This window comes from Gopherus evgoodei, chromosome 16, assembly GCF_007399415.2.
Source record: "Gopherus evgoodei ecotype Sinaloan lineage chromosome 16, rGopEvg1_v1.p, whole genome shotgun sequence".
In the NCBI taxonomy this organism is placed as follows: domain Eukaryota; kingdom Metazoa; phylum Chordata; order Testudines; family Testudinidae; genus Gopherus; species Gopherus evgoodei.
This window is the reverse complement of record NC_044337.1, coordinates 20,609,708-20,670,547: the sequence shown is the minus strand read 5'-3', so window position 1 is coordinate 20,670,547 and position 60,840 is coordinate 20,609,708. Positions and strand designations below refer to the sequence as shown.

At 38.8% G+C, this 60,840-nt stretch overlaps 1 protein-coding gene across 5 annotated transcripts; it reads right to left on the bottom strand.

Moving 5' to 3' along the window:
• Window positions 1-427: 427 nt before the first annotated feature.
• Window positions 428-45,890, bottom strand: CAMSAP1 (calmodulin regulated spectrin associated protein 1). 5 transcript variants are annotated; one of them, XM_030535486.1, is made up of 19 exons: window positions 45,785-45,890; window positions 44,886-45,048; window positions 32,260-32,522; window positions 31,892-32,053; window positions 29,925-30,005; window positions 28,890-28,922; window positions 23,734-23,875; window positions 21,884-22,023; window positions 21,700-21,796; window positions 18,404-18,581; window positions 15,924-16,015; window positions 14,791-14,875; window positions 11,966-14,378; window positions 9,132-9,268; window positions 8,813-9,021; window positions 8,631-8,733; window positions 8,187-8,302; window positions 7,254-7,372; window positions 428-2,580 (listed from the first exon to the last, which is right to left on the bottom strand). In XM_030535486.1, the coding sequence occupies exons 2-19, from the start codon at window positions 45,046-45,048 to the stop codon at window positions 2,278-2,280; spliced, it is 4,836 nt and encodes a 1,611-aa protein (XP_030391346.1). In that variant the 5' UTR covers window positions 45,785-45,890; the 3' UTR covers window positions 428-2,277. The 5 variants fall into 5 exon arrangements, with proteins under 5 accessions (XP_030391346.1, XP_030391351.1, XP_030391348.1 ...); XM_030535491.1 differs by having other exon boundaries at window positions 18,437-18,581; XM_030535488.1 differs by lacking the exon at window positions 45,785-45,890 and adding an exon at window positions 45,488-45,504.
• Between the last annotated feature and the right edge of the window lie 14,950 nt (window positions 45,891-60,840).

The following is a 60,840-nucleotide window of genomic DNA, read 5'->3' as shown; positions in this document are numbered from 1 at the left end:
ATGACTTGGGGAAGCAACAAGGTCTAGTAGAAAGGGGACAAGACTCAGACAGGAGACCTGGGATTTCATTTCTAGCTTTGTCACTGACTCACTGTGTAACTTCAGATTCTGTATCTTAGTTTTTCTATATGTAAACTGGTGATAAAATACTTTAACTAATTTACAAAGTACTTTGAATGAAACATATGAGCATAAATATTTTTTAAAACTGTTCTATGCTTTGCTGGAAGCCCCTATATGATTTTGGCCAAATGTTACTGTTTAGAAAAAGGTCAAGAGGATGATACTATGCCAATACCTATAGCAACTTCTGCTTTATAAGAATCTTCATCTATATGTAAACATAGAATAGCACATCTGTAAAGCTTATGATTAGTTCTTTGACAGGATGTGGCAACAAAAGGTACACATGAAATAAAAAAAGAAATCAGCTAATGATTTTTATTAAATTTCAGTGCTTCATAAAATAAATATGGTATATAATATCAAACAGTGAGAAATAAAGCACAAGCATGAAAAGCATGGTAACTGAAAAATTACTCATATAATAGTGTTTAATATTTAGCATTTGAGAAATCATAAAGCCTTTAGTTATTTACACGCAACCAGCTATCTAACAAAATTTACAAAGTTGAAGCAGTCTATTTAAAAAGTATTGGTGGGGGGGAACTGAAAAAGACTGCAATGGAAGACCTCCACTTTGCTCTAACTAGCATTTTATCACGTACCCTATTTTCCCCCTTATGTACAAGACTCAGTTTATACCATTATTTGGAAAGTTTATTTAATAATTTACACTGTATTGTATTTTAGAGCTTCAGTTTTATATCTAGGATTCAAATGGTGCCCTCTGCACTAAAAGACATATATTCAAGTAACACCTCGAATAAAAGTAAACGTGCAAACCAAAGTTATAAACCTACAAAATCCTCAGGTAGTAGTGTCAAAGTATGACGTAGTAGGAACATGCTAATGGATAAGTTATGTTGTAGCTACAGCACTCTAGTTGCTTTAAAGCATGGATATAAAAGGGAAATGAGAGCTTTAACAAATAAAACTGCAAATATGTCCTGTTGCCCCCAAAACAAAAATTTGATCCGCTGAACACCACAAAGATTTTTAAGGTCATAACTCAAGATTTAATATTTCAACATGAAAAGAAATCAAAGTCATTTGACTTCTTTGGGCTTTTGAAACAAATGCAAATTTCTGTTCAAAAATTGCTTTTAAATGAGAAAACAAACCAATATATATTAATATATCACCCCAAATAAAAAAAAATGTACACACTCTTCATTTTAGAGCATGCTGCTCATTCAGAATAAAGACAGGACAAAGAAAGTAGAATTACATTTCATGACATAATAAAAACATTAAAATTTGTGATCTTTAAGTGCACCATCATACAGGAGTAACGTGCTCAGTGGAAATGTTCTACATCTACCAGAATCTGTCTTTATTAAAGCAAACAAATCTTTAGGACACTACCTGAAACTGAAATAATGATAACTGTGCTCCATTCAGCTTGCCTCAAGTTTCAGTCAGGCATATTCCAGCTATTAGCACCTGTATGCTTCTTCATGATTGTGTTCCAGAAATAGCCATCTTTAAATCTGTAAACGTTATTTTTAAAAAAGACAGACTTTGCAATCTTTCAGTGCTTATAGTGAACAGATACTGTACGTAAACTTTGTTCTGAGCAGCATGGGCTGGGGCTTTTTCAGAAATCTGAGCACTGAACTTAACGTTGGCAGCAAATACAGTACAACAATCTGATATACTATACAATTCCTCAAAAAGATTCTCACAGAATGATTTTCCCCAAGGAACATTAAAAAAACAAAAACAAAAAAAACTCACCCCCCCAAGATCTGTTCTCAATTCTTCTACTGAAGTTCAGAGCTTGCCAACTTTAAGAGTGATGGGGAAAAAAAGAGGAAATGAGGTGGAGAGAAAAACAAACTAAATTATTTCCAATTTGTACATACAAAGAGCTTCAAGTAAAAGGACATCCACTGATTAAAGATCTTGCTACATGCAGTCTCTCATTTGAAAGCCTCAGTAGTTAGCATTGGGCGTAACAGCAGATTTATCATTCATAAAAAAACACTGGCAATGTTCCTTCATTCTTATTTACTTGCATCCATGGCTTTTGTTTAGAAGCCTCTTAAAAATATTTATGGTTCTGCACATTTCACACCCAACTGGAGGAAAATGATAACCGTTTCTTCTTTCAATGTAATCCCATTCAGCAATCTTCTCCCCAAAAATTCAGTGTCATTTACGAGTCTGAGTCTTCTTTGGCACTGCAGGTCGCTTGGCTTGCCACAAATAGTTATGAATAGTAAGAGCATCCACACTGACAGACATGGTTTTGGCTGGAATGACGTTAAACTGTTTTCTGTCTGAGCTATATTTATAAAGCTTGTCAATCATTTTCTTGTTGATGCTCTTTGGCCCTGTTCCAGTCAGCTTGTAGATTTCTTCAGTGTCAGGGTAGTAGCAGTAAAGTGCTCTAAACTGGCAGCCAGCATCACGGAACAAAATAATGTAGTGGTTGGCATCACACTTCTCTAGTTCCTGTATTTAAAAAAAAAAATGCTTAGGACTGTTCATAAAGAAGACTAACAAACAATACTGAGTACTCAGTAAATTAAAGGTATGAAGATTAAAAGTTGCTTAATTTGGAATTCTTGAATGTTAAACATTTAAAATAGTGTTTTCTGCTGTTTGCCCCCCCCCCATGACCTCTGACACTAGAAGTTGGGTTTTCCAGATATAACAGTAATACAGAGCACAGGAGATGCTGATCTGCCACGTATCAATATAATGTAATAGTGGAGACAAGAAGAATTCATGACCCAGAAAGAACTCAACTGCTAAAAGAGGAATCTCCAAGCTAAAAACAATGGGATGCAAAAACCTCATCAGACTGGGGACAGAACACTTTGTCAACAATTTTCACTATGCTTCTGCTTATTTTATTTTTAAATTTGACAATATTAAGTTTAGAATAAACTTCTCTGCAATAAGATTTTTTTTCAGAAGGACAAAAAGGGAAAAACCAGTACCATTCAATATACAAACAGTGATCTAATTAATTGAATTTCTTCTGTATTTGACATTATCAGCATAGAAACTATACACTGCAATGACAGTATATTGCAGGGCTAGGCAACCTATGGCATGGGTGTGAAGGCGGCTCGCGAGCTGATTTCAGTGGCACTCATACTGCCTGGGTCCTAGTCACTGGTCCGGGGGGGTGGGGGGGGCTCTGCATTTTATTTAATTTTAAATGAAGCTTCTTAAACATTTTAAAAACCTTATTTACTTTACATACAACAATAGTTTAGTTATATATTATAGACTTGTAGAAAAAGACCTTTTAAGAACATTAAAATGTATTACTGGCATGCGAAACCTTAAATCAGAGTGAATGAATGAAGACTCGGCAAACCACTTCTGAAAGGTTGCCAACCCGTGGTATATTGCTTAAGACACAGTGATTGGATACAATAATTACATTAGCTACAGCAGGTGTCGGCAACCTATGGCACGTGAGCCAATTTTTAATAGCATGCTGCATGCCATTAAAAATCCTGCCCTGTGCTGCCCAGCCCGGCCTGCTTTTCTGCCCCTCCGGCGAGGGGGGGGGGAGGGAGACAAGCGGAGGAGGCAGAAGCATAGGCGTGCACACAAGGTGTGCCCAGGCTCACTCTAATGCAAGGGTGGGCAAATGGCCCCACTCTCCTGGTGCGACAAGCCACCAGCCCCTCCCCTGCCTTCCCTCTCCCCTGGTGGGCTGCGTGCTCCTGTGGGTCAGTGTTTGGCTCCGTGGGGAGGCAGACACGCTTCTACCTCCCCTGGAGCCATGCCGTCGCACGTGCAGCACTCTGAGGGGCGGGGCTGTCCGTTCCCGTGGGGCAGTGCATCTTGCTCTGCACAGAGCAGAACATGCTGCTAGGAGCTTCATGGTAAGGGGCTCGGGGCTGGGGGGGTTGGGGCAGTCAGGGGACAGGGAGCAGGGTGGGTTGGACAGGGGTTGGGATCTTGGGCGGGGTGGTTAGGGGCCGGGGGGGTCTCTGGAGGGAGCGGTCAGGGAGCAGAGAGGGGTGGATGGGGCATGAGAGTCCCGGGGTCTGTCCGGAGGTGGGGTGGGGCGAAAATAGGGGTCAGGGCAGTCAGGGGACAAGGAGCAAGGAGGATCGGGGGGGGGTGTCTCTGGAGGGGGTGGTCAGAGGACAAGGAGCTGGATGAGTCGAGAGTTCTTGGGGGGGCCTGTCAGGGGTGTGGAGAGGGGTTGAGGCAGGCAGGGAGAAGAAGGGGTTGTATGGGTCGGGAGTTCTGGGGATCCTATCAGGGGGCGGGGAGCGGTTGGATAGGCATGGGAGTCTCGGGGGTCTGTCTGGAGGGAGGTGTGTGGATAAGGGTAGGGGCAGTCAGGGGATGGGGGGTTGGGGGTTTTGAGGGGGGCAGTCAAGGGGTAGGAAGTAGGAGGGAGTGGATGGGGGCAGGGCCCTGCCCTGAGCCCTGTACCCCCCTCATACATACCCAGCCCTCTGCTTGACTCCTTCACCCCCCCATGACCCTAGTCCTGACTCTGGCACCCCCACGAATACCCAGCCCCCCTGCCCTGACACCTGCACCCCCCCACACATGCCCCTAGCCCTGACTCTTGCACCCTGACATCCCCAAACCCACCCTCAGCACCAAACAGGAGCTCCTGCATACACACAAACACACATATTCCCACCTGCACCCCTCACACCAAATGAGAGCTGCCCAGGTAAGTGCCCCACACACAAACCTCCTGCTCCAACCTTAACGCCTCCCCCCTCCCATCATTCTAGCTCCTGGCAAGACCCTTAACCCCCAGCCCTGTGCTCAGTTCACTCCCACTCTCAGCTCAGTGCAGAGAGAGGCAGAGAATAGGCCAGAACCAGGGAGAAGGTAGGTACCCACTGTATATGGGCAGGGCTGGGACCCCAGACTGGCAGCTGGCTGAGCGGGTCCAGCAGCCGGTATCCCGGCTGGCAGAAGCCAACGGATAGAACTCCTGAGCGGCAGTGGGCCGTGCCGCTCAGCCCACTGCTGGGCTAGGTCCCGTCCGCCGACCTTGTACAGCCCGTTGCTGGTCTGGGGTTCTGGCTGCCAGACCCTTGCCAGCCGGGGTCCCAGCTGCAGGCCCCGCTCAGCCTGCTGCCAGCCTAGGTGAACAGAACCCCAGATCAGCATCAGGTTGAGCAGGCCAGCAGCGTAAAATCAACATTTTAATTTAATTTTAAATGAAGCTTCTTAAACATTTTGAAAACCTTGTTTATTTTACAATACAACACTAGTTTAGCTATATAATATGTATTAAAATGCATTACCGGAACACAAAACCTTAAATTAAAGTGAATAAAAAGATTTGGCATACCACTTCTGAAAGGCTGCCAACACTGGGCTACAGGGATAAAAACCTGACATTGTCTTGTGATATGAGCACCTCCTGGTGACTAACCCATAGAGGAGCATGAAGCTTTTACCTTGGAGAATGCAGTTGCCATTTTAATATGGAAAGAGAACAACAAGAAGTGATTTTTTAAATAATTAATAATAATAAGGCTCATTAGGAGCACATCTAGACCAATCACTTTCCATCACAAGTGCCACAAGCCCCATATAAACAGAGAAATTACAGATTACCTTTGTGAACACAGCTGTTTAAATACCTGAGCATACCCTACAGAAGGCAGTTTAGGATTATTTTTAGTTGTACTGGGTATTTCAGGGAGATGGACAAGCAACTCCTGTGAAAGCCGTGTCAGCCAAAGAAAGTGATGATGCAAATCAAAACAGGAACACTGAAGAAATTCAAGATCTCAAAATATTGTCTGAATTATTTTACTGTAAAGAGACTTGGAGGAAGAGTAATAATTCAGAAAACACTGGTTTGTTTCCTGTTCTTGCACCGTCTCCATTATTATATCTTGCGCTGCAACTCAACATCACAGGAAGAATTTTACAGTATAAAAAAAGAGTGCATGTATTTTTCTTTTGAACGAATACGTGGATTTTTCTTTAACCCCTTTAAATTAGTCTGGCTCTAAATTGGGGAGCAGGGGAAGGATTACTGAACTCACAGAATTCAAGGTCACAAGGGACCATCTAGTCTGACTTCCTGCATATTGCAGGTGACAGAACTTCACCCATCCATTCCTGCAATAGACCCATAACCCCTGGCTGAGTTACTGAAATCCTCAGATCATGATTTAAAGACTTCAAGTTACAGAGAATCTGCCAGTTATATTAGTTTAAACCTGAAAATGACTTGTGCCCCATGCTGCAGAGGATGTTGAAAAAAAACAAACAAAAAACATGCAGGGTCTTTGCCAATCTGACTTGGGAGAAAATTCTTTCCCAAACCCTAAAATGTCGATCAGTTAGACCCTGAGCATGTGGGCAAGACCCATCAGCCAGACAACATAATTCTCACATTTACATCACATCAGGACTTCTGGAAATGCAATCTTTGGACATTTATATTGACTTGCTTTGTAGAAAAAATTGTTTTTATTTTTACAACCCACGGTTTGTGATGGTGTAAGACACTGTACATATTTCTGAAACAAAAGTAAGTTTAGTTGCGAAATCTCAGCAATCACAAAGGAGATTCCTTTCTGATGCCAGCGAACCCAGCTCATAACAGTATTTTCGGACACATTTCCACAAACCGAGGCAAAGTCTTTTTTCTTAATGATAAAAAGAAACTGCCTCAAGATTTTTAATGGTTATCTTTTTGCCTCATCCTTCAAATCTACTTAGCTTAAGTTTTTCTTTAATATTATCACTGTAGTATTTAAACATTAAAGTTCATTTTTCTTTCTTTAAAATCTTCTTCTGCCTAACTCTGCATCACTGACCTTCTTCAAGGAAATGAATGTTTTACTCACAACACACTTGTTGCCAATGGAAGCATCCACATTTTAACAAATAAAACTGAACTTAATTTTCAACTTTTCTAATAGTTTAAATAGGAGCATGCAGAAAATTCTTCCAAATGCAGATTTGGGGAAGGGAGGAATAAGGAAGGAAGGAAAAACAACCGTCCGCTGTATTAATGAAAACAACATGCTTGACTTCATAGGCATGTTATGGGAAGAGCATTCAAGATAACATACCATTAACGAAATTATGAAATAAGCATTACAGGTGATAGTTTACTGCAGGTGCATTCATAACACTGCAGTTTTTAATAAATAACTACTTGCCTCTAATATTGAATTCTTATGTGGCTCATTCACTTTTCCAGCAAGACAGCAATGGGATATAGCGTTGTGAATAATTGGTTTGTTTGACTTGCTGCTGGGTTCTTTAAATAATTTTGGACCTAAGAAAGTTATGAAACAAGTTATTAACTAAATATTGTAACAAGGTAAATTTAAAAACAGTTCTTAAATTTTAATTCTATTAAATAAATATGTAAAGCTAAGAGCCGCAGTTTCAAATTGATGGGAACAATGGCTTACATTTTTATGATGCAAAATATCGCTTCATTAAGGAAGCATCAGGTATTTAAAAAAATCTAAGTGAAAAGCGACTTTAAATAAAAGTTTGTTTTGTATGTACTGAAGGGCTAAACAGTCATGCATCCAGTGCATAAACCCAGAGGGGTTCCTCATTCCTACATATGCCCCTGAATCTGTACTAGAAACTGGCAAAGTTCGAGTGGGAATTTTAGGCTCCTGGGGAACCCCCTCTTTCCAAGCAACCATTTTCTACTTTAAATCCTTTTCCCATTCCCTCAGCAACTACATCAGGCAACTAACATTCTGGCTCAGCAACTAACTAGGAAGCTCACAAGTAGCCACCAAGACTATAAGCATTGTGTTTATGGAACAAATTAACAAAAAAATTCTCCCAAACTTATCACAACAATGTTGACTCTATTTACCTATTGCAGCAACTCCAAATATTGAAGGATTTTGCACTGATTATAGCAAAAAGTAATTCATTTAAAATGAAACAACTGAAGCATTTTCTATATCTAATATTCACTATTTAAATTAGATTACTGGCACTTTTGAAACATTCAAGCATTCTGACACACCTGAGCTTCCAAGAACAAGAACTCATCAGACCATAATATTTATTATTTAATAATTGTTAGTTAGAAATGATTAACCTAAAATGGAAACATTTACCTGTGTACTCTGCCACTGAAGCAATTGAGGATGCTGTTGATGCATTTTCCCAATCTCTTTCTGTGTTTCTGCTTGGATTCCTGCTCAATATTGGTAAGGATTCCATTGACTCTACTCTGTTGGAGCAAAGCAGGGATCACCAGTTTGAGTTTTTTGTTAAATAAATTATTTCGCATTCAACAGACATTTTCTCTTAATGAGAAAAGCAATTCTCCTCCAGCATAACTGTCCCTCCCAAAAGACAGTAAGTTTCTATCATCTCTATTTTTAAAAGATGATTACAAGGTAATGTGTATTATAGATCCAAATAGAACAGATGAAGAACCCCATCCATATGCCATTTTGCCTAATAACTTTATAAAATAAATTAATAATTATTCATTATATCAATAGTTAATCCCAGTCCTATTTCATAATATAAGATTTATTTTTAATTGTCTTTACCGTTGGGAAGGAGTGCCACCAGAGTGTATGCTTTCAGGTTCAGTAGTTGCTGCTGAGGCCAAAGACAGGCTGGAACCAGACTGAGCACTACTCAGATTATCAGCTACAGGAAAGAAAGATGACATGAAATATGACTTTGCTAAAACAGATTGCGGACTCAAGTGGGAATGAAAAATACTCACGTGTGGAAGAACATTTTGTTCCTGAATCACTGTATGACTCTTCTCGATGGACAGACTTTGGCCTAGGTTTTTTGGGTTTTGATTTGGGTTTTCCAAGTCCTTGCTCTTCCAAAATTTGCTGCTGTTTTTTTCTCAAGTATTCTTGTTTGATGAGTTCTCTTCGGGCCTTCTCTTCCTCTTTTCGTATTCGGTCCTCTTCAGCTTTGCGACTGAAAAGCAAACATGGTTTTCAGAATCTAGTAACTTCCCATTTTCTCAAGGAAAAGGATAGGTTGTAAAATTATTCCTTTCCACAGTGCAGTGTAAATGTTACAATTACCGGGCTTCATCTCTCTTTTGTTCAACTTCTGCCTCAAGCTGCTGTTTTCGGATCCGAGCCTCTTCAGCTTTCCGCTGCTGTTTTAAAAGGAATGCTGCGCGCTTTTTTGCTAGCTCATCTTCTGCTTTCTGTTCATCCTGCAGAATTGAATTTCCACATAAGATACAGAGCTTTGGAGATGGGAGATTAAACTGGACATCAACAAATACTTGAGATCAAAAGTGAAAACTTCAAAAAGCTCATATCTATTCTGAGAGTACCCTGAGGAATGTATAAGCTACATTCCAATCATCTGCTTTACAGGTGTAAAATAGTTTCCAAATATCTTGTGAAGTCTACACTTTTCCAGACTTCACAATATAATAAGTTAAGGAGTTGTACACTACATAAGTAGTTTTCAGCATTTTTGCTCAAATAAGAAAATCTTGTGAAAATACACATCTAGTGTTCATGGAGATCCAAGGGGAAACATCAGCCTCCATCATAGTCCACTATAATTTCATTGTCAAACAAACAAAATGCAGGAACATATCTTAAACTGCAAACTACACTGTGCAGAGTAATTCTCACACTGACCAAGACATCCTGTATCAGTAATTCTATTATACAAATGTATTTACTGGAGTGAACTACCACCAAACTATACTATACCAAGGCAAAGATCAAATTCACTGAAGTTTAAACAGCTTCTCTTTCAAACTAATTTAACTAGAATTTAAAGACATTGTGAAGTTGCCCTGCTTGTGATACTCACTATAATTAATACTATACAGAAACACAAGCACATACAGTATCCTAGTAGCTTCTTTAAATTTTAACAGCTGCAAAGAATATTACATTTGAAAAATATGTAGTGTTTCTATAAATATCATAGCATTAATATACTTCAGCTCTAACAACTTCCCCTTACACATTCTAGAGCTAGTGATGAAACAAAGAAGGCCTGTTAGTACATTATTTAGATTTAATATCCTTGGAGCCAGAACCATCTTTTTGTTATATGTTTATACAGTGCCTTACACAACAGGCTCCTGGTCCAGGACCTAGGCTCCTATGCAGTACCACAATACAGATAATTAGAGCTGGCTGGAAAACAGTAATTCCCTTTAGCACAAGATTTCAAGATATGGTTTTGCAACGATCTGGAGAAAAAAAATGGACATTTCTAAATTCTTCATGTAACAAAATTACCATTTTCTGCACATCTCTACTGGGTGTTGGGGACCCCGGCAGCCCCAACTCTGAGGCAGCCCATGTGGTGGGCTGCCCTAAGGTCATGGAAGCCCTGGGAGCTGAGGCAGCTGTTGAGTCAGGAGAATAGAAATTAGGCTGCCAGGGAGCTGGGAGCCTGAAAATCCAGCTCATCATGAGGGCTGCTGACGTGTTGGGCAGGTAAGCTAACAGGAAACCTGGCAGGTTTTGAAACCTGCCTTGGAGGTACAGTTCTGTCAAAACTGATGTGGTCCTGCTAAATGCTTTAATTTTGATGAATAGGCTAATTCTGATCAAAAATGCGTTGCTGAAATTTTTACGACTAGTTATGTAAATAATTCTATACCCTGTCCAGCTCAGATGAGCAGCAGAGAAACTATTTCAATACACAAAAGACAGAATTTGTGTTTTCAAAAAGGCCCACATTTGAGAAAGAAAAAGATGTAGAGCTCCCTCTCCTCCTCAACTCACTGGAAATAGGAGGCAGATACAAGAAGTTTGTCAGATGATATCAAAATTCTCATCTTCCAGCAGCTAGGCACGTCACACAAATTTTTCACCAGTGCATGCGTTTATATCTGTCGGGAACTACCAACCACCACATCCATCTTTCGTATGTTTGCAACTTCCTGGTGTCAGGTAAATATTTCAAGCTACAGTTATCTCAGAACATCAAATGGAGAGTCGAATAATTCAAAAATTGCAGATGAAGTATTTCTGCAACCTTGAAGAGGCTTCTTAGAGTTCCCAGAAAGCAAGACAAAATGGTGGTGACAGACTGGTCTTAAATCATCTCATGGGGAACCCAATTATTTCTTTGATAGGATGTTTAAATTAACAAAAACAGTTATTTTTAATTATTCATCTCAGACAGTTTCATGTATCCCACAACAAACCTTAAAATAACAGAATGTAGTTTATGTATCTGGAAGGTATAGACCTTTAACAGGCTTTCAAAATATTGAATTATTGTTTTCATTATTTTTACCACCATGTCTCAAGTTATATAGATTGAAGAGTATCAGATGATGTCTGGAAACTGAACCACCAGAAGTAAATGATGGTTTAATATGCCTCCAGTAGCATGGAATCTAGTCATGAAGTTAACAGATTGTTGAAATTATATCCAGCTTTATACATCACATGATGAAAATCCATCTAATGACCACAAAGTGAAAGTGAAATGTGTATTCCAGCCAATCTTTTCTTCCTATCCCAACTTTTGGGAGCAGGATAGTAAATGAGCAATAGTAAGTTACATTGCTTGTATTACATACACATTTTATGAAAGTATTCTTCCCACTGTATTTATCTTCTGAATACAGAGAATAAATCTCTTTGAACATATTAGTAAGAACATATGGGGTGAATTCCTGGCGCCATTGAAATCAATAGAAGCTTTGCCATTCACTTCAATTAGGCCAGGATTTCACCCATAAGTTTAAAGAACTCTCTCCTCTACGAAGAACTCTTTTCAGATTCAAATTTTATCATTAAAGTGCATCCACACTGTAGTGAGTTGGGCCAAAGGAGTTTGAGGACATACACACTAGATTCTAATATTAAACAAATGTCTAATGATGCTTCATATATATATGAAACTGAAAGCGTCCTGTGCTTACCTTGAAGAAAAACCCTAGCCCAGACTTCTGATCACCTTCATTAATTATGCCTGTAGAGCTATCCTGGCTTTCAATTTCTCCTTCTTCATCCGGGGCTTTTAAGTCAGACAGGTCTACTTCTATGAGATTAACCTTGCTTCTCAGTGGTTCATCCACTGGGATGTTTTCTTTTCCTGAGCCATCGGAAGAATTTAATCCTTCCTTTAAGTAGCTATTCACATCTTTGCTCATTTCAGAGATAATATTTGCATCTTTGGAAGTAGAAAGAACACATGCCTGTTGATTACTCTCATCATGGCGTCTATAGCTATCAAAGAAAAACTTATCTTGAGAGCCACTTCCATGATCTGGACTATTTTCAAAACCAGTTTCTGTTGGTGTCCTGAATGAATTATTAGAAGGAAATGGTCTTAAATGTGGTAAGGTTTCTACACTTTGTGTTGGAGTTTTAATACGTGTTGAATTTTGATGTCTGTCTTTAGCGACTTTCAGTTCAATTGGTTTTCCAGAGCGAGGACTCCGCCCTTGACCAAGTCGAGGTGGTTTACGAAGATTGCTCATTCCAGTTGGAGAGAGGGGTTCAACAAAATGAATTGATGGTTTTACTTTTTGGTCCTGTGAGTTATTTCTTGTACTTGGTGATGGTACCGTTGGAGATTTCATAAGAAGTTCCTGTTGGTGAGAAATCTTTAAGATAGCCTGCTGAAGTGTACTGATTGTTTCATTTAGTTTTTCAATGGAAAGATCACATTCACTGACATCCACCACTTCAGAACCATTATCTTCTAGAAGAGCAGCAGAAATAATCTTACTTTTTTCTATTTCATGCATAGCAGCAGATTCTTTTGGTTTGTGTAGCTCAACAAAAGCTATGTTTTCTTGCATTTTCACTTTTGTTACTTCTTGTGAATCATAAAGTATTTCTTCTCTCTCTTCCTCTCTTACCAGAAATTCCTCTGACTTTGAACTCAAAGAAACTTCATCTAAATCTTCACCACTGTTCCGAGAGTATTCTTTTGCAAAGTGTTCTGGTTTAAGAGGCTGTAGAACATCCACAGCTTTCCCTTTTTTAACAACATGCAAAAAAGCTGCCTTACCCAGCTTTAGTCGCTGCCTAGCAGACAGAGCTTCCATTTTTTTCTTTTGAGCTTCTATTGCTCTTCGCTTCTCCTCCAACTGCATGTGGAGCTGTACCAGTTCAGAAGCCAAAAGATTGACATTATCTTTATTTTGTCTGGTGGGGCTTTGCTCTCGCTTTTGTTTCCAAGTTGTTAATGGTGCTGGGCAGCTCTCCGACCCATCTGGTGTGGTCTTTTGGGAACTGCTTGTACTGGACTTTGTTTCATAGCTATTAAGTCTTTGGAGCTTCCGTTCTGCAAAGTTAGTCATTCTGACACTCCCACTAGTCATGGACACACTGCTAACTTGAGAAATTGTACTCAGACATGGACTTGAACGTCCACTGGCATCATCCTTATCTTCATGTTCCTTTACCTTCATATCCTCTTGTAACTTTGCTGATTCCTCTTCACCTAGGTATTTAGTGACTACTGGATGGTCATCTACCACCACCAAATCTTGTTCAGCCACCTCTGCATCGAAATCTGAATCAGAATCTTGTCTCACCATAGTCCATGTGGTACTGGGAACATGTGAGTTAGTACTTTTCACATAGCTGACATTGACTTTGCTTGTTACATCGTCATCAACTTTGGCAGTATGAAGGAAGAATCCTCCAGTGGATTGCTCCTGAGATGAAGGATCTAAACTGCTACTAGCTAATGGACTAGGAGCTTCTAATCCTGCAGTACAGGGATCTGCAACTGCGGTGAAATCAGAACTAGAAATTGGAGTAAAAGTCCTATTGATATCATGATCACCATGACTGCTATTTGCTTTTTTACGGACCATAGGGAGGTGCCCCTCATTTAGCCTTTTTGTTATGAAGCCCCTTTGTTTCCCCTCACCACACTCATCCTCTTTATTGATCATTTGTTTTTCTTTTGCTAGCTTTAAGACTGCAGGCATTAAAGGTTCTAGGTAAAAACTATCTGGTTTGCTTTCTATGGCCTCACTTTGTGTTTTTGAAGACCATGCGGTTGCAACTAGGCTAGGTGCCCTGGATGACACACTCTTCAGTTCAAGGTCACCCCGGTCTGGTATTTCATCAGATCTGATTATTGCAATAAGTTCTTCATCTTCATCCTCAATTTCAACATTGTTCAGTAAACTTTTTCCATTCGTTTTAATTGATGAAGGATGAGACTGGTGTTTTGGAGTTAGATTGACAATATTTGAAGCTAGGCTGTCTTTACTGATCGATCTAGCCAGGCTAATGCTGTCACCAGATCCAGGGTCCACATCGCTACTTGTGGCATGATGAAGAGCAAATGGTGTTGGCTGAGACAGAGGCCTAGAAGAGACAGAGCCATTAAAAAGAATCTACAGTTGCAAAAGTAGTCACTGCAGATTTCTTACAACATATAAAATCTGTGCTCTATTTTGAGAAGAGTGGCCTATATCAAGAGTGACTAGTGATACCAGGTGGCAATTTGAGATGCCTTGACCTTGAGAGGCTGGGCAGTGTTTACCACTTTCTGAAAAAAAAATCACATCCCTTTAAGGCATCTCAAATTGTCACCCAAGGATCAAGGCACCCAAATCACCTCTGAACACGTAGGCCAATGTGTTTAAGAAAAGTTAAATATCCCACGTATGCCTGGCTCCAAACAATTCAGACTACAGACTACTGCAGTCAATTTGCCATATAATCTAACCCCCGGCTTCTGAACAAATCAAGTTCTTACATCAAACAGAGCAATTACCTGGGTTTTTTCTCTGGCCATGCAAGAACTGAACCTCGTGGCTGCCCATCAACTCGTGTCAAAGAATTAGAACGATGTCGATGACCTATAATATTTTTTAAATGTTTACTGAAAGCTTTGGAAATGGTGTTTTTATATCATGATTTTAAAACATTAAATACAATAAACTACATCACCAAGAGATGGCAACATAAAACAGGTAAACCTTAGTATATTAAAGCAGGAAAAAAGAAATAAAGGCAAATTCAATATTTAAAATAGATATGAAAAGTAAAAGCTAACCTGCAACAAATGTATGTGTTTTAGGATGACTGTAGACAATACAGGTATAAAGATATCTTTAATATCAAAGATTATAAAACAAGTAATTTAGCATTTGCTTTAATTATAAATGCTAAACTTGAATATGATCCTTTCATAAAGCCAAATTTTTAAAATAATTCTCAATACACAGACATGCAAAACACATTGGAACTTTGAGTAGATTTGTTTTTATTGAGTATCTTACTTCCTAACACTTTTGTCAAAGTTCTCCACATCCCAGGTAAGTTGCTGCTTTCTTTTTGTGCCAAGAAACGCAAATTGTTTGTGTTCATTTCTTGCACATTTAATTCAGGAGCACACTCACTTTTGAAACGAATGATATTGATAATACTTTGCACTCTTACAATATCTTTCTTGAAGACATCTTAAAAATCCCTTTAATATCAAGAAATGTATATTGTCAATATTAAATTCTGAAGTAATCTTTAACACAATAAATACGTAAGTGACTGCATCCTGATTGACTGTTGCTTAATTCAATTTTAGATTGTTCACTTATAAACCACATATAGTAACAAATGCAACTCATCTCCCCACCTTTCCCCTGAATTTGCTTACAAGGGAGTACTTAAAATCTTTAAAGTTCCTCTGATTTAGAATGTTTAAAGTTAAATCCACAGTCAAAATGGAGATTTCTGCATTACCTAAATAATCAATATCATCATGTTTGAAAACTCATTCAGAATGTAATAATGCTTACATTGACATCATATTTGTAAATATGCTATATAAGTTCCTCCAGGTAAACACTGCCCTTGGCTACTTGGCTCACTGGACACTGTCATACAGGTTTGAGATGGAAGGCTTACCGGAGCTATCTTCCCCTTGCAATGATTTCTGTTGCTTCTGTCTCAAAGGCAGTAATGGATGGGATGGGCTAAAGGCAGGGCTTCCTTTGCCACTAAGGAAAAAAACAAAAACAACTTAATCGCTATCATGAGAAATACTTTTCTAGAGAGGTAGAAGAAAAGTGACATACTTGGAAGGTTACCTGATAGCTGATACCCTACCATTCTTGCCAAGCAAAAACGTATCACTAAATAAAAGAACTGGTAAAAGTTATTCTAAGCAAATATGGAAAATTAAAATCAATATTTCAGTTACAGTATTATACATTTCAGTCTACTACTGGAAATCAGTTTGACATGTACTACTTATCCACATGCAGTGATCTTAATATGTAACTTAATTTACTTTATTTAACAGTACACTGGAGACAAATACATGTATAACTAATAGAAAAAGAGGACTGAGGGAAGATTGAGTAATTTTATATTCTTAACACACCTCTTCAAAAGTAACCGAGAGTTAAAGATTTTAGTTTAATCTTATGATTAAATCTGAAAGAGAATAGAATATTAGAAAAGAAACCCAGGGAGCTTTAACCAAAATCAATTAAGAGAGATTTTACATATCCAGAATAGGCTACTAAACTGAAGCAACCATTTGCAATATGATCTGTGCCAAAGTTTAATATATTGTCATGAATATGTGAAAATAAAATACACGTAGTCACGAAAACTACAGGGTTACAAGGCAAACCAAAATGCCATGCTGTAGCAGATTTTTGTGGTTGTTACTTCAAAAGACAAAATCAACCAACAGACTGGCTCCTAAAGTGCTACCATCCACAGCTCTGCTACCTCAACTTCTTAATGGATATTTCTCTCTAAAATAATATTCATAAATATAATAATTTGAACTTTTCATACAATTTAGTGGGTTCTAAGTTAACTAACAACTCAGGAGAAAGACCTGCTTGTCATTGTGGACAGTTCAACGAATCCCTTTGCTTTACATGCAGCAGTTGTGAAAATTAAAATATTAGGCTGCATAAAGATTACGATGGAAAGTAATACTGAAAATAATATGCCACTGGTATGTCCCCACCTTTCATATTCCCTGGAAAGAGATATAGTAGTAATAAACAAGGTTCAGAAATAGTAATAACATTTATTAGAAGCAAGAAAAGAAAGTGTCCATACAAAGAGAAAAGAAGGGGACCATTTAGTTTAGGGAAAACAAACAAAGGGGGGGCGTCATAATGTATAAAATAAAGAGAAGACAAACTGGGTGATCCTATTTACCCGTTTTCATAATATATGAAAAGAGAGATGTTTATGAAATTTGAAAGGCTGCAACTTTAAAACTGAAAAGGAAAAACTTATGCAACAATTGATCTGTGGGATTCATTGTCACAAGACATTATTGAGGCCAAAACCTTAATAGAATTCATAAAAGGAATGGACATTTATATGAATACTCAGAACATCCATGGCTGCATTAGAGAGGACTATTAAAAATAAAGGTTTGAAGGCATATAAACACCCTTGCTTCAGGGCACAAGCCAACTTCTCAGGAGATTAGGAAGAAATGTCCCCTGTGGGCAGGTTATTGCAAATTGCCCAGTTCAGGGTTCTTGTACCTTTATTTCTGGCAGCTTTTATGGTTACTGAGAGGCACGATAATGTGCTAAATGAATCAGTGATCTGATCCAGTAAGGCAATTTTTACACCCCTATTTGTGTCCTGATCAACATCATGTGAAGAGATGGTAGTCCTTGACTTGGTTTAGCTAATAGCTTCACAGGCTTTAGCATAGATAAGTTCCTTCTCTCAGTGCACTCTCCTCCATACTGAATAATGCTACTACCTCTCATAAAAGCAGTTCACCAGAAGGTGTATCTCCATTCTCTACAAAGAATAGGAATCATGAAGCTGCACCACCACTCCAAGAACAGCTAGGTTATGCTATTATTTTTGAGGGGAAAAGGGCTTCTCTACCCCAGAATTGCCAATAACCTGGCAGTTATTGACTTCCAGTTCTTATCAGCATGGAAAGCAACATAAGAACTGAGATCTGTTTTTCCCCTCAAACATTTCTCTTGCTCACTGTTTTCTTTTTCTTCTTCTGTCCATACAGTGGACTGATTTCAGCTTGAGTTTTTGTTTTGTTTTTTTCCTGTACAGTCTTTCACTAGAAATTAACAGTAACACTGCCATTCCAGAATAGCTTTCATTTTTAAAAATTGCCTAACAGAGAATTAGTACAGCTTCAAATACAGTGATACTGCGATCATGATTAGAGTTTTTCACTCATGCTATGAAGATCACTATCAAATATTTCCTTAACCTTGAGAATTGTGCACGTTTTAGAGACTGGGTGCAAAGACCTTAAACTCACATACATAACAAAACCAGATAGTTTAGCAGTAATAGAAATTCCTAGATTACCCAACTGGAAATAGAAGCAAGACGATGAATCTAGAGACAGAAAGACAGAGACTTACAGATAGCCAGATTCTTCAGGGTGCAGGTAATACCTGTTGCAAGCTTCTGGGGGTAGCTGAATTGAAGGCTGCAGGTCTGCTGGATTTGTACTAGCTGGACTAGCCATGAAACTTCGTTTAGTTGCATTGGAAATAGGAACAGGTGGACGACTGCTCTTCTGCTGCAACACTGTTTTAGCTGCATATATTTGTATAAGTGTTAGCACTACTTCAAATTACAACAACAATACTAGAAAGTAGTACAAAAAATCATGTAGCCTCACTGCAGAAGCTCAGAATTAAAATATCAAGAAACTTTAAATTTCACTTTAGTTTTTGCAACATTTATGATTCAGAATAGTTAAAATACAGAATAATCAAATTTATAACAGATATGAAAACTGACACTCATGAGGAATCATGAAACTCAGATTAATTAGAGCAAACTGGAATAGTGGCTTTTTAATTAAAATAACTATCTGTGGATGAATTAATTAACTCACTGTACATGAGACACATGCAAAGTTGAACCCAGGTCTTCAGAGGCAACAGTACTATACACAGTTACCTACTTTATTTTGCTCTGAGTCACAAAGGTTACAAAATCTAAATTTTAGACTAATGCAATAAAGTTTGAGAATGAGAAACTTGGGATCAATTTCAACAGTTTCAGCAAAAAAAGATTATTCTATTAAGTTTTAAACATATAAAAATTTGACCATAATTCTCATTTCCTTACACATTTTTCATCTCATTTTCACAGCAAGTTAGCTCAAGTGAGGCCTGCCACTCTGTGAAACATTCAAGCTACAGAGTGATCTGATTAGCAGTTGGAGAACTGTGCTAACTCCAACAGCCCAAACCTGCATCCCCACTGCATTAATAGCTTGACCATCACCTGCCCTCGATCTTCAACCAATAGCACCTGGTGCACCAGTTTAAATCACTACTTAATTCAAGCTATAGATTTTTGTGTGGACGTGAATTGGGTTGTGAGCAACACTTGTTTATACCTGAAATTAATACTTCAGTGAAGACAAGCCCACATGAGTATTCATTTAAATAAGTTATGAGATTCAGAAGCAGCATTTTATAATGTGACGTGATTCTAAAGCACTTCAGGTAACGGTACAACAAAATAAAACCAAGGTAGAGCTCCACTACTTCCTGCCCCCGACCTTACTGTCTGTATGTGGAAGTTACTAATGAAACTTTCTAAAATTTAATTTTAAAACAGCACTTTTTAGAACAAGGTTTTGTGCTAAAAAGCTGCATTACAAAAGAAGAATTGTAGTGACATTCAATAAAGATGGGACTCAAGTCAGCAATGTTTCTAAGTCCGTCACTGATAGGAAGATGACTGAGAATTTTAAATTAAATACCTTTCATTTACATAGTATATTTAATCCCGAAATGCTTTAACTCACATACGTAAACCAGGACGTCAAAAACTCATTGGAAGGAGAGGATCGAATTCCATGTTTTAATTACAATCCCTGGGCTGGTATAAGCCATGCTATGCACAGCAGAATGCTCTCTCTCTCAGAGGGAGAATATGGCTTTTATGCAGAAAAAGAACTTAAATTATTTGTTCAGTGCCCTACTGCCGTTATTGACTCATTCAGAAACTATAAGGTTTTTTCAGGCCCACTGTTATTCCTACCTTTGTTTTTCTATTCTCTTTTGTGTTTCTTTCCCCCTGCCTTGTCTTTGAGCCTCCTCTATTCTCTTCTCTGCATATCCTTCCCTGCAGCAACTCCCAGTTCTCAATCCCCATAAACTGCAATCCCACCACCTCCTTCCCCATTCCTTCTGAAGAAGTTACCAAGAATGACATGGTTATGTTGGCAACTAAATGTCACCACTGGACTTTATAGCTGGCACTTCAATCAGATTACTAGAGGATGGGGAGTTCAATTCTGAGACACTGTTTCAGGCCGTCTTCAGATTCAGTTCGGTTACATTCTGTTCACATCTGGAATACTCTCTGTAGCCAAGTACTAAGAACTCATTTTTGTTTTAAAATGAAAACTGAGATTCTGCACAATCTCAATATGTCTTGTGGGCTGGATCTTGCCCGGGGTCATGTTTTGACACTCCTCATATATAGTAATAATTCCACTTCTTTCTGAAATGTAGCTATTTCCAAGATGAAGAGTAACACTTATTCAAGAGTATACATGAACACTGCACAACAGATTAAGAAACAGATGTGAATACTGTACCCAACAAACTCCAGGGGGAATGAAAGCACAGTCCCTATCACTGTGAGCTATGCCATATAGCAGTGGATTAAATAATACACTGAGCATGGAAGGCAAAGATGTGTTACATCAAGGTCTTCTGTTGGAACCGAATATAAAAAGACAATTGTTACTGCAGCACTTGAAAATAATTTTAAGTATTTTGAATTACTACACTTGTTTTTAAAGGGCTGAATCATCTGAACATTCAAACAAGATTTTAATAGGTGTTTAATGGAAAAGATTCCAATGTTGCAGAAGAAATGACCTAAGGCAAGCTCTCTGGCCTCAGTTCTGCAAGCATAAGCAGATAGTGTAAGTAGTCACAACTTACTCCACTGAAGTTAAAATTACATGACAGACCTAACAGATGAATTCAGAAGTTCAGATTAGTCTGGTAAAGAAGTAAGATGCTTTAGGTCTTCAGTTACAGAGGATCCATGACATGATGAATGAAAGAAATTCACCTTTGCCATTTGAAAAAAATCTCAAGAGGACAAAAATAAATCTTCAACTGCAGTTTGTCAAACTGCATTAGGATTTTGTTGCACCATTTAAAATTTGAGGTTTTTACTGTAGTTTAACTCCCTCCAAAGTTTCAAAAGGAGTTAAGTGAGTCATTAGCACTACTACAACAAAAGCAAGCAAAAAACCACCAAAGCTGGAGAAAATTATATGTAGACTCATAATTATAAGTGGAAATGATCTAGTGATCAATTTATCTTCATTGTACCTGATTTGATGGTGCTCCTATGAAGTTTTAATTAACAACAACGAGGAAAAATGTTAACATCCTTCTCCTTTCATAGACTGGAAGTTGCTAGAGGACTATTTAAAAGAATGTGAAACATGACAGCAGAAGATACAATTACACATCTTTCAATCCACAGCTAGATCTCAGGGCAATTTTTTTTTAAAATGTAAAAATTTTCAAGGAACTTCAAAGAGCAAAATATTTTGGTGGCAATCAATGGAGAGAACAATATAGTAAAAACAAGCAATTTCATTAATTTATATTTGTTTAAACAAATACAATACAGAATTAATATTTACCGAAAAGTCAAAATATCTCACCATCTTTTATTTCTTGAATGTCCCTGGGCTGTACAAAGTCTGGCTTGACATTCTCAAACCACCAGAATAGTTCCGCAATGAAAACCATAACATTAGGCTTTAAAAAAATAAAAAAAAAATAAAAAGTTTAGGCTAGTGGCTTACCTACATTTTGCTTAAAAATGTGTTTTCCATTACATCTTACCTTCAGAACTGAAGGAGCATATAGCATGTCCTCCAATGTAAGGTAGAAACATTTGTTTAGATACTCATTTGAGAATTCTCTCAGAAGCTGAATATTATAGAGGCTGTCTGCAATTGAGGTTACCTCCTTCAAACAGATATCTGGTGGGGAAAGAAAAAGTCAAAGATTACTGAAACTATCCTGGTGAACTGAATACTGGGTTCCCAGTCTATTTCATAGCTACTGTAAACAACACATGTAGGAAAAAAAAATGAACCCTCAGCTTCAGAGCAGGGATATAGGAGACTCCAATTCAGAAAACTGCTTGAACCCCTTGAAAGGATACCTATAGACCAGCAGCAACATTTATTCTACCAGGCAGATGGATTTTAAGCACCCTTGTAGCAGGGTTATGACTGCTACAATCAATTTTGGAGACAAATTTCCAGAATGAAAAGTTGAGGAATCCTTGGTGATGCATCTGAACTGGTCCTAAATTGAAATTAACCATCATAATGAAGAAAGTCACATATACATGAAAGGAGGAAGGAACAAACATAGGCATAACAAAACGGTTTTGTATTCAATTTGGAACACCCATCCAAACAAGGCCTTGTAAACCCTCAGTGATAGGCATGGTAAAACAACATCAGCAGAACACATACAACCATGCCAACTGAATAAAAAGCTGTTATGAAGCAGCAAACTTTATTGCAAAGAAAAAAACATTGCTTCCATTATAAAGCTACATAACTCCTGATATTGTACACTAAAGCAGTAGAACATTTAAAAAGTATATATCTGAATGCCAGATTAGTGCATCACCATCCACAGTCGGACTTTACAAATTGTTAGCTAAGTAACTGTGTATACTTTGACAATTATTAAACAAAATAGCTACATCACATCATCTTTACCTTATTTTTCTTTCCAGAACTTATTTAGAGTTTAAAGAAATGGAATACGTTCTACTGTCTGGCTTTTAAATCTTGTTTTTAAATATTTGGTATTTATATGCTGCTGTCTATTAAGATATTACTTTGAACAAACTGATCGAAAAGGAAAAAAACAGAGATAACTCCAGGAATTGGAGTTTTCAAATGGAAGAATCAATTGAACATATGGCATTTTAAGCCATTCTGCACATATGTAAATAAACTCCACAAGGTGCAAGGTAATGGAGACTCATTCTGAGTGAAAATTTAATAAAGGAGAGCAGAAAATTTAATAAAGGCGTTAAACTTAGAAATATGTATAATTCAATGAAGAAAAGAATCATACAGGAAAACAAATACCTGGAAAATAAATCTCAGGGTAGTGTACGTTTATGATTTGTATATTCCAAAACATTCCAAAAAAATTTATATTGCAAGTACGATTAATATTTTTGCCATTCATACAGAATTTGATAACATTTAATTTGTATATGTGGAAAAATTTAAAGATAAATGGACATTTGTATACTTATTTCTTTTCCTGAGACTAAGTTTGAAGCCAAATTACTAAAATAATTCCTTTCAACAAAAACACATTATCAGATGTACATCTTTATTTTGTTTTACAGATCTGGGATCACCTGAATTTATGTGATATGGAACTACTAGTTATATTCTTCAGAATGCCTTTGGATGCAAAGTAATGAACCAAAAGGATGTTGTTTTAGAAACACCAAATACTGATTTTATAAAAAATTTCTATTTGCCTAACTTGAAGTTAATTTTGGACAACAGATTAATTATTGTGTTATGCTATATTTTGTTTAACAAATACTACAACGCAGCACAAAAAATGACCAATTGTATATATTTTTATGTTTCTAGTTGAATTTTTTTTAATCAAAGTAATTTAAAAAAAAAAGTTTCCTCACATACCGTCTAGCTTCATTTGTTCTGGGCAATAATAGTGTATCACAGCTAGAAGAGCAGCACCATCACTGCCATCCTTCATCAGGTCTTCAAGTAATGGGAAATAAGGCAATTGCCTGCTTGAAAGATGGTCTCGTCGATAACGCACCTAAATAAAAATTATGTTTTACTGCATAATTACTGAAATACCTTATGGTGCATCTTTAGTTTTAATTTGTTATATCTACTGTGAATCATTTAGAACGTAGTCTCTCCCCTCAATGGAAGTAAAGTTTGAATACTATTATACTTACTTTTTAACATTTTTCCATAACATTTGGAAGCACTCACCAACACCAAATCTAACCTATTTATTTTTAGAAACTAAAAACAGATTAAGTCAAGCTCCACCCACGTAGAGGTGTGAGTGCAACAGATCAAATTCAAAAGACAAAGATGGCTAAGCCAAACTCACTTAAAACTTGAAAAGCCAATACAAAAAACTTAATCATGGCAGGGTGCCCTCTACTAATATCAACCCAGACTTCACAGGCAATGAGTTATTGTAGTTAAACTTCTCTTGAATTGATACTGAATACCATAGGCGATTTCATCAACATACAGTTTTGTGCAGCAGAAAAACAAATTGGGGTGAGATTTTCAAAAGTGCTCATGAATGACAGCAAAGTTAGAAGCCACAGAAGTCAATGGCAAAACTCCCAAAGATTTCAGCATGAGCAAGTCAAGTCAATACTGAGCACTTCTGAAAACCCCACCCTAAAGATTTTTGGGAAGTAGGAGCTGACTACTCAAAGTCATATAACTACAGAAAGTAAAATCATTTGGAACTGCTGCTAGGCAATTTTCCAAACTAAAAATTACTTAGTGTTAATATTCTTAAGAAGTCACATGCTGGTTAGTAAGGTACCTCAGAGTTTAAGAGTGTGCTGTTTAAGTTCTAGCTAATTGATGGAATGACATCACAATGAGTACACACTATGAATCCTAGTAGGAATCCTTTTTAGAATGAAAATATTCATTGATACATGAAGGGCCTAAAAAAAAAAAATAAAATCTACATTTGAGAAACTATTTTGACTACTATAATCTGGTCTATTATGCAACTATAGTCTACTCTAAATATATACATAAAATGCATTTATTTTTAAAAATCATTTTTTCCTGAATGATACTATACATTCTGCAACACAGCTCAGGAAAGGTGTGTCGTTCTACATGTATATATTTGAGGATGGCACCGGCTGAGAAAAATTCTGTTCAATGGAACAAAGGTCACTCAGATTAAAAAGTAAGAAATTAACTAGGTGACAGCATATTTCAGGTTATGTTATATAATACATAAAGTTTAGCTTTAAGTTTCCATTGCAAAAGATATGTAGCTCTTTCAGTCTTAAATAATATCTATTTTGTATGAAGAGAGCAGTACACAATATTTGCTACACTGTAGGTAAAGCCATCTTAATTTTTTTGGTAGAACATTTGTTTTCTTTACTGGGCGCCGATTTACTTTTTCCCCAGCCTGGAGCTCTCCATACATATGTAATGTAATGTTAATCATACTGTACCACACGCGCATACTCCACTGGTTCCAGCATGCAGTGCGATAGGGCATGCATCAGATCAGGCTTACACAAAAAGAAATAGTAAGATATATGATGGTGATTAATAAGTCATGAAACAATTAAATCCATTATGCACTGGAAATGTGGTTGCTAAATCAAATAAAATGAGTACCTATACTAAGGTGATCTGGTTAGTTTCAAAAGTGTATTATTTACATGTTGTTCAGTAGAGTTAAGTAGTTTAAAGATGAACTTCAAAGATTTCTCTTTAAACCTCAGATTACTAAAATGAAAAACTTTTATATCCATTTTAAATATAGTGCCAATTTTTTTTCCATTAAATCTGAGCCAGTCATCAGCAATTCTTAGCACTCCAAACTATAGGCTCCCTCATTTCCTTTACTGGAGTGAAAGGCATTACATCCACAATAAGAAAAGAGAGTCTGAACAATCCATTCCATTCGAAATCATTATTTTCAATCCATTATTCTCTTAAACCTGCGTCTTCTGTGCTGAAATAACTGTTTAATTTCAGTATAAAGCAGAGTATCCCTGTTATAAAATTAAAGCACTGAAAGTGACATAATGGAGGGTGCACAGTCCTGCGTGATCTACAGAGCACTAGACTGGGAGTCAAGGAGATTCTATTCCTCACTCTGCCAATGACTTGCTTTGAAACTTTGGACGAGTCACTTCCATTCTCTGTGCCTGTTCGCTCTCACACCTTTTCCGTGTCTTGACTTATTTAAACTGCAAGTTCTTTGGGCATGGACTGTTCCTTGCTATGTGTTTGTACAATGCCTTGCACAATAGGGCCCCAACCTCAGCTGGTGCTTTTAGGTATTAATAGAATATAAATAGTTATTTTGATTGCTCTCTTGAAGCAGCACAGAGCATGGATCTCAGATAAGCACAGTTAAATTCAAACACACATTTGGATTGATATTAAGCATGAAATATTATATCCTAAAATGAAAATATTTATAAAATAATTTAAATGGGTTTTTCAAGCTATTTTTTGGTGACTAACATCATTATGGCAGAAAAATGGAAGCCCCTAACTCTCCTATGAAATCCGCCTGTTTTAGGAAGTCTGGTAGCACAAAACAACACTAAAAGCAGCATATCCAGCCATTGGAGAATTCTCAGTGTATGGGAATTCAGGGTTGCCACTGCTGCTCCCATGTCACCTATCCCTGCATCCAGCTGACCTTAAAGGTCATTCTAATTTGTCAGCAACTAGCCTGGCAGACCGAAGATTGGGAAGGGGCAAAGACAACCTACAGACACCTTAGTGCATCCCTTTGGGCCTGCATCAAACACTTCTGGTCAAGACCAAAGAATATAGCTCAGAAAATCTTCTGGACACATTATTTAGGTTCAGGATCGTCTATAGACATGATCAGCACTAGGTTTTAAAAATTTCATACTTTTTCCTGCTTTAGGATCTTTCAAATTAATTTACTTTTCAGGGCACTTCAAAACAAAGAGAGCAATTAGTGCGAAGTACCATTGTTTTAGTCTGGGTATGAAGCACTAGGTAAACACCTGACTCAGTGTCACTTGTGGTACAGACAGACAAGTCATGAGTGTGGGGTAAAAGGACAGATTTGACTACCCTATGACATACTCCTTTATGTCAGATATTTAAATCATTCAATTTGGGCCTCACATTTGGCTCAAACAAATAAAAGGTGGGAATGGTGTGGGGGGGGGGAGCAAACTAGCAGTTCTTTGCAGAAACACAGGAATGGCTGAGGGATGAGCAACTGCATTTACTGTGCCCTCCCCTCCCAAATTTGGCACTCTTTCCAGTTTACAACCAAGATGATGGTTCCCATCCTCCCAAGATGATGAAAATGATGAACAACAAAGGAAATACTGCAAGAGACAGGGAAGGGATATCATAGCCAAGGAGGAACTGTGGAACAGGAGAACACAGAAAGTTTATATATAGGGCCCTACCAAATTCACAGTCCATTTTTGTCAATTTATGGTCACGAGATTTTTTTTTTAAATCATAAGTTTCATGATTTCAGCTATTTAAATCTGAAATGTCACAGTGTCGTAATTGTTGGGGTCCTGATCCAAAAAGCAGTTGTGTGTGTGGCAGAGGGAACGGGGGACAACGGACGGACAGACCTTGTTTGCAAGGTTATTGTGGAGAGGTTCCAGTACTGTTATACTTACTTCTGTACTGCTGCTGGCGGTGGCTCTATCTTCAGAGTTGTGCAGCTGGAGAGCAGCGGCTGCTGGCCGAGAGCCCAACTCTGAAGTCAGCAATGCAGAAGTAAGCATGGCATATTATGATACGATATTGCCACCCTTCTGCTGCCTGCAGAGCTGGGCCTTCAGTCAGCAGCTGCTACTCTCTGGCAGCCCAGCTCTGAAGGCAGCAACACAGAAGGATGGCATGGTATGGTATTGACACTCTTACTTCTGTGCTGCTGCTGGCGGGCTACTGCCCTCAGAGCTGGGTGCCCAGCCAACGGCCACTGCTCTCTGACCACCCAGCTCTGAAGGCAATGCAGAAGTCAGGGTGGCAATACTCCGATCTCCATAAAATAACCTTGTGACCCCCTGCAACTCTCTTTTAGGTCAGGACCCCCCCTAATATGAGAAACACTGGTCTGCCCTGTGAAATCTGTATAGTATAGGGTAAGAGCACACAAGACACCAGATTTTATGGAGGAAGACCAGATTTCACAGTCTGATGTGTTTTTTCCATGGCCGTGAATTTGGTAGGGGCCTATTCATATAGCTTGCTACCCCAGTCAAAAGCAAGTAGGTTTGTACAATATAAGTTCAATTCCATTAAAAAAACCTCTTTTCATGTAGGTACTTCTGCCAACAGGTGGAAGGAAAGTCTCCCTGGATCAGGCCTAAAAATATGTTAATTACATTTCTCCCTAGTATGTTTACTCTATTTTCATTAAATCACCAAGGATGCACTTCCACCAGCGGCAGTAACTTAGTGTTCAGGTGTTTTACCATCATGTCTTCTAACCCACCTCACTGGACAATGGCGTCTGACATTTGCTGGGTTACCAACGGAGTAAACACTGGCAAGGGAAGGCTCAAGCCTTCTATTAATTGGGTTAGGATTCTAAGGGTGTTATTGTTAAATAAACAGAAAGTTAATAGTTTGCAGCTATAACTTGGCTAAAAAAACAAAAAGTGTTATATAAGGGAGTGCAAGAAATGCATCTAATGAATTACTACAAAACTTAAGTACCTATTACATTTAAAATTGACCAGTTTTTATCACTTTAGTGCTGTAACAAATGTCTACCTTGAGCAAAAAGGCACAATTCCTGAAACTTTTAATTTTCTCTTACTGTAATCTTATTTCACCCCATCTCTCACTCTTGTATTTCTAACACAATTCTGAAGTTCTAAAGTGCTGTATAGTGATGATTATGCTGTATGTACAGTATGTAAAATCATGTTATGGAAACTAAACTTTATTTCCAAAAACCTTAATTAGAAAGATTTTTAACTCTTTTGTGTAACAAGCATTTTAATGGAAGCAAGTACTTTGAAAAAGTTTAAAAGCAATGGTTTTGTGCAAGACAATTGGTGTAAAAGTAGTTCACTTACAGGTACTAATTTCCAATACCATTTGGAAGGAGACTGCTCAGGAAGCAAGGAAAGGAATGTAGGAATAGGAGAGGAACATCAGCAGAGCAAGTTATACACAGTAATACTTAAATGCACTTAAGCAACAAACACTTTCATATTGTAGAGGGATGCTAGTCCAAAATATCAATTTTAAAGCATTACAGTGAAATCCAAGGTGTTCAACTGATAACCAAATTGTTAGCAGGATCCTCAAGACCACTTGTAAATTAAAAACAGCACATAAACCTTTAAAATTGAAGCATGTTATTCTGTGTCAAAGGATCTGAAAAAATAGTAACTCTTCTTCAATATGGAAAGTAAAATATCTTTGCCTCATTTATGCATATTACAATTGTATCCCTTTACTCAACAGTGCCAATTTGAGGGATAAGCATAAGAAAGATATTTTTTAGGCTTCATTAAGACATACATTGAGATTATCAGCATTGTTTATTTATTTATATTTGAGGAAAATCCATTTTACATTCTCCAGTAATGAAAGTGTACTATATCTTTGCAACATTAGTGCATTGTAACATAAGTTAAGGGAGAATAGGGTAAAAATTGCACACACACAGATGTACCATTCGAATGCTTAGAACATACTTATTAAAGTTAGATTAACCTCCTGAATTTCCCTGCCATAGTTATTTTATGCACAAAGAATCTGTGCCTGAAAGGACTTCAAAACATATGCTGTATGTTTTGTGGTACTGAAATCATAGACTGTATTTACCAAAATCATAGCATTCAAAGCTATTTCAATACTAACCAAAACTTAAAAAGATAAGACAAAAGGCACTAATGGGATTAAAGGGAAGTAAGCGCATTACAGATAAATAGAAAACAAATTGTATACACAAAATCTCAAATGAATTTCACTGGGGAGGATACCTCATATCAATTTTATTTAAAAAGAACTGAAACTCACTTATATCCGATTCTACAGCATGATTTCAGTTTTAACTGACAATGTTCATAATTCAGCTACTAAGAAAATTAAATATATTTTACCTTTTGGTGACCTGGGCTTTCCAGTAATTGCTGTTTTAATTTGACCTCTTTCTCTGTTATCTCTCTCATTTTAAGGTTCACCTAAAATAATAAGGAAAAGATCATAAAAATGCAATTGCATACCAATTTCCAGAAGTCATCACTTAACATAATGATCAATCTTTATTTCCCATCATTGTAGAAATAAGACTCATAATACTCATGATTTCTTTTTTTTAAACTCTGCTTCTAAATTCAACTGACATTCCACTGATACTGGTAAGCTTTGCAACAACATAAGGTACCGCTTTGCAAATACAATTGCTTAATTAGTAATATAGCCATAACAGTAATTTCTTCCAAAAAATGTTCAGATATATTTAAAATAAATACCTAGAAGTGAAAGTGCTTTACATTCTTAGTTATCCTGCGAGAGGCAGGCATGTTTCTACAATACAAACTTCAATAATTCAATTAACTTTCATCTTTCATTGTGTATACCACTGTTACACAATAAAGGGGTCTACTCTACTCTACTCTAGTTGTGTTGGGGTTGCCTGTACTATAAAACTGGCACTGTAGGAACTGACTCTCTTTAAATAGTTTCAGTGCAGCCACACAGACAGACACGTTGTTCAAAAACAAGAGCAGGAGCTAATTAGTTCAAATGAATAGTCCCCAGATCTCTTAAATAATGGTCTCTTCCCACTCCTCTATATAGCTGATCTTCTTAGCCATTGGCAACAGAGCACAATTCTGACAGAATGCAAAAGTTATTAGAAGTAGTTGTAGATTAATAACCCGAGAAGTTACTTTTCAATAAAAAAGTTTCACGCAAATAAAAAATCTGAGAAGTAATTTTGTTTCAACAGTTATGCAGACCAGCTTCCTGATTCCTTGAAAATTTGTTTTTAATATATAAAAAAATCCTAGACAGATTTACTATTAACTTTCTAGCCAATACAAGATTTACAGTACTGCACTAAAATCTGTGGGAGGAAGAAGTGTGGAATGTAAAGGAAACACTAATACTACTGCTCAAGGATTTCATGTATAAACTCTAAACTGATAGCCTCTGAAATGTTTCATACGTGGTTAAAGTAAAATATATTCAAAATCCAATCTATCTGGCTAGTGAACATGAAACAATATGCTTTCCTCATCTACCAAACGAATGATATCACAAAGTTACTTGATTCCCTTTAGAAAAGGGATTCTTATTTTTACATTGCATATACTACTTCCAGGTTTGAAAATTAAACAAACACAGGCCATCTCTTCCAAACCCTTCACTCCTAACACTTTCAAAAATTGCATCTTTAATTAGCAGTATTTTTAATAGCAACAGTTTCCACTACTAAAAATCATCTGGTATGTTAGTATCTACAATCAATTTTATTTCCAACTCCTATTTGGAAGATTCTAACCTGATAATAAATATTGGTTCAACCTCCATGTACAATTTTAAAACACAAATATTTAAAAAAAAAACATTCTTTCTTCACAGTATGCCTGAAAGACAGTTGTTAAGTAGCTTAGGTGGAAACAGACCAACTGCAGTATTTTCTAATTTGATTTATATTGAAAAGATAACAAAAAATCTACCATTGTGCCATTAAGAAAAAAAGGAAATGTATTTCCCCTACTAGTCTTGTCCTTTTCCTCTTGGCAAATATTGATTTGCATTTGGAGGGGGATGAGGAAGCCAAGGAGGAAGAAATCTAACAAAGCTGCAGGTGCACAAAAGGAAGCAATAACTACTATCTGTGTAGCTCCGGGAATACAGGTGGTTGGCTCACTGCCACTGTGCAGAGCCAAGACATTCTAAGGTAATTACAAATAGTTTTCTTCCATATCAGAAGAGGACATGACCGGCAATGGAAGCCTAACAAAATATGGAGAAAGCACTGATCAAGCCTTTTTAACAATCAGTTTTAGAAGTTACAATTTTCTAGAAGTAAGCAATCCTTTCTAAATATCAGTTTTACCTTATTAATCCAGAAAACCATTGCATCTTCCAGATCATAGGGTAATTCTTTTGAGGCACTGAACGTAGAAAAACGTTTGACACTAGCAACCACCTTTTCAATGCTGATCATTTCTACAGTGTATGCCATCATTAGAGCATCAATCATTGCCATATGAGAACCCTAAGGAGCAAACCAAAAGTATTTGCGGTCAAACATACATCAAGAAATAAACACCTTTACATATTCTAACTGTATTTACAATATATTTGCATGAAAAAGTGCTGAGACAAGCAACCTAGAGGTGAAAAGCTCTTCACTCCATTATTTAGCCCCAAAGTCAAGAGTGAGATTTAATGATTAAACCCATCTCTGAACTTTAAGCTAACCATTTTGATTGGTGCACTGGCGAGATCAGATTCAGACACAGGGGTATCATCACTCTCCATGACGTAAATCCCTTTCCGAGACAGAGCCTGAATCACCGACTGGTGTCCCTGCAGAGCAGCTACCTGATCCCCTTTTAGAATGAGGCTACAGACACGACAGTATAGCTCACTGGACAGCAACAGCTTGATGACAGGTGGTTTAATATGTTCTTGCTGGTACTGGTCAATGTAAAATGGGTCCTTCAGCTCTTCTGGGATATTATCTGAAACAAAGAGGGAGAGTCTCAAACAAGTGGATGCAGTTGTAAGCAAAAGTGAAAACTTTGCACCTGAATTCAAAACTAACATGAGAAAGAGAGAAAACACATACATATTAAAAACAAACTGCGTGGCTCATTTTGCAACCAAAAAGAAAAATACTGAATGAGAAATAAAATGAAGTCTGTAGTTTTATATGCTGAATAGTTTTCAATTATATTTAACAGCATGTGCTTGATTGAAGTAGCAACATATATCATTCCCTCCTCCTATTCACAATACTGTCACATTAAAAACCAACGCACTTCTAGTTCTCTTAAATCACAAGGGCCTCGATTCAGGAAAGCACCTAAGCATATATTTAAGTCCCACTGATTTCATTTAGATTTAAACACATGTTTAAGTGCTTCCCTGAATAGGGCTACGTACATGGTGGGTAGTGCATGAGAGATTTACAATTAAAATTAAGAGTAATATTGTTAACCATTTATTCAGAGCATCCCGGCTATTGATGCAGTTCATCACAGATGTACAAAATACACTGTTTCAAAACAAAACTGTAGGTTAATTCAAGCAGCATCCATAAGCATCTGCTTGTAGTAAAGATGTTTCCACTTTATTTTAAAGTATTTAGTGCTCAATTATTGAGAGGGGTTGGATGAACACAACCACATGAAGAAGGAGGATCAACAATTTTTTAACACAGGATTAATGCTTATGTGACGGGAAACATACATAAAGCTTAAATAGCACCAGTTAGCAAGAAAGTCCAGAAGCTGATAAAAAAAAACACCTCAAAATTGATTAATCTTAGTTTTGGTACTTAAAAAACAACAACTTTTACTTAACATAATGAAAGCACGGAAGCTAAAACAATACTAGCCTTGAAGCCCTTTTTATATGACGGAAAAGCTATTTAACTGGGATTTCCAATAATCACCTCCTTGCCTTCAGCATGAAGCAACACAGTTTCACATCTGACATCTTAATGTTTTTATGAACTTGAACATGGAACCTGGAGCACAGTAATTTACATACATTTTAAATTATGAATGCAGAAGACTTCAGCCTTGTCTACAGTGGGATTTTTTCCCCTTAAAATTCCTACATTTGCTACTATCAGTGCAGCTTCACAGTAGCAGTGCTAGTATAGACAAAGCACCAGTGATCACCTATATTTTTATCACTGTGTCTAGGCAGGGTTACATGAGTGTTTAAAATCCTTCCAGCCACCTGGAACCCTGAATCTCTGCAGTAATGCATTTGCAAGTGGTTTAATAACTGCCCCATTAAAAAAGTGGAAAATATTAAATTTCTATTAGCTTTTCACATCACACAGTTTTTAAAGACCCTCTGAAAAACGACGTCAAAAGCTAGATAATTCTTATGTTAAAAGTTACCAGAATTAACTTCTTATTGAGTTACATTCCTAAAACTCTAACTGCAAGTTTTTGGGTTCTCCCCCACAATAGCTCAGAATGCATTTGCTCACAAGTTCAGTGCTTTACCAAGGACAACTAACATTAAGTTTTTGTTTCACTTTTCTTGACAGCTTCCTTTTAGCATCCATCCTTTAATTTACAGATTTATAGTAGGAAGAGTTTTTAAACTCTGCCAGATTCAAGACTTAAAATCTAGTTAAAATTATTTCAGCTCTGTCTACACTCATCAGGCTAGTGTTATAATATGGTTGAGCCATAACTCAATTTAAAAATGATTACCAGTTTCAGGAAAAACCCAGAGCTGCAGTTCCAGGGGAAGGATGAAAGATCAGAAACTGCGGTAGTCTAATTAATTCAGATGTTTGTGCTTAAAAACCAAAAATGCTCTCTCTAGCATTCTAATAGATAGAACTCTTTACAACAATGGGTGTGTTCCTTTTTAAAAGGTCATTGTCTTAAAAAACAAAAAACCTTCTGTCTAAAAAATGTTTTAACGTTATTTAATATTTATATTTCAAGAACACCTAGTGGCGTCACCCAGATTGGGGTGCCAACTGTACTGGGCCCTGTACCTGCTATTATTACAAGTAACATCTAAGATTACTATAAAAGATAACAGAAAATTCTGCTTGTTTTTTACTTTGTGCATTTGAAAGCACCTTACGTATAGTTCTTTTCACTGATTTCCCTATATAGTTCACAATTTTGGTGGGTTTTGACAAGGCAATAGAAGAGAAAAACATTTCAAAGACATGAAAATTTGACTGTACAACCACAAAAATTGTCAGAAGGGCCCAGAATAAGTGTAGTACATGAAACTACTTTTCACTTTACTTTTGAAACTGAGTAGTTTTCAATTTGATGGTATCCCTTCAGGTCCCCATCTGAATAAAGAGACTGAAAATTCAGCAATTCAAGGTACAGCAGCACTGTTTACCTAGCTTTCTATAATGGCATCCTAAGATTTCTGGTTTGAGTTTTAAGAAAAATATTTTAAAGGTAATTAGAAGAATTAATTTGCCCCAGTTTATGATGGACAGTATAGTACGCAGTCCACAACTCATCCAAAAACATTACCAACTGCTGTTCTGAACAATTAACATGAAGATCAAAGCTAGAAATAACTTCAGTCTTCACATCAGTACCAAAAATCATTTGAGGTTTACTGCTGTTCTTTAATGTCACTGATTAATTCCATAGCAATGTTTGTCCAGTCTAGTTTTCTAGGACTTTTTGTACCTTATACATCAGAGTTAGAAGTAAAAATATTCCTTCAGAAAAAAATGCAAGGAAGTTTAATCAATTTAATGCCTAAAAGCTAAGGCCTATCACAGTTTTAACAAATTACAAATAGAAACGTACAACATATACACACAATAGGCAACATTAAACTCTTGATGGACTTGATATTACACCCACTCAACTCAACTGGATGTTTAACCACTGATTCTAGTAATAACAAATTTAGAAGAAAAGTCTCTCAAGATACTTTATAAATTTAAACCAATTTTACAGGATTTGTTTGGCAACTCTCACAGCTAGAGTCAATGACTAAAAATTGTAACAATGTAAGCTTTTGTATTTATAATACAGATTTACTTTATACTGTTCTTGTGGATATCATTAAAATAAACTCACAGGAAGAATACTTGAACCTTAGTAACTAGCTTGATTAATGAAGCAGAAAATTTGGAAACTAAAAAAACCTAAGTGGGACAAAATGTGATGCAGAATGAAAGGTATAATGTTTACTATCACAAGTTTCAGAAGACTCGAATAATACCCTTGTGGCTTTGCAACATGTAAAGTATTAATCTCAAACATGTGGCAATAAAAGCTTTCCTAGCAACATCACACAATTACACATTTAGGTTATTCCTTGGTCTAAGAGACTGTCTTCCTCAGCAAACATCACTTCTAAGGTTCAAAACCCGTTTTAAAGGAGAGGCTAGATCACCTAACCAGTCAAAGGGCTTGTCTACATCAGAAAGTTGCAGCGCTGGTGAGGGAGTTACAGCGCTGCAACTTTGAAGGTGTACACATCTGCAGGGCATCACCAGCGCTGCAACTCCCTGTTTGCAGCGCTGGCCGTACTCCCGTTTTGTCTCGGGTGTAGAGGATCCAGCGCTGGTAATCCAATGTAAACACTTACCAGCGCTTTTCTTGACCTCCGTGGAAGGAGGAAGCCTCTGGTAATCAAGCTGGTCTCCTTCCCCAGCTTGCTCTCGCGTTCCCGGAACCCCGAGCAAGCAGGTCTCCTTCCCTGCGGTTTGCAGGGGGGTTCGGGAACGCGAGAGCAAACCGGGAAAGGAGACCAGCTTCGCCGCGGTTTGCTCTCGCGTTCCCCGAGCAAGCAGGTCTCCTTCCCTGCGGTTTGCAGGGGGGTTCGGGAACGCGAGAGCAAACCGCGGCGAAGCTGGTCTCCTTTCCCGGTTTGCTCTCTCGTTCCCGGAACCCCGAGCAAGCAGGTCTCCTTCCCTGCAGTTTGCAGGGTGGTTCGGGAACGCGAGAGCAAACCGCGGCGAAGCTGGTCTCCTTTCCGGGTTTGCTCTCGCGTTCCCCGAACAAGCAGGTCTCCTTCCCTACGGTTTGCAGGGTGGTTCGGGGAACGCGAGAGCAAACCGCGGCGAAGCTGGTCTCCTTTCCCGATTTGCTCTCTCGTTCCCCGAACCCCCGAGCAAGCAGGTCTCCTTCCCTGCGGTTTGCAGGGTGGTTCGGGGAACGCGAGAGCAAACCGCGGCGAAGCTGGTCTCCTTTCCCGGTTTGCTCTCGCGTTCCCGGAACCCCCCTTGAAGCCGCCCAACAGCGCTGCAGTGTGGCCACATCTAACACCACTTGCAGCGCTGGTTGCTGTAAGTGTGGCCACTCTGCAGCGCTGGCCCTATACAGCTGTACTAATACAGCTGTAACAACCAGCGCTGCAAAATTTTAGATGTAGACATGGCCAAAGTCTCACATCTCTAATTGCCAGTTACCTCTCTATATGTAGCACGCAGCCATCCAAATACAACCACATACACACCTCCTGTCCCCTTCTCTCCGCTCATGCACAATATTTATGGATTCAAAAATTCTTACACCTCCCTAATGTAGGGAATATGCTAACAGAATTAGATCAATTGAATTAGCCTACTGATACAGTATTAAATGACAAAAAAAATTGTAACATTTTAAGATGCCACTATATGAGGGGTTGTGATGGGAAAAGGTATAAACTTTGAAATACCATTATATATATTTACTCTGCCTCCCCATTTAAAAACACAATGCTTTTTTTTTTTTTTTTTTTAAATAAAAAGTGTGTTGCAGCGCTCATAAGCAGCATTTTAACCATACACAATAATCAAGTACAAGTTAGGTAACCAAACAGTCTAGTTCACCTTTTCTAAATGTCCTTTTACACATATTAGCATTTTTTAAACTGTGAATGCATTTAGGCTACGTCTACAAGAGTGAGCTTACAGCAGCACCGATGCAGCTGCGACACTAAAAGCTGCTTTCCCATCAAGGTAATAAAACCACCCCAACGAGCTGTGTTAGCTATGTCAGTGAGAGAACATAGCACTGTGCACACTAGCACTTATGCTGGCAAATTTATGTTACTCAGGGATGTGGTTTTTTCCCCACACCCAAGAAACATAAATTTTGCCGGTATAAATGGTAGTGTAGACAAAGCCTTAGACTTCTCTGAAAATAAATACAGAAGAGTTAACTCTAAAACTGTTAATTACATCTAAGATAAAGTATAAAAATCCTAATTCAAACTCATTAGTTTAATAATTAATATATATCCTTGTAAAACAAAAAGTCCCAAACACTTAGTATATTAAAAAAAACAAAAAAACCCACTATACTACCATATTAGTCCCCAAAGTTGTCAGTTTTCAAGTAACAAGTAATGCTACATATAAAATTTTGCACAAATAACTTGTTTTTTATATCAAACTTTTTGATCAGTTGTTCCTAATAATACAATGCCAGAGGATTTCATAGTCTCCCAATTGCTAGTTTTAGTCAAATTTAGGTGCTCAAAAAACAATCTTCAAAACTACTCACAATGTTTGTTCACAGAAATATGCAGAGCTATAGTGTGTCAGATAGGGGAGGGGGCGAGTCACTTATTCAGCAAGTTCTGTGAATACTATTTTGTCTAAAAATCCAGTGTGCTACATTAAAAAGTAAGAGGTGGATGGATCTCCCTCATATGTTGATTTTATGCAAATGTCACAAGGGGATACCTGTCTGCAAAACTACATGGACAAGCTGTTAGATAACCCACTATGGAGAGAAGATCATTGCATTGATATCTCTCAATTAATCCGATATGCCAGAAGGAGTTATAATGAGATAATCTATTCTAGCATTCAAGTCTCACCAGCATAGAATCTTAGGTGCTCTTTGTGGGAGGGATAGCTCAATGATTTGAGCATTGGCCTGCTAAACCCAGGGTTGAGAGTTCAATCCTTGAGTGGGTCACTTAGGGATCTGGGGCAAAAATCAGTACTTGGTCCTGCTAGTGAAGGCAGGGGGCTGGACTCGATGACTTTTCAAGGTCCCTTCCAGTTCTAGGAGATTGGTATATCTCCAATTATTAACTAAAAAACAAAAAAAAAAATTGTTCCAGTGAGTAAAGCAGAAAGATCAGTCAGCTATTTTCAGAGAAGAAATATTCAAAAGTAAATTTATATTATTCCTGATTAGAAAGTTTTTATTCTAACACATACTAATGAATTATTGTTTTTCCCAAAAGTGAGCAGTCTTATGTGTAAATCACTTGGTATACAACAGATCACTAAAAAAAAGTTACTTAAGTAACTTTTAAAATAACTTCAAATTTAACAGCAGCCAGCTATACATTTTCCAGAGTGTCTCTCTCCTCCTCCCCCAAAATATAATTTCCTTACCCCCTCTCTCACTCACACACATGCACACACACATCATGGTTAAGGACTAATGCACCAGTTTGAAACATCTGACTTGTTATCTAAACTACAAAAGCAGGTAGTAGAATAACACTGTTTGAGGTGTTATACCACGATAGAGAACCAAAATCCAAGCAAAAATTTAATTTTATATCAAATTTCAACTTAGTAATATGTGTACACAATCATTTAAGTAAGCCCTGCATGTGTATACTTAAAGCTACACTAAAATGCAATAAAGCATTAATCACTCCTGCTCTGCAATTAAGGCCTTGTCTACATTATGGTCTGAAGTCATTCCTGCATGTTTCCCTGACCAATTAGAAGAGATTTTTGTCCTTATAATTGTATTATAGAACTGTATTATAGACTTCTCTAAGGTCATCTATAATAATGTTACTTGGGAGGGAAAAAACCCTACCCACATCAGTCAGGGAAACCAGGCTAGAAACCTTATACATAGATGTTGCTATTACAGTCGCAAGAGTGATGTGGACTGGACCCAGATCCAATTTTACTGTCAAAATGTAATAAAAAAGTTAATGTTTATGGCATTTGGTGCTCAAACTAAAAAGGTGAATACTACAAATGTAGACATTAGTAACATGGGTAAAATATTAATTGTGGACTTCCTTCCTCCATGAAATCTGCATGTTTTAAAATGGTAAAACTTCAATGAAATTGTAGTAATCTCACAAATATTCAGAAAAATGTTTTGTAATTTAAAATCTTTGCAAAATAGCAAAGAGCTACTTTGAAAAACTTGTATTCCTGAAGATGCCACCTCTGAAGCCTAATAATCTAGTAGATTTAGCATAGAGCTGGGAACCAGAAGCTCCATTTCATGTTTGCCAGTAATACTTGCCCCTATATAGCACCACAAAACATTATTTAGTATGTAAATACTACTGCCACTTCATAGACAGGAAAACAAAGGCTCAGAAGTTATCTGACTTACTAAAGGTCACAGCAACTAGAACCAGAACCAAAATTAGGAACCACGTCTGATCCTTCCCCTACAAGTACTCTGATTAAGCCACCAGACTACAGTGCTCCCAACCAAGGGTTAGTTTGGTTTTTTTGGCTCTGTTTCTCCATCTGTTAAACAGATGCAATATTTTTATAGGCCAGGGTTTGAAAAAAAAAATGCACTTAGCCTTAGCAAGTAGACACTCACCAAGGAAAGTTTCCATTTATTTTGTAGATTCTGAGTTTTCATTTAAGAATTTAAAGCTTCTCATCTTGAGAGTTACAAAGATAACTTTCCAAATGTAAAGTGATGCAGTACTGTCTTACTAAACCTGCAGACCTCCAATACCTTTATTACTGCTCATTGTTTTTTCAAGACTCAGCAAAATGAAAACTCACCAGTTTTGTCAGTTTTTGACTGCTGCTATTCAGACCCCTGAGAGTAAAGTAAAACTGACAAAGATCAGGTCCATTTAATTATGCTGTTTGGCAAATGTTTTCCAGTATGTGGCCTATTGTTTAAAATTAAGCAATGAGTCTGCAAAAGTACCACCCGTAGACTGCCAAGTTCCTTTAAAACTTCTGTCAATTGCTTTTGTACATTAAGGTGGGATCTTCAAAAGCACCTGAGTGACTTCGGTTGAACATCCAAACATCAAAGTTTATGACAACTGCAAACTTTACATCCTTCTAGTTAAACAGCAAAGATCTCCTTATACTACTCTACATTCATGATGACATCTTCAGGAACTGAAACATAGTATTATACAAGCTTCTTGTCAGATAAAGAATCGATAGAATTAAATAGCAAAGTATTCTTCTTATATAGATGCATACAGCAATTCTTGGGTTATTTCTCATTCTACCAATGAATGTCAATGTAGATTCTATTATTTCTCTCTTTTGTTTTTCCTATTTCTTATTCTAGTACTGGTCCAGATAGTTTAAATTAGTCTGGAAGAGTATATCAAGGGCAAAGTGCTCCACTATTTTTTAATTGCTCCTTTTGTGCTAGCCTGAACAAAGGCTGAAAATTTCTTATCAAGTTTGAGTTTTGCCTGTCAATTACAGGCATAATCACAAATCAATCTTTGCTATATTTTAGGTACCAAAGACATCACAGACTTTTCCTGAATGATGATGATGATGATGATGATAAGCCCAAGATAGAGGCTTAAATTACCACAGCTATGTTTTTAAAGACAATGGCATAAAGAGATCTCACTTGCAGAACAATCTCATCAACTTTCTGCTCTTCCACTTCCAATAGAAAAGTTTCATTCAACAGCCCATTTGATCTTGAAGTATATGAAAAAAGATTTCCTGAACTTTCAGATGAACAAAACTGCTATCCATCTAACTCTTGATGGTGTGTACATTTTACTTGTAAGTTAGGTTTTCATTACTTTAATCCATTCAATTTTTCCTACCATTTATTTCAACGTTAGCCATGCTAATTCAGAATAATTCATACACCAACATTTGGTAATCATTAAACATTAATAACCCATTTGCAGTACTGATCATTGGCTTTCACATTTACTATAGTCAGACTGAGAAATCATCACTTTGTAAATTCAACACAGGAGCATGAAACAATAAGATAACCTTGCCAACTTTATACATAAAACAAAAGTGGTCAGATGTCTTGCCCACCTTCCAGACCTATCTAGATTCTAGTAAGCCAAGACCCCATAAAAATTCACAGCTCCATCTACTCCCTTCTTCAACATCCAAAGGAAGTTTATACTAACCACACCCCTATAATGATCAACAACTCCACCCATTCATTCCTCTTTCATTCTGTGCATCTAGACAGTTAGACAACTTTTTCATTATTTCCTAACAAGACGAACAGGCATAACAAGAACCTTAATGTTCTCAACATCTCCCTTTTAACATTTTTGAACAGTTACAGCGGATATTCAGACAAAACTGAACACTTTAGTACCCACAGCTCTCAAATATTATATTTGTGTAAATACTTCAGTGACGTAGCAGTTCAAAAGGAAAAAAGAACAGGGTTCCCCCCTCCCCAAAAAAACCTTCTTGTTTTTTCACAAATCTGTCCCCACAACCAGAGGGGGGTCCTTCCTTTCAGCAGCCAGAGGAGGCTGTTGGTGCACTTCTTATTTCTCAGATACCTACTAGCCAGCCTAACACTAAACTTAGAATCTCAAAGTAGGAGCCACTGCAAGAGCTCAGTGGTAGAAATCTCAGCATCTTGCAGGCACCAGGGACAGGCTTTCACTACAGGGCACTGCCCTGTGGCTATGGGGCCTCCCTTTATTTTATATAATGTTTGTTTGTTAAGTAAGTGTCTTAAAAACTTTTCACATAAATGGAGCTTAAAAATTTTCAAGTGATCTGGAACCATAAGCACATATAATTACACTGTTACCTAGGTTAACTATCACTGTTACTTTCCCTCTCTCCACCTCTTGTTACATTTACTTATCAGGGATCATCAATGTGGTAAGATAATACACAGTGCAGGGCTGTGTTTTCTAAAGTGCAGTAACTGGTCTGATGTGCTATGCATTAACTGAACAGAGTAGACCATTCTGGTGTGCACTGAAGGTTCCTAGTGTGCTTTAACATAGTACTTTTTGAAACAGCATTATGTTAAAGTGCATTAAGTAAACTTTAGAATGCACCAGCAAAATCTATACAGTCCAATTAATGCACAGCACATCAGTGTACTTTAGAAATCACAGCCCTGTTGTGCACGTTACCCCATCGTGTAGTCAAGCCCTAAAATTAAGCTCTTTGGGGTAGGGATGATGTTTTCCTGTGTATTTCTAAACCACCAGCAGAGTAGAGTCAATTTTCATTGAGGCCCTTGGATGCCATCATAATACAAATTAATAAGCATGTGGGAGTTAGAAGTAGAAGAGAACGGAGTAAAACTAGAAATAGAGTATGATACAGATAGATTTTATAAGAAAACAGAAAGAACAAGCATCATGTAAAGAAAGAGAAAATCACGGAGGAAAGCAGTCACTGAAGACAATGTAGAAAAGGATGTATTATGATTAGGAAAGAAAAAGCAAAGTAATGCTAATATATCTCAAAGCAACTCATCATATGGAGACAATTCACTCAGGTCCAGATCCTACAAATATTTCTGCAAATGCTTAACTTTACACATTGCAGCTAGTCCCACTGAAGCCAACCAGAGGTAGCAACAATGCAAGTACCTACTGAAAATAATGCTCCTACTGTTGCTGACATTTAACTCTTATTTACATTTGATCCAAGCAGGTCTACATGACAGTGGGAAAAAAATGCCTGTAGCCACAGGAGTCTTCTCTACACAAGTGCTCTCGTCACATCTATCACTGGCAATGGTATATTGTTTTTAATAAAAATAAGAATTTTAGGCTAAACTTCTAGTGTTGAAAAGGACAACTGATTTAACAACAGCTAGTTCTCTAACCAGTATACGCTACAAATTTAGCAAATTGATGCAGGATTAAGGCATAAGTACAGATCTCTGAGCCTACAGAGTTCCACAAAGGTTAATACCACTGTAAACATGAGGCAGTCAGTCATCCTTCCTCTGCACCACAGGATCCATGTGTGTGGATCCTAATGCAGGATTAGGTCCTTCTTTTGAAACAAAGCCAAAATATAAACAATGAACCTCTATAACTTGCAAAGCATGTTTTATTTCTACTCACTAAAAATCTCTTTAATGAGGCATTACAAACAACTGAAGCACTTGAAAACTAAACAGGCATTGTCCTACATGAATATATTTCATGAATATCCAATTATTAATAGTGGTAGCAGTAGTCAACATTTATGTTATATTTACAACCCCAAAGGCTGCATCAAAATTTTTTTGTTTAGATAATCATACTATTGTTATTTTACCCTTTACTCCTCTCATAAAATGCAATAACTTCACACTCTATAGAAAGGAAAATAAATCTTAAAAGTAACAATATCACTCTCTCCTTTGTACTCTTAATTGTAGAAAAATACAAAAGTGACAGAAAATATTGACAATTCTGAAAAAACACTAGAAGAAACCAATATTCTTGTTGAAAACAATCTAAAATATTTAATTGCAGGAATGTATTGTTTTGCTCAGCCCTGTCACAAAATAAGCTACTGTTAATCCAGTAAGCATATTAGAGTTTGGCAAATTAGAGTTAGATTAACAGGGCTATCTAATTTTCCAAAACAAGATTTTGCATGTTTTTTGTTATGTTTTGTATAAAGACAAGTATTCCATCAAGTTTATATACAGCATGGCTATTTATGTTCAAATGATAGCAAGCAAAAATTCACAATATACAAGCAGGTCTACTGCAATAGATACAGATGCCTGTATTGCAAGGTTCCAACATAATCTTTATTATTGCCATAGGAAAACTCTTTGGATTTCAATGGTTTCTGACAAAGAACAGCTTATAGAAGTATCTTTCCTTACTTTATCACACTACCTCCTCCCCTGTACTCTAGAATGTAGATAAATGCATTTGTAACTCATAAATTAGCTTTGTTCACGTTTTTGGAAAAAAGGAATAGTCTGCTACTAATTTGAAGCAGATTCATAAATTACATAACTTAAAATTAAAATAAAAGAAGTTAACATGACAATGTGGTTAAAAAAAACATCATTAAGGTCCTAGCACCAATCTGTAAAGATGACTAGACAAGGAATCAGGATAAAGCCATTGAGGCCTACATAGCTAAAGGTCTGTAGGTGGTAACAAACAGCTTGGTTAAGGAAAAACCTATTTAGTAAGAACAATAAGATTTTGGAAGTACAAATCATTAATAGTGACAATAGATAGCATTCACTGTCAGGTTTCCTGATACACCACTTTATTCCGATTGTTTGCTTTATTCTTATTAGATGCATCATGAAATACTGGATTATTACATAGGAATAGGTTTGACACATTATTGATAATGAAAACAAAGGTGATTTAAGCCTGATTGAATTACTTGTGTGATGGCAGGGGAGATGAAAAGGGCAAGAATAGAGACAAGAACTATTGCCCGATGAAAGCGATTTTACCTATTCCATAGGCTTTAGCACAGATCCATTGTAGATTAGCAGCTATTTTTGCTCTGGCTGAATCATAGAGCTCCAAAGGGACAATCTCAACTGCACTATCTGTCAGGGCATCCATTTTTCTTCTGATGCTATCTCCAAGGGCACAAACATCAACATCCACCATCTAAAACAAAAACAATGCAACGGTTTCCATTACATTTAAAAAACACACACACAGAAGACTAGCTGCCTGAACAGCTCATTCAAATGCATCACACCAGGCACTATAGTGTAGACTGAACAACACAGGCCTTTAGACCCTCAAAAGATTTTTATTGGCTCGATCTATTCGGCAATTGAAAATGCGCCCACGCCTGAAAGACATGTACGCCCACCTTCTCCTTTGCCACCCTGCATTTCAGTTTTGCCTAAAACCACCCCCACCCTTTGCCGTTGTTACCAGCCCGTATCAGCGAGGCACGGGCACGAATCCCATCCTCATCACTGCCGTTCCGACAAAGACAAGCCGAGGCTCGGTCTCACAAGGGACCCTTCATCTCCTGCCTGCCGCAGACACCCTGTCCTCCCCGGCCCGGGAACAGCCTCACAACAAAAGCAGGTACCAAGCTGCTGCTGGAGGCTGGTCCCGCCGCCTGGCTCGCTGCCCCCGGGAATCCCTGCCGGGCTGCGGGGGGGCAGCACCTCAGGCGCCTTCCCTGGCCAGGCACTGACTGACTCGGGCTGAGATTGAGGAGAGGCCGCCCCCGTCCTCACACGCCCGCAGGCAGAGGATGGGGAAGGCGCCCCGAGGATGCCGGGGAGACAGAGGCCCCTCGACCCCCCTTGCTGCCAGGAGGCTGCTCCCCGTGGAGCCCTCCGCCCGGCCCCCGCGGCCTGTAGGCCCGGCCGCCCCCACTCACCTCGCAGGGCTACGGCAGCTTCATGCCCGGCCGCGCGCGGGCTGAGGGGCTAAAGGCCGGTCCCGGTGCGCCGCTCACACGGACCTAGGGAGCCGCCGCCGACCCGGGGCTGGCTGGCTGGCTGGCGCGCGCCCGCGCTCGCTCTCAGCCTCGAGCCCCCAGACAGCGCGCGCTGCCGGCCGCCTGCTAGGGGGGGCGGGGGCAGGACCGGCTCGCGCCCGCGTTCGAGGAAAGGGAGCGGGACCGGCGCTCGCGCTCTAGCTCTCGCGTGGGCAGCGGCCCCGCCTTTCGGGCCCTGCGCAGGCGCAAGGGCTAGAGCCTGTCATTGGCTGCCTCGTCTTCCCCAGCAACCATCCCCTGGTGCTGAGAGGCGAGGGGAGTTGTATATACAGAGCTGCCCAGGCCCAGCCTGAGCTGTACATGCTGCCATCCTTCCAAGGGGTCAGGGTACGAGGGCTGGACTGCCCAGCACATCTGCAGGGTGCCCCCGGCTACTGGAGCTGGCTCAGATCTCTGTCCTTCCCAGGCACATACATGGTCCCTTGCAGGTCTCTGCTGTGACCTTGGGACCCAGACCCTGGTGTCCCCACCCCAGGCAGTGGCTCGTAGCATTGGGGCTGCATGGGTACTGCAGCAATGGATGCACTGGGAAGGAAGTTGGTTTTGGGAATTTTTTGTTCCCAAAACTTAATGTGTCCAGCCTAGTATGTGGCTCAGGAGAAGCCAGGGCTTGTCACGCACTCCATCAATATCTGGTGTTTTGCTTAAAGCCCTAGCTCCTTATCTGGGGACAAAAATGGTTGTAGCCCTTCCGGCTGCTGAGTAAAGCTGGAAAATGTGATTCCTACCTGCTTGAAAACCTGAATGCAAATGGAAAAAAAAATGTTTTTCATTTTTTTTCAAATATGATTCTTAAGCCAACCTTATGGTTTTTGGAAACACTCATGACTTTTTAATTTAGTGTTGCCAATATTGTTTTGTTTAAAAAAAATTATAGCCAATAATTGTGTCAAAGCCCAGCAGGAAACTAAAATAGGTTCATAAGCAGTGTTGAACTGATCATTTTGTGCTACTGTTCCTGTCTATATTTTCATAAGTGATCTGTAACTAAGGCCCAGTCCTTCAGTCTGTACTGTTAGCACCCTTTGGGGTTCTGTCTGGGCTCAGGTATCCATTCTGGTAGATCCACTGCAGGATCAGTGCTCTAATGGTGACTCACATGTGCTTGAACCTAACCTAGTCACAGAGAGCCCACTGTTTGCTTGGCCACTGATCGGACAGGCCTGCTATACTCAAAACATCTCCACATATTCTTATAGTGTTGTTATAACTTTGTTTTTGTTAATGGCAGGATATGTTTCCAAGGAGTCTATTTCTGAGAGTTTTGACCCTTGGTTTACCTAGTGAACCTGAAAACACATAACTACACAGTTAGTCCCACAGAAGTAAAATCAGGCATCTAACTGCAGGTTCAAGGTCTCTTGCCTCTTATGGAACACAGAGAACTATTGGAATTATCAGATTTCTTATAATTTTCTCCATCAGGTTATTTGCCTAGAACAATTTTTCTTATTGTACTGATTTGGATGTGCCATGTACCAATGAGCTCATGATCTGTCGATGTCAAAGATGGCTTTGGTTTTTCATACTGGTGACTAGGTGACATGTTCTGAAGATTTCTTTGCAGAAAGGCAGTTTGTTCACCTGAACATGAGTTTCAATCGCAAAGCCATAGAGGGAAGTGATGTTTGGCAAGTGGAGTCTTCTGCTGATTCTTGTACTGCAGTTGCAGTTTGGTTTCTCCTACAGTCACTGAATTGAGAATTAAAAAAATGAAACTAGCAGCAAGGAACTGGAAAAATCCAAGATCATGCAAACATTATTACAGTCTGGACATGGATATAAAAACACATGGTTTGATCTGCAAAATAACCACATGTGATTTATTGATTATGCCCTGTTATGTGATGGGCCTTTTGCTAGCAGGGAGAGAAAATATGTTATCTTATTGCTTTACAAAAGTGGTAAACAGTGTTTTAGCTTCTTGCACTAAAACTACCATGCTGTTAATTATAATTTTACAGTAATTTTTAGGCAGCATAGGCAGGTAAAAAGATACCACTGCTTGTTCCAAAGAGCATGCAATCTGAGGGTCAGATCCCTGCATTCACATGGAGCCCTGTTGAAATCAGTAGGGCTCTGAGTGCCTAGGCAGTTTATAAGAGCATGGCCTAAGGGACTGATCCTGCAGTACTTAAGTGTGTAATTCTATTCACTCAATGAGTCCCACTGATGTCAATTGGGCTACTCACATGAGTAAAGTTACTCGCATGATTTAAATATCTACGGGTTTAGGTCCTTAATAAGTATATGCAGGATATTAGAGGGCTAAGGGTAATTTCTATACTTTATACAATTGCAATGGGAGACAAAGTTGATCTTTTGTAGATCTAGCATGTATCTGGCTAAAATTCAGCAAATTGAACTGAATATTTATAGCAGATTAGGAGTACGTAGTTATTTTAGTCTGCCTGATTTCATTTCTGTTCTCTGTTTGGAGAATAGAATTGCTTCAGAACAATTAAAAATAAATTGGACATCTTTGAACGATTCCACAGTTTAAAAAAAAGAACCTCTTCAGAGTGAGAATGGAGAGGATTCAACTTCATGTCTTCAAGAAGGGTGGGTCTGAACTATAGGGGTTAGCTGTGTTACTATCTCAAGCTATAACTCTGTACTCAACAGCATGGACCAAAAACTGATACATTATATGTTCTTTGCAAAGCACTTAGTTTTTGTTGGGTCTGTGTAAAATGAGTTGGTGTTTTCAGTCAATTTCATACAGGGTAGTTTTGTGATGTTGCCATCACCATAACTGATACTCTTGTTGCTAGGTTAGGGATAAAGGGCCTGAACTAACTTGCAAAGAAAATCAATGAGAATGTTTCCATTTACTTCAGTGAATATTGAATTGGGCCCTAAATATGCTTTAGAAACAGAATTAACCCCTGGGCCAGATAGAGGATATCTTTAGGGTGGGATTGGGGCACGTTTTGCAGGGGAAGCTTGAACTGCTGCTGCACTTGCAGTATCTATTGTATTGATAAACAGAGGGCTCGGGTGCCCAGATCTGTCAGTCTGGCACAAAATTCACTCCAGAGTTATAAAGCATATTTTTAAAACTTGCTTCTTATAGGTAATCTGTCAAGGTGTATCTGAGCCAAACCCAGGTACCTCCGTGGACAAACCAATGGAAACTTTTGGTTCAAAACTACAGAAGCTTAGAAGAAAACCAAAGCTATGGAGAAATCTAATGATGAGAACAAGAAGTTTTTCCAGTTGTACAGACATGACCAATAGTTCATGCTGTATCATCAGAGATAACTTACTTGAACCTCCACTTAACCCTAACATTACTTTGTACTCAACTGCAATTTTTACCCTTGCTGTCTTCCACTCCTGATGTAAAATGTACTATGACTTCTTCCAGCATGGTAGTATCTTGTAACTGCCTTACTTAGGGGACTTGTGTTCTAACATGGAAACAAAAATTGATGCTTGCAGAAGCTCTGGATCTGATGATCAAGTGGCTTGTCAGGCACTCAACACTGCCTGATGTTCTGGTAATGCTGGCATTCTCAAAACCACGTAAGTGATGAAAAGCCTGTATTTAAAATGGGAGGGATATCAGTGAGTTGTTAAACGTGTTTGCTTTTGCCATGAGAATGTTAATGACTATCCCATGTTCTGCAGCATTAAGTAGTAGCAAACTTATTATTCACATACCAATTGCTCCTAGCCCCTTCCTGCGCTATAATATTTGGTTTAAGACTTAGCTGCTGAAGAGTGTTAATTTATTGCTTTTTCATATGAAATCATTTTTCTCTTATGATGATTTCTTTATCATTTGTCAGAGTGGGTGTAAATATACACTCAGGACTGTTATGCAACTCATTTTTCCAGTACTCTGAGATAATTAGCTAGTATGTGCTACCTTTGTATCAAAACATGGCACCTTTCCCAGTGATATTGTAGCTAGCAAAGCTAGAACCATGCTCTTGATTTCCTTGCCTTTTTGGAAGAATGCTTGGAATTTTACTTTCTGGAGCTTTTTTTTTTAACACACAAACCAGTTTGGCTCTTCCAAAGGGCAAAAAATCAACTTGTACCAGCCCAATGATACATGGAGGTAAATTCACAATGCAACACATTGGTATTTCTGCAGCACTGCAACTATCTTCGATATCACTGTCATAGGTCATTCAGCTGCAAAGACTGAATGAACTGAGCCCACCCACTAGTGGCACTAATTGGCACCTTTTGTAGGCAGTCTCATTAGAGAGGCCAAGAACTGAACAGGCAGTGGGGTATTCAAATGCTCTCAGCACATCAGATCCCCTCAGATCAGAGATGAGGCATAGTGGTGGAAGATGACATAAAAAGTTTACACTGCCACTGTCTGTCCAGCATCTGCTCTATGGATCAGTGAAGATTCCAGTAGCTGGGGCTTTGTCACTCATCCATCTTTCACCCACACTAAATTCACAAAAATGGGCAGGGAGGATTTGTGACTTGGGCATTTTGTCACACTGGATAACTCTGGCTAGTAAACGTAGCAGCCGCACCACATACAGCCTACCACCTCCTAAGAACACTCTGTTCTCATTCAGGTTGTTTGGGTTTTTTTTAATTGCTGTATTGAGGCCATGTTGCCTGGGAGGACAGAACACTGGACTGAGACTCAGGGCACCTGGGTTCTATTCCTGGCTCCATCACCAGCTCCATTCCGTGACCTTGCAGAAGTCTCTGTGCCCATTTCCCCATCTGTAAAACTGGGGTAACGATACTGACCTTTTTTAAAGTGCTTTAAGAGCTACTGATGTAAAGTGCTATATAAGAGCTAGGTGCAGTTATTATATGAAGCTCTCAAAGCACTTTGCCAAAGGCAAGTGTTATCCCCATTTTAGGGATTAGGAACGATAAGGAATCCAAAATGATAGAGCCAATCACTGGCTGAGTAGGGAAGTTCTTCCTCTCCCAACCCCCTCAAAAATGGTTCATAATATATCAAGGTTTTCCATACCCAAGGTATAAATGATATAAAGGTTGGTTTGCTTCTGGCAGCTTGGCCACAGTGCAAAGAAGAAACCACCACATTGGTGTCTCATACTCCAGCTCTCTCTTCCTTCCAGCTGGTTCCTTCCAGGAATCAGCTGTCTGCTGCTGGTGTCGCTCATTAGCATTTCTGTGGGAGCACCTGCCAATCCTCCTGTCTCCTTCAGGAGCATGCTGGGTTGGTTGGCTTTATCTGGAAGTTGTTTTAACTGTATCCCTGCCTTCATCTCTGCACAATTGTTCTTGCCTATACGCTGTCGGGGATGGCCTGGGAGAGTGTCAGTAAAACAACAGATTTTTTTCCATCATCATGCCATTAGGTTTTAATATAACTCTAAAACATACTCAATCAAGTAAATAAATAAAATACGGTATTTATGACAGCACATTGGCAAATGCGACCTGATAATCCTATATGACATGAATATGAAATAAGAAATTAGGCAGGGCCTTAATTCAGCTGTTGCCTTGACAGTTTTTAAATGTCTTTTTCTCCCCCATGTACAAAATCATATCTCATGACAGTTCATTATGTATCCATCCTTTAGGAAGAGAGATCAGAATAATAGTCTTAGTAATACAGGAACTGTCATAGTGCAATTATCAATAACACAGGAACAGATTCTATAGTGTAATGCAGTTATCAGTGATTACTTAGCTTCAGATACATAATGCATCAGAAATATGCGATAGCCTGTTTTCTTTGGGGAAGTAAGAATAGACCACATGCAACAAAGAGATTATTTTACAGAAAAAAATAGTGAAGATATTCTATTAATGATGCAGACAAAATAAAGCGTATCCTAATCCATTTAATAATTAAGATATAAAATGTAAATAAAGCCCAGAAACTACACTGATGGGATCCATATAGTTATCTAGGCACAGGCTAATTTCCCTCATTTGAAATGTGTTGTATTTCAGAGTGTCATCATAGTAGCACAATTATTTCAAAAACTATTTTCACTGTTTTTAAGCCTGGAGGAATTTCCCACCAAGAGTTTGTAGGTTTCAGGCTATGGCCACACTTCAGCATTCCTCTTGTATGCTAACTCTAACAGCAAAATCAGTGAAGTTGACTTAACTTGTAAGTGAATAAGGAGCGTGGTGCTGAAGGTGCTGACTACAAACATGTTCCAGAAAGGGGCATCTTATCCATTTATTGTTCATTGCACCAATATGCTCATCATCTTACTCAAATACTATTACTACTAAGCACTTATCTTCGAAGAGCTTAACCAACATGAATGAATCAGTTATTGGCAGGGATGCTGTCCTTTTTCCTATTTTTCTCTAATTCTTTTCTTAAGCCTCCCAGTTCTTCCACCTCTCCTGTTTGATTTACCAAAGGTGAAGAATGTGTGATTTTTCTCTCACTCAGAATTGTGATAGTACTTAATAAGTAGAGCTTTAGTGAAGAAGTCAGTGGGGTTTAATTTTATTAAAATTGGACAGTATTATATAAAAATACCTTGCATACAGTCAGGTCATGTGTTTCGTATAGTTGCAGAGTTACATCATGTTGTTTTTCAGGAGTATAATGGTGCAACAGTACTTACAAACCAGTTTGGTTTTCCATAAAGAGTTCCATAGAAGGTATTTTTTAGCATCCTATTTTTGCCTTTGTTCTTGTTTTTCCAGTCCCACCCCAGAGATACAGGGCAGGGGCTATATTTCCCTACGCATTTGGAAAGTTTTTTGGGTGTTTCCACAATCTAATAAGAAACATTAAAATCAAAGTCAGATAATTCCCAGATGGGTAAAACAAAACCCATGTGGCTACTTCAACTGCTTTCTGGTGGAAATTATTCATTTATTTTACATTTACTATATATTTAAAAACAAAAATAGTTTTCTTGTAGAGCACTTGTTTTCTGAAAAATACCTTGGAAAGTAAAAGTCCACCATATTGTAAATGACTAATCCCAACATTTATACTATTTAAATATGATTTGAATGCAACAATTAATGGAAGGGCAGAAAAATGAATAAGACAAAATATCTAATTGAAGTGCCACACCCCCACATGCTCAGGTCCGTTCCACTCTGAGTGGCATGTTCTGATATACACAGCAGCATCTTCATGCCAATTTAGGAGTATCTTTTTCATGGACAGAGGTGTACAAGTCTTTCTCTTTTACGCAGCAAAATTAGTGGTACTCATGTACTCATTGATGGCTAAAACTTCTCCATTAAGCCAGATTTTAGCAGGGCACATCTGATTGTCTTTTCGGCATATTCTGAAAGGGATGGGGGAAATCTGCCCTTTCTAGGTGATGCTCTTTGGGCAGGGACTGTGTCTTACATTAGTCTGGGAAGCACCATGGACACCACTGGGTCTGTTGAAATAATCGCCTCAGGAAACTTATTCATGTGCCTCTGGTCTATCCTGGTGAAAGTTGCATCTGAGCAACCTGAGAGGCATTGGCAGAGCTAGATGAAGGAAGACAGAATGGCATCTACTCCTGATATGCCTTCCCCTAACCCATGTTATTAGCTTCTGCACTTTCATGAGTATCAGGTTAAGCCACCGTTTAAAAACAAGAACAGTTTTTCCTTTTGAGCAAGTCAGAATAGCCCCGCCGCCCCCAATTTGTTTGTTTTAACTACGAGGCAGGGAAAGATTAGAGAAGAGAAGGCAAGATTTGAAGGCAAATCAGCTGCAAAGTCACAACCTCATCCTGCATTAAGAACCAGGAGACAGACACCAGCATCCCTGCAGAGGCTCACTGACTTCACAGGTCTTCCAACTGCCTGGCTCTCCCCCTTCCTGTTCTTTCTTGCAACAGGGATACTGCAAGCTGTAGCCTTGTGGCTGAAAGACAGCACTGGGAGTCACAAGACGAGTATTCTACTTCCAGCTATGCCACAGACCATCTGAGAGAGCTGGGGCATGTCCCAACCTTTCCCAGGCCTGTTTTGCCATCTGCAAAAAGCTGGTAATACTCCCCATCTCACATGGGGATGTACAGCTGAGTATCTGAGTGCTTTAAGACGCTTGAGTGGAAAGCGCTGTAGCAGGGTAAATTACCTGCACTATTAACTTACTGGAGGTGACTGCACTTTTGGCCTTTTCTGCCTGAATCTTTGCAGTCTCCTTAATCACCTGGTAGTCAAGCGCCTCCCTGCAGAAGCAAACACAGCCACTTTCGTAGCGCTTCACACAGCTGCTCACCGACACAGGCTTTGGCCTCCAACCCACAATCTCTGACTCATTCCCAGTGAATGACTGCTGCAAATGTGGTGGATATGAGCATAGCAAGCATTGCTATGGCAACCACTAAATGAATCACAATCATTTTATAATGTGACATCACCAAAAAGCAAAAGGGGGGGGAAGGAAGGGGGTGTGTGAAGTATTTCCAGGTAGAGCAGTCTGTGTGTGTTGAGCTCTTGACAATCTCTATTGTGTGCATAAGTGCAGGGAAGTGCCCTCTGCCTCCACTTGCAGTAGAGATAGGATGAAAACAGCAAGTGGCTAGGTGGGATTTTTTACCACTTGTTCATTAAAGAACGAACATTATGTCTGCAGAAGACATTTCAGTTTTGTTTTCTTCCCCCAGGGTAACATTTTGGTTGCCAGCCAGTTCCTGAAGCATGGAGAGTATTTCTATTTTCTGTGTGCATCTGCATAATTAGAATGAACTAAGAACAACTGAATCCACTTAAATTTCTGCTTTGTTCCTTGACAAAAGCTGACCTCTGGATGATATTTTCAATCTGCTGTAAAAAGGTCACCTCCAGGGCAGAATTTAGGATGGGGAATCCAAATGGTACAGCCTCTGGGGTTCCACAACAGACAGGATATAAACCCTGCTAACATAACAGATCATTGGTTCAAGCCCCTCTGACTGAAACTGGTCTGATTTAACTATAACTGGGGGGAAGACCCCCATAAAAGACTAGCCAAAACAATCTCTCATTTATATGTGGTTTTAGGCCTCATCCGGAGTAACTAAATCAGTTTAAAAATCAATCTTGTTAAACAGTGCTAACCCCTAATGTAGATGCACTTAAATCAGTTTAACTCTTCTTAGCTTACTTTGATTTAGCTTATGTAAACCAGAGAGCTAGAAGCCTTACAGGGAAGCAATTCTGAATCCTCCTAAGCAGAAAGGGGCTCAGAAGGAATCTAGCAGCTAAGCAGGTTTCATTTACATGAATTAGAATTTTGATGATCCATAGTTCCAGATAGGCCAGTGTCTCCAAATATTGCAGATGAAGATGCTAACAGGACCGATTTTTAAGTCAATCTAGTTAAACCAATGCACTTTTCTAACACGGCCTCAGATTATTTTCTCCGTAGATGTAGGGCCTAATTCTGCATTCCTTGTACAAAAGGGCTGGTCCATATGGGGAAATTTACCAGCATTACTATACCAATACAATTATTTCCCACGTGCACGGTCTTATCCAGAACAACAGTGGCCTTTTATCAGTTTTTCTTGTACAGAAGAAAAGGCCACTGATATTCTGAGCTGTCCACATGGGGAGGTATACAGGTATAATTATACCAGTAGTAATGCTGGTAAATTTCCCCCAAATTGTCATTTGCTCTACCTGAGCCCCAAGTCGTGGGTGCTGCTGGCAGTCTTTTTATAGTGTGGGATGTGGAGCTTGTCCCTGTGTGCGAGAGGTGGAGTCCGGGCACTCGTCCAGGCTAGCTGTTAAATTTATTTTTTACATTGAGATTTCTTTGAATAAACAAAACAAAACAAAACTAGAGTTTGAGGGCCTGGTTCTCAATTGCCCTACATCATTTACAAGCAATACAATGCTAACTTGGTATCTTTCGTGACCCAAGGTGCAGGACAATCAGAAAATCAGGCTCCAGGTGTTCCAGGAATGCATGTCAGATCAGAATTTGAATTTTTTTTTATTAACATGTTGCTGCCATCACTTCTTTAGCCTTTCAAACAAGAGATGGCTTCTGGAGCCTAGAGAAATGAATGTACAGGATTAAACTAGATGGAACAGTAACTAGGAAGCTGTATATCTAGAAATAGGAAACCCTGCTGTTGTTAGGGTGACCAGACAGCAAATGTGAAAAATCGGGATGGGGGACAGGGGTAATAGCAGCCTACATAAGAAAAAGACCCCAAAATTGGGACTGTCCTTATAAAAATCGGGACACCTGGTCACCCTAGCTGTTAATGTGTTAAGACAAACAATCATGTCTTTAAACATGAGAAGAAAGTTGAAAGTTATTACTGCAGTGATAGTTGCCTGATAAAACAGACAAGTTACACACTGAACTCATGAGAAAAGCTAGTTTGATCTAAAAGAACATAACTGTCAATTAGCAAGTCAAACTGTCTCTCTTGCCAATGCGATATACCCCCATTAGGTGTAGTCAGAAGATTTTAAAAAAATCCTGATCTATGTTCCCAGCACTAGTTTTAGTTATTAACAACCAAAACAGTTTTAAATACTTGCTTGACTTTTTAATCAACCTTCACGTTGGATGGTACACAGACTCATCAGTTTTGCTTTCTGGTTCTCATGCACTAGCACAATGCTGCAATACATGGCTACAGGGGAATAGCAGAACCATAAGTCCAATCATAAGATTCTCTTCTTATATTTAAAAGCGTGTTTTATAACTTTTTTTTTTCTCCCACATGAAACTTACATTTGGCCCCAGGTTTTCTGTCTCTTTAAGGGCTTCTGACTTTATGCACCAGGCTTAGGCAAGTGCTTATCTCAGCTCCTTGTTGATATCAACACTTACTATTATTGTCCTTTTATTTGCACATCCTTCCTCCTCTGACTCTTACTAGTGGTGGTAGCATAGCAACCTCTATTGATGGCTTCCCAACAGTTCCGCAGTGATAGCCACTCAATAACTGACACACTGGTTCATCGGTGAAGGCTACTCCTCTCTCTTTGCTTAGGCTCTAAACCCAAGGGGAGAGAAAGGGCCAGAAGAGGAGAGAGCTTTGTCATAGCCTGTAAAACCTACCTACCGTCTTCCTTCTTTGTGATTCAGGACCTGACTAGCAACACCAACAGCCCAACCACTGCATGTGCAGGGCTCAGGGCAGCAGGTCTTGCATGTTAAATCATGAAATCCTGGTCCTCCAGCTCCTTTGAGAAAAGAAAAATAAAATGCAAATAACATCAGATGAATGGCTGGAAAGCCTGATAATACTGGGTGGGGGCTATATTGCCTCCCTCCCAAATTGAGCTGAGACAAGCAGCCATCTGTTCAGGACAGGTTCCATCAATCTGACATTTCTGCCCCCAGGGGTGAGAAATAACTAAGTAATCTATTGTGCCCCAGTCACCTAATTTGTGACTTTCACCATCAAATATTTATTAGCAGTTATAATGAAGAGAAAGCTTTAGCATTAACAATGGAAGCTTTAGGTAAACCCTGCTATGGATAAATCAATCCTTAAGCAGACATTAAAATGAAGGAGGATTAAAACAACATCCTTTTTCGTGAGAAACTACCCGGAGGATCATTTTGCACATGAGAAGCTGTGAAATCCTTTTGATCTCAGATGCAAGTGTCACACCATGTGACACATTTCATCACTTTGTTCCTGGCTCTTTCCTAGGCCATACCCGAAGCATGACTTCCGTCCTCGAATCCTGCAGTTCATTTACAGTCAAAACTCCCAATGAAGCACTGGAAGATTTAGCGCATCATGCACATCCAGAGTTAAGAGTTATTATGGCAGTAATAATGCAAACCTACTTTTGAGTAATAGCTGCTTGTTCACCAATATACAAGTATATATAATACACCAACACTTTATAATGAAATTTCTAAAATGGCTATTGATAGCATCTTACGTACTCTTCTTCGGTAAGCCTTTTACCAAAGCCAGAACTAAACTTGTTTACTGTGTGTATTGTATGTAACTATGTATGCATGTGCTGTCCAGTATGTCCAACGATGAATACCACTGCAGTGTTGTTTGTTTTGTAATTGAACAGTTTATAATTAGAGAGGCAAGGAAGTTTTAACTGGCCCTGATTCCATAAGCAAAGGTGGGTATATGAGATGGATGAGGAGCTGCCACGTAATCATCTAAGCATACTGAAATGTAATAATTTGATGAACACTGCACGCGACCTGGTCAGTGAAGTTATTGTATAGTGGATAGTAAGACTTGCTTGTATAAATGCACTGATCTCGCTTAGTAGATGCTCTGGGAAGAACAAACAGGAAGGCAAGGAAATGGGTCCCCAGATGAGAACACCCCAAACACACATGAATGACAACGGCCTACTTCCAGACTCCAGGCCAAAGTGACACAGCTGTTTTGCCAGGCTGGGAGACTGGAGATCAAAAGAACAGGAAACAGTTGAAAAACCTTCCTCAGGACAAATGAGGCCCATTGTCCGAGCTGCCCAGGGAGAGACCAACTGACGGAGGAGAGACTCTGGAGGAGCTGGAAAGCATTGGTCCCTAGCTCCAGGGAAGGATAAGCCTTAGGAAAAGGCAGTCATGCATATAGCCTGGTTCATTGTTTTAAGGTCTTTTCTCTGAAATGCTTTTGTTCTAAATAAATACTTTGCTCTAAAGGGGCTGTTTGGTTTCTGGATACTATCATCAGGGCCGGCTCTAGCCATTTCGCTGCCCCAAGCACGGCGGGACACCGTGGGGAGCGCTCTGCGGCTCGCCGGTCCCGTGGCTCCGGTGGACCTCCCTCAGGCATGCCTGCGGAGGGTCCGCTGGACCTCCCGGCAACCGGCAGAGCGCCCCCCGCGGCATACCGCCCCAAGCACGCACTTGGCGCGCTGGGGCCTGGAGCTGGCCCTGACTATCGTCATTGCTCTAGAGGGAACAAAACTGCAGGGTCTGAACTGAAGTCAGACCTGCTGAGATAATCACTGTTGATATACTGCATCCCAGGGGCCATTCTGAGTGTGAGAGAATTGCATGATTCCAGATGGCTAAAGGCCCAAGACCTAGGGAGTGGGGGGCTGTTTCAAGGGACCAGGAGCCGTCAGAGGTGTAGTTAGTGGCAGTAAATGGAACATATACAGCAGTGAGATTGGGACAGTGGTGAAGTACCAAGAGCAGCGAAAGCAAATACAGCAGAGGGAAAAAAAAAAAAAAAAAAAAAAAAAAAGAGAGAAAACCAGCCCTATATTCTTTGTCAGGAAGAGAATGGGGAAAAGATGGACATGAAGGATGAGTTACAAGCCAACTCTAGAAAAGTCAGGAGGTGGAGTTATGCAGACAGGCAGCTTAACTCTCAAGAGCTGAGCACAGGACCCTCCTTAGGCATAGGCAACATAGGCAGCTGCGTAGGGCACCTGAAAATTTGGGGCACCACTGGGTCTTAGTGTCCACCCTCTTGTTTTCCTATCCCTGTTCTGACCCTTCCTGCAGGCTCCCACAGATGGCTGCTCTAGCCTGGTGAGTCTTCCTTGGGAGGGAATCTAGTAGTTAAAAGTGAAAAAACCTCCAGCCTGCCAGATCTATTAGCACAACATTGAAACTGTTAAAGAGACATTCAAGGGGTAATAAAGCCATTTAACAGGCATTTGCCAACCCCAAGGTATATACTGACAGGTTTCAGAGTGGTAGTCCTGTTAGTCTGTATCAGCAAAAGCAAGGATGAGTCCTTGTGTCACCTCAAAGACTAACAAATTATTTGGGCATAAGCTTTTGTGGACTAGAACCCATTTCATCAGATGTCCACGAAAGCTTATGCCCAAATACATTTTTATGCTGTCAGTTTCTGACTTTACTGACAAAAACAGTTGTGCATTAATTTAATATTTACACTGAACATGTCAGTCTACAGGACCTTAGTTTAAAATTTGCTTTAAAAATATTTCATTAGTGAGCTGGTGAAGATTATAAAATCACATTTCTAAAAATGCTTGCATAGAGTTTTAGATGCACAATCATCTTTAGCCTTAAATGCGTGGATCTTCAGACATAGTTTTTTAATTAAATCCTTCAAAAGACCTCCCTTATCTAAAATACACATTTTAATTACTATAGTTGAGAAAAAAAAAGTGCTTCCAAGTCTTCCTGTCCTTTCTGTCCATCCCTTCACCACCTCTCCCCCCACTCCCCACTGAAGAGAGCCCTTAAAGGGACAACAGTCCTTCCCTTCCAGATAGCTGGACAAAGAGTTCCCTTTCTTTACTTCTGACTATCCGACAAACTAGTTTTAAAAGAACCCTCCAGCAAAATCAGTACCTTAGTAAGACAAAATCCTTGTTATACCTAAAATCTTTGGAAACATATTTTTTTAAAGTTGGTGAAATTTCATAACCATGTCTCTTGTTATGGAGATCACACAACGTAAATTACTGTTCCCTTTTTCTAAAAGCAATGAACATTGTTATGAACACACTAAACCTCTCTGATTAATTTAAAAGAATGTCTTTGTTTCAGTGAGTTAAATATGTAGTAATCTGGAATGCTGGCTTAAGATTTGAGTACATTTAAAATATAAATTCAACTGAGAAATACTGATGAAGAAAATGTAAAACAGAGAAGAGCTGCATCATGTATTCCATTATATATAATGTTGTATTCAGCAGGACAGCTGACTCACCCTTACTATGAAGTTTTTGCAAATAAATCTCTGACAAACTTCAGGGCATATCAAAAAACCTGTGACTGACATTTTTTATTCTCAAATTTTAGTGCTTTTAATTAGGTACTTTCTTCATGTCCATTCTGCATGAGGGAGAGGGCATGGAAGTCTCTGCGGGGAACTATGACTCTCCGCCACCATGAGGCAGGCTGGGCATCTCATTATCCTTTGCTGTCAAGTCCCTCCTCCCCCTCCCCCACCAGGCTGTGAGCTTGGGCTGCCATCCGGCATAGGGGCACCAGTTTAATAATACTGCGTAGGGCCCCATAAATCCTAAGGACGGCCCTGGCTGAGCACATCAGTTAAGCCAGTGTATTCTGACCATCAGGAAAGGAACCAAGGACCAGCACAGCACTGGACTGAGGC

Bases quoted from the DNA above. Each gene is read 5' to 3' on its own strand.
- CAMSAP1 (XM_030535486.1), bottom strand. From the start codon at position 45,048: ATGGTGGATGTTGATGTTTGTGCCCTTGGAGATAGCATCAGAAGAAAA. The intron at 23,876-28,889 runs GTAAGTGAACTA...ATTTTTATTTAG, and splicing joins GGTATTGGAAATTAGTACCT to GTGCGTTATCGACGAGACCA. The intron at 14,379-14,790 runs GTAATTGCTCTG...TGTCTCTTCTAG, and splicing joins TGGCCAGAGAAAAAACCCAG to GCCTCTGTCTCAGCCAACAC.